The sequence below is a fragment of the Caretta caretta genome, chromosome 8 (genome assembly GCF_965140235.1).
Source record: "Caretta caretta isolate rCarCar2 chromosome 8, rCarCar1.hap1, whole genome shotgun sequence".
NCBI classification, from domain to species: Eukaryota; Metazoa; Chordata; order Testudines; family Cheloniidae; genus Caretta; species Caretta caretta.
Window position 1 is genome coordinate 23748763 of NC_134213.1, and position 54281 is coordinate 23803043.

Sequence of the window (54281 nt, forward strand, 5' to 3'; positions counted from 1 at the left end):
CTTGACCATTTGCACATGCACTTATCTGGTATGTGCACATAGATTTTGGCTTTTTGAAGGGGAGCAATTGGATATGCTTGCAACAAAGTTAATTTCTCCACGTGTGGCTCCTAGATGGTTTACAGGATTAGATTCCACCCACTTGACAAAAGTACAAGTATTACTGAACAGTTGAAGGGAGACATCTCAAATTACTTACCTTCAGAAATGGAAAAGGTGTCACAATCACCACTTTGTGCCTTAATTGTCTCTGCTGTCAGCCATCTTGGATTATCTGCTGGATTTAAAAAAAATCAGGTTTATTAATTAGCTCTATTAAGGTTCATCTCACCATGACATCAGCGACCCTCCTTATAAATTAAAAACCCTTTTTTATATATTTAACACCATTATAAATGCTGGAGGCAAAGCGGGGTTTAGGGTGAAGGCTGACAGCTCGCGACCCCCCCATATAATAACCTCATGACCTGCTGAGAGATCCTGACCCCCAGTTTGAGAACCCCTGGTCTAGCCTACCATAAACCTACTGACGTAACAAATATAATAAAACTGCAGTTTGCAACACCCATCATCTGATGCATCTCAAATAGCTTTACAAACATGAATGAAGTAAGCCTCACAACAGCCTTGTGATGTAAACAGGTTATATAGGTCAAACTTAATTAGCCAAGGTCCAGGGTGACACACAACCTTTGGCTGTTCATCAGCTTCGTTACGCAGAAAAACTTGTGTGCAGCTCTCCCTACTGTGTTGTCCTTTCTCTTCCAAGCACCAGTTTCAGTAAACTGTCCTTTGTCTTTTTCAGCCTGCCAGCCTTCCAACTGCTCAGTGATACAGCATCTCCTATCTCTTCTCTTGCCTTTTTTTTCCCCTCCCCTCCATGCAGCCAGTTTCAGGGAAGCTAGTCTGTGATGTAATGGTTACATAACTTGGAAGACATGTATCTGAGTTTGGGATAACCATGGTTGTTGGTTAACAGCTGTTCAGATAATCAGGTTTGACTCCATAACTTCATTCATGTTCTTTGTGTCAGAACTGACTCTTAAGGCAAAAATACTCTATCTTTAAGTGCCTTCAAATAGACGTGTAAACTGAACTAAGGATGAGATATTAGGGGTGGAAGATGTATTCAAAATGGAGAGATGGTTTCTTTGTTCTGCAGAAAAGGATGTTGGAACAGGTCACATTTCTGGCAATACTTACATCTAGGAGAAATCATGCTGAGCCTAAATTTAAGAAAACCTGCCACTTTTGAACTGACAGACACTCATCACCAACACACACACCGAGAGAAAACCAGACACAAACCAGACAAACACCAATGTCGTGTTTAATTTGTAGACTTCGTTATTAAAAATCGGCTCCTGTATCTGAAAGCCATCTAGGAGCAAGGTACTGAGAAAGAATATACACATTCTGGGGACAGGACTCTGGAAATTTGCAGTGTTGTGATTTTTGCTGCTATGAAAGAGGTCAAATTAAAATGACAAAACTTTACAATCCACTGACTATACTAAACAGCCCTAGGTTCAGGTCTGAGAGATGCTAATTGATACTGGAAGGGCCAAAATGGAGCTTGGAAGTATGGTACCGTGTTCTGGAGCTGTAAAATCCTCTCTGTTTTGGGAGGAAATAACTGGTGCTACAAGACATTATAAAGATAACTTTCTGAGGGTCTTTGTGTATTATCTGGTATCAGATTTGGGCCCATGCTCTGGCACTTTTGTGTTGTAAAGGCTTCCCTACCCATACCATTTGGGATTCCCATGGCTGTATGTCACCTTGGTATAGACAGAACAAGGCTATACCAGTGGGAGGGGCTGGTCTGGAGTGCTGCTCCATCCCTTGCCAGAATAATAGCTCCTTAGAGCCATTACAAATCAGCGCAAGTTAAAGCAGCCCTGAGGTACTGGGGTACAGAGGAGAACCGAAGAGGGCTTACAGCCAATTTTGTCCCCCTTTACCTTGGATCCTGTATCAAGAACAGCTGGGTCTGACCCAAGGATCAGAGCCCCTTTTTTCCCCCTCTGAAAATATAGGCCCCGATCCTGCAACATAGGGTATAGATGGATTGCTGCACCCATGCAGAGCCCCAGTGACTGTGCATGGAAGTCACAGTCTGGCCATGTGCTACGCATTGCAGGATAGGGGCCAAAATGAGGATTAAAATAGTTTTCACACCACTTGCTTCAAAATATTGTATTGAGGCTCTAGTAAAACAAGGCAAAACTATCTGGTTTTAGCATGACCATCAGTCCCATCTAGCAGAGAAGCATCCAAGAAACTATCTTATAAGCATAAGATGGGCTATTTTATTTAGTGAATCAGTTTTAAAAAAATATTGGCTTCTTACATAAGTTATTCATGCAGATGTTTGGTTATTTTGGAAAGGTATACCATTTCGTGGATTATTTATTTTTTGGCTTGTTCACTTTTTTTAAATTTGCATTTTGTTGTTGTTTTTTTCGTTATGTATATACGTGCATGGATCTATCACTCTATATGAAATCCAGAGCTTGCTAAAAATCCTTCTTTGTTCCCCTTCCAAAAATTTTTGAACAACCATTTCTTGTTCAAAACGTTTCATTCTTTTAGAAATAACATAATTAAAAAAATGTTCTTTGGATTCAAATTGGTTTTTCAAACACCAAAACTAAATGAAAAATGCAATTTGAAATGAAACACAAATATGCATTTTGTTCAACGTTTCCCATTGAAAAATCAAAATATTTTAATCACAAAAGACATTTTTTCAGCAAAAAATAAAATAAAATAAGTTTTCTATTAAACAGCTTTTTCTGGCAGGAAATTTTTTGATCAAAAGTTTGTAATTGGCTCTAATAAAACCTTATGCTTGCAGGGAATCAGCTAAGTGACTGCATAGATATAAACTACAGTCTTATGGAGGTTATTTTTTCTTTTCTCTGTGTCATGGAAGTACTGCATCATCCCGTTGCCTACATGTTCATTGGAGGTCATCCATCCAATGACTGGTGCATCTTGACCCTACTCAAATTTTTATGATCTGGTGGGCTGACAGCACAATGGGGTGTGGCTGCTAGAGTAAGCACTTAATAAGATTTTATATTTAAAAAAAATACATGGGTTGAGATTTTCAAAGCTGTCGGAGGGGTTTAGACCCATCATTCCCTTTATTTAAAGGGAGTTGTAGATCCCCTAGTCACCTTTGAAAAGTTTATCCATAATCTTCTCAGTTGACCTTTAAAGTTCTATTTCCACATTCTTGGTGGCCATCTAGGGTGCTATGATGATTTCCACTATCTGAAGACCAAACCCCACATTTCTACCCTTCTTCTCCCCCTTCCTCCCCGCCCCGCCATTTTATTTTTCCTTTCCTTAAGGGCCCTTCCCTTTTCCCCATGACAAAGAGCTAGCTGGATGCTTATGGAAAGAAAACATTCCCTGAACCTCTTCCAAAATAAGCTCAGTACACAGAAAAGCCTTTTAGAAGTACAGAAATCTTGTGATGAAACCTGTTTCTCTCATGATTTTGAAACCAGTTACTTTTGGCTGGGTGGGTATCCATTCTAAAGGCTTAGCGCAATTTAGACAATGCAATCCTACTGTTAAATCATTTTCTGTTTTGTTTTTTCCTCCCCTCAGAATAAAGTGACAAGCAGCAATGCTACTTTCCACGAGAGGGCAGAAATGTAACAGCAAAGAACCGGTGTGAAATGTCACTGGTGAGTGCCTGCAAGAATGTCATTCAGTGAGGGAGAGGTAATTATGGATCGACAGAACACCATGACAGCAGCCTGTTCAGAACAGATCACAGAGACCTGGACTCCGACAGCACAGGCTGTACATTATGAATTCAAATTGGTGTTGGTGCATTTTTATTTTTAAAATAAGGGTCTTACAGAGTTTTAGATGGAGAAAGAAAGGAAGGGGAGCATATATCAAAACAGGGGCAGCCGGGAAAATATGATGCTAAGCAGCCAGACAGGCATTCCAAGGGGAAAGAAGGGACTGAAGGCTTTGGCAGCTTATTCTGTTGATAGGATTTGTGCAGGGATAAGCTGTTCCTCTTAAAAATATTAGTTTTAACAGTAAGTTTACAGGATCTGTTGAATCCACTGACGATGGGGGGATGGGGGAGGGTGCTTCCAAAATCACTGATTGTATTGACCAACCCTGGGAATTTGTTTCACTTCCTGCCTGGACTCAGCAGCAGAAGAAATTCATAGTGTGATCCTGGGTTTGTTTAATCAAAACAGCTCTGCAGTCACCTTTGCTTCAAGGATTGGCTGTTTGCACAGAAGATTGCTCAGATGAATCTCTCTTAATGTTTCTTCCTTCAGAAGACGCTTGGTTTTCTGCAGTGTGTAGTGTGCTTTCATACAGCTGACTGCAAAGCTACTTGGGAAGCCAAACACAGCACTCCAGGTTCATTAAAATGCATCACTTGCTTTTACTTCAGCAGTGCTGATGTTGTGAGGAACAACAGGGCAAACACCTTAGCAGTCAAGCCAAGAACCTATGTAGTGTTTACTTCACACACACAGTTTTGATCTAGCTGAGAGATTGTTTCTCAGGTGGTGGTGTTACTTTTTAACTCGGAGGGAATCAACTGAAAATGGGCCAGACTAGTTGGAAAAACGTAGGGGTCTGGATGGCTTCAGAACTCGATGATAAGATGCAGAGTCATTTGCCTCGAGGTTGCTAGCCTGAACTTGGACCTCATCAGTAGGTTTAGCAGGAAGTTGTTACCAGGTGGTGACCTGTGCAAAGCATCTTTGTGGTTCCAATCCAGCCCTAGGGTTAGGTATTGACCTTGCACAAAACAGCTTTTCTAATTGGCACCAGGTGGTAGAAACCTAAGTGGCCAGGACATGGAGACTGAAGGACCCTAGAAGTATTCTCTCCAAGAAGGGGCATATTGAAACGGTAGTGTAGCAGGAGTTTCCACTGTTCTGTCATGTACATTTTTTGTAGCTAATTAGAGCATGCCAGGTTCTGGGGCTCTCAGTCCAGCACCTTTAACACTAATTTAAGAAAAAAAAAAAAGGGGAAAATTTTTGGATACTGAAGTGTATGTAGTTGTGAGTCTATTAAATATGTCAAGGGAACAATTCACACCATCCACTGAAGAACTGTCAGAGCTGGGCTAGAATAGAACTGCTGTTTCACAACGCACAGGTGAGTTCTAGCCCATGAAAGCTTATGCCCAAATAAATCTGTTCGTCTTTAAGGTGCCAACAGACTCCTTTTTGTTTTTGTGGATAAAGACTAACACGGCTACCCCCTGATAATGAGACAGTGTGTGCATAAGGGAAAGAGTAATGTTCTCTAAGAGCTATGTAAGGGGCCTACTATTGCTATTCCTTAAAGGAGGTCTCCTTTACTGATGTGGCAGATGCCAGGGGTTTCTGGATTTGAAGGGCAAGGGCTTAAGTTCCAGTTCCCTGTGGGTGTGAGTATTTGGGGGCATCTGCAGCAAATTGCTTCCCTGCAAATACATAGACAGTGAGTGAAAAACACCATATGAACATCTCCACTCAGACTTTAATTATCAATTCACCAGCACTATTACTCCTGTTGATGTGAAACTTCCATGGTGGGTTGGTTTTTTTTAATAATCATATGTGATCAAAACAAGTTTCATATCCCATCTCAAAGACAACACCCCTTGCTTAAGCATGTCTTCGGTAATGACACAGAGAGATGACTGCAACCCATCACTGTTACTTTCCACTGTACATAGAAATTTCCTTGCAGTCTTCCAGGCAGGGAATAAAAAGGACCAACCCCACTGAGCCTGGGAGGCTAAGCAAGATCACAACCCAAAATGGAATAATTATTTTAATGATATACTTTCTGGGGTCCAGTGTTAGCCCTACTACTCATGGTAGCTCCCACTGTATGACTGTTCCCCTACTTCTCTTTAGATTACATTGGTATCACCCTGTGTCAAAGTATAGAGCGACTCAGTGCTTCAGGTCAGTGCTCTGGTATGTAAAATGTATTAAGCCGTTTTAAGCAGCAACAGCCTGTATAAGCTGATATCCTGGCCCCCTCCTTCGGTCTGAAGCTATTTCAGCTTTTCTGAGATGTTTAAAGGGAAAACATGGTTCATTGCAGAGAATGTGTAGTCACTACATCTGGTAATAGACAAGTGGAAATCACAAACTGATGTATAGTTTGAAATTGCTTACATGGCTTGTGACAAAACAAATGCTCCAGCCCCAGCAGATGAAAAGATGAACCGGGGCCGGGGTGGGGTGATGACTTTCAGAGCATTGGTAGAAGCTGAACCCAAGGAGGATTCACACAGGGAGAAGGCAGCTTTAAACTTCAGCCAGGGTTCTAGAGAAGCTGTAGCAGCAGAGGATGCCTAGGAGATGTGCTAATCCCTAAAATCTCCCTGGCCAGTCATGCCCACTGTGTGGGCTGTAGAAGGCCCATTCCAACCCGTCTGGCTGAACAGAAATTACAAGCATCTTACACCATTTCTACCAGCAGAGTAAATTGGGGCCATTATTTGGGTTTATGCATCAGTGCTGCCATGGAAGTTTGTAAAGAGATAGAGAAACAGCACTTCTTCCCTCTCTATAGTATTTCAACCTCTCACCATTACAAACTCAATGTTGCTTTGTCACAAACCACACAAGCACAATAGATTCCAGTCAGGAAATTCTGCAAAATGGAAGTACACACTGGGAGATGACAACTGAGGTTGAAGTGAAGCTGTGTTGCATCCACATTTTCTATAGCTCCCTTGCAGACTTCATTGACTTGACACTGGAAATCTTGATGCTTGATTTAACACTGAGGGAGCCGTGTTGCTATGGTGTGGTTAGGCAGACAGACAAAGAAAGACCACTGAATTAGGGACCCAACCTCTATTGCCTGTTGCAGGGGGCAACCCCTGCCCTCTTCATCCACAAAGGAATAATGAACAGATAACTCTGTGAGTTAGACTGCTGATGGTCATGCTCCTTCTCGTAGGGAAAATCCCAACAGGCAAGACTATGGCTGTACGTTAGGGCTAAATATTGTGACCCAGATTCTGCTGTCCTCACAGATGTTGATTTCACTGGGACTATTTGTGGAGTAAAATGCACCAGTGACTTAACATGAGTAAAAGGAACAGAATCTGGCCCTGAGTTAGTATTAGGATTAACCACTGAACTTTTCTTTTTATATATTGGGAAATCCTAGATTCATAGATTTTAAGACCACATGAAACCATTACGATCATTTATTCTGATCTCCTGCATAACACAGGCCATACAAGTCCACCTAGTGATTTCTGCATTAATTTCAATAGGTTGTGGTTGAACTAGAGCATATCTAGAATCTCAGAGGAGCCAAACATACTGCACCTGAAGTTTACTTTCCAAATTATTTCTCCTTTTCTAATATCAGCGTTTTGCAGAAGTCACTTGTGATTACGCAAGACTCCTCTCTTGCTAATGTATTCATGGTGGATACTGAGAATTAGGAGAAAAGTTCTGCTCTCTTAATGGCTGTGTTTATTCAGATAGTGTAATCTCTGTTCCATGATATAAGAGTGTGAGTTTTAATATCCTCCCTAACATGTTAGCATTTATGTTTGGTTTTCTGTAGATTCACAGTGTTTCATTTGCAACCAAATTGCAACAAAATCCACATACCAATTAGGAGGCTTTGCACGTAGAGATAGAAAATGCAGTCACAAGATTGCTAAATAGAAACTGCTCTATCTGTAAATGATCACAAGCTGTCAGCTGTTCCTTTGTTCAGCTTATTATAGACACATATACAACATTTGAGTGAATGTTCAAGTTTTCACCCTCTAGAATCAAGACGGATGCCTGATAAAAAAACAAACAACCCCCGCCCCCGAACCTTCCAGCACAAGTTGAATTTCTTCCATTATTGAAGCAAGTACCTCAAGTACTGCATGGGCTAAACTGGACAGAGCAAACAACCATCTCCCCAAACTGATTTCCAAATCAAACCATTGTTAAGCACATCAATATTCCCAGCCAGTTCAGTGGTGGCTGAAGCAAGCTTTCTGTACCAAACAAGCTACTCTCCATGAAAGTCATGGAGTGTTGTGTGTACTGCTGGGTTTTGTTATTAATTATTGTTTGTAATATTATTAATACCTGATTTTTCTCACCTCTTTTTCCTCTCCCCAATCCCTTTCACTATAGAACAATTCTTTTGTCTAGGAACAGATTTCTTTTCTCTTTCAGACATGGTAAGGGGCAGTTGCCCAATGTTAAAGTATTGATCCACTTGATCACTGACATGTCTGGAAGCACCTGAAATACCTCAGCCTCAGAAAAGCCTAATGGGCAACTCTGTAATAATGGCAAGCAATAAATTACAGGGATTAATCTTGGCTCTTCAATAGTACAACATCAAGAAGCGTCCCTGGAGAGAGCCAGATGATGGATCAGGGGAGTGTTAATTGGCCTCTCTATTTAGGTCACTAGAATTCCAAACCAAAGCTTCCCTCTCACAAACATGCAAGCACATGCTTAGCTTTAAGCACACGTGAGGTTGTTGGACTTCAGTGGGCTTCCTCGCATGCTTAAAGTTCAGCTTCTGTCTCAGTATTTGGAGGATGGGGGGGAGGGAGGGTAAGCACTCTTTCTCTTGTTTGGCAGCTAATGTGAAAAGTCTTGGTGGCCTCCATCCAGTGTGTAGTGGAGAGGTGTTCACAGGACCTCTAAGAAAGAAAATCATAACAGACCCCAGAATTAACAGGCAGGCTCAAGGGAGAAGCCAAGGATGAAATGTTCCTGGTGTCTGAACTACTCTTTTTTGGAGGCAACCCTTCCACTGGAACGTGGGTATCGGCCATTATCACAGATGAGTGAGGAAGCTTGCTTCACTCATTTCCTATGTAATAAAGCTTCTGTGGAGAAATAAAAAAATGTCAGTCTTCAAGGCTGGAACTGCAGCACCTTTCAGGAGCAGAAAATTAATTTAAAAATATAAATTAAAATGAAACCTTTTTTTAAAAAAAAATCTGGATTCTTAGACCTGATCCTGCAGTGAGATCTTCAAGCAAACATCTGTGCCTGAATGGAGCCCCAGTGAGGTCAATGGCCAATGTGGTTCTCAGTTCAGGATTGGGACCTTAATGAAGAACAAATTTTATTAATCCCCTGGAGCAATGTTTGCTGTTCAGGACAGCCATTGCTTACAATGCAGAGAGGAGAAGTTAATGGCCTGAGCATCAGGTTTGAAATATCTACCCACTGTGGAGTCACCATAGGTCCAAATCTTAGTATGGTTGACTCATCCCTTTATATAGGTAAGTACAGTGAATACCATGCAGTTTACAATGCAGAGGTCTTTCGAAAGACCATAAAGGCCTAGGTTTAGTTTGCTTTTTGTGGCCACTAAAGATCTGGCTGCCATAACAGTGAGGGATTCCTCAAATGTCCTTAACCAAAATTGGGCAAGGATTGGATGTAGTGAGCTGTTAGGACATTCCCTGAATAAAAGAGCAGGAGAGCAGACCAGCCAGTCACTTTTAAGGAGCAGAAGTTGATTAGGCCTTGGTCTACACTAGGAGTTGAAGTTCAATTTAGCAGCATTAAAATCGATTTAACTCTGCACCAGTCCACATGACGAAGCCCTTTTTTTCGACTTAAAGGGCTCTTAAAATCAATTTCCTTACTCCACCCCCGACAAGGGGATTAGCACAGAAATCAGCCTTGCTGGGTCGAATTTGGGGTACTGTGGACACAATTAGACGGTATTGGCCTCTGGGAGCTATCCCACAGTGCTCCATTGTGACCGCTCTGGACAGCACTCTCAACTCAGATGCACTGGCCAGGTAGACAGGAAAAGGCCTGCGAACTTTTGAATTTCAATTTCCTGTTTGGCCAGCGTGGCAAGCTGCAGGTGACCATGCAGAGCTCATCAGCAGAGGTGACCATGATGGAGTCCCAGAATCGCAAAAAAGCTCCAGCATGGACCAAACGGGAGGTACGGGATCTGATCGCTGTATGGGGAGAGGAATCTGTGCTATCAGAACTCGGTTCCAGTTTTTGAAATGCCAAAACATTTGTCAAAGTCTCCCAGGGCATGAAGGACAGACGCCATAACAGGGACCCGAAGCAGTACTGTGTGAAACTTAAGGAGCTGAGGCAAGCCTACCAGAAAACCAGAGAGGCAAACGGCCGCTCCGGGTCAGAGCGCAAAACATGCCGCTTCTATGATGAGCTGCATGCCATTTTAGGGGGTTCAGCCACCACTACCCCAGCTGTGTTGTTTGACTCCTTCAATGGAGATGGAGGCAACACGGAAGCAGGTTTTGGGGACGAGAAACATGATGATGATGAAGTTGTAGATAGCTCACAGCAAGCAAGCGGAGAAACTGGTTTTCCCGACAGCCAGGAACTGTTTCTCACCCTGGACTTGGAGCCAGTACCCTCCAAATCCACCCAAGGCTGCCTCCCGGACCCGCCAGGCAGAGAAGGGACCTCTGGTGAGTGTACCTTTTAAAATACTATACGTGGTTTAAAAGCAAGCATGTTTTATGATTAATTTGCCCTGGCATTCACAGCTCTCCTGGATGTACTCCCAAAGCATTTGCAAAAGGTTTCTGGGGAGGGCAGCCTTATTCCGTCCACCATGGTAAGACACTTTACCACTCCAGGCCAGTAGCACGTATTCGGGAACATTGCAGTGTATGTTTGCAGTGTATGTTTGCTGGCGTTCAAACAACATCTGTTCTTTATCTCTCTGTGTTATCCTCAGGAGAGTGATATCATTCATGGTCACCTGGTTGAAATAGGGTGCTTTTCTTAAGGGGACATTCAGAGTTGCCTGTTCCTGCTGGGCTGTTTGCCTGTAGCTGAACAGAAATGTTCCCCACTGTTAGCCACGGGGAGTGGGGAGGGTTGTGGGGGTAGCCACACGGTGGGGGGAGGAAAAATGCGACCTTGTAACGAAAGCACATGTGCTATGTATGTAATGTTAACAGCAAGGTTTACCCTGAAAGAGTGTACCCATTGTTCTATAAAATGTGTCTTTTTAAATACCACTGTCCCTTTTTTTTTCTTCACCAGCTGCATGTGTTTCAATGATCACAGGATCTTCTCCTTCCCAGAGGCTAGCGAAGATTAGAATGCGAAAAAAAACGCACTCGCGATGAAATTTTCTGAGCTCATGCTGTCCTCCCACACTGACAGAGCACAGACGAATGCATGGAGGCAGACAATGTCAGAGTGCAGGAAAGCACAAAATGACCAGGAGGAGAGGTGGCAGGCTGAAGAGAGGGCTGAAGCGGTGGCAATGTGATGAGAGGAGGCAGGATTCAATGCTGAGACTGCTGGAGGATCAAACTAATATGCTCCAGTGAATGGTTGAGGGGCAGGAAAGGCAGCTGGAGCACAGACTGCTGCTACAGCCCCTGTGTAACCAACCGCCCTCCTCCCCAAGATGCATAGCCTCCTCACCCAGAGGCCCAAGAATGTGGTGGGGGGGGCCTCCAGCCACCCAGCCACTCCACCCCAGAGGATTGCCCAAGCAACAGAACGCTGGCCATTCAATAAGTTTTAAACTTTTAAAGTGCTGTGTAGCCTTGTCCTTCCCTCCTTCACACCCCTCCTGGGCTACTTTGGTAGTTATCCCCCTATTTGTGTGATGAATTAATAAAGAATGCATGAATGTGAAGCAACAATGACTTTATTGCCTCTGCAAGCGGTGATCGAAGGGAGGAGGGGAGGGTGGTTAGCTTACAGGGAAGTAGAGTGAACCAAGGGGCAGGGGGGTTTCATCAAGGAGAAACAAACAGAACTTTCACACCATAGCCTGGCCAGTCATGAAACTGGTTTTCAAAGCTTCTCTGATGCGCACCGTGCCCTCCTGTGCTCTTCTAACCACCCTGGCGTCTGGCTGTGCGTAACCAGCAGCCAGGCGATTTGCCTCAACCTCCCACCCTGCCATAAACATCTCCCCCTTACTCTCACAGATATTGTGGAGCGCACAGCAAGCAGTAATAACAGTGGGAATATTGGTTTTGATGAAGTCTAAGCAAGTCAGTAAACTGCACCAGCGTGCTTTTAAACGTCCAAATGCACATTCTACCACCATTCTGCACTTGCTCAGCCTGTAGTTGAACAGCTCCTGACTACTGTCCAGGCTGCCTGTGTATGGCTTCATGAGCCATGCCATTAAGGGGTAGGCTGGGTCCCCAAGGATAACTATAGGCATTTCAACATCCCCAATGGTTATTTTCTGGTCTGGGAAGAAAGTCCCTTCCTGCAGCTTTTGAAACAGACCAGAGTTCCTGAAGATGCGAACATCATGTACCTTTCCCGGCCATCCCACGTTGATGTTGGTGAAACGTCCCTTGTGATCCACCAGAGCTTGCAGCACTATTGAAAAGTACCCCTTGCGTTTTATGTACTTGCCAGCTTGGTGCTCCAGTGCTAAGATAGGGATATGGTTCCGTCTATGGCCCCACCACAGTTAGGGAATCCCATTGCAGCAAAGTCATCCACTATGACCTGCACATTTCCCAGGGTCACTACCCTTGATATCAGCAGATCTTTGATTGCGTTGGCTATTTGCATCACAGCAGCCCCTACAGTAGATTTGCCCACTCCAAATTGATTCCCAACTGACTGGTAGCTGTCTGGCGTTGCAAGCTTCCACAGGGCTATTGCCACTCGCTTCTCAATTGTGAGGGGCTCCTCTCATCTTGGTATTCTTGCACCTCAGGGCAGGTGAAAGCAAGTCACAAAGTTCCATGAAAGTTCCCTTACACATGCAAAAGTTTCGCAGCCACTGGGAATTGTCCCAGATCTGCAACACTATGCAGTCCCACCAGCCTGTGCTTGTTTCCGAAGCCCAGAATTGGCGTTCCACCGCATGAACCTGCCTCATTAGCACCATGATGCCCACATTTTTTTGCGAGAAACACAATGGGCCCCTCAAGGATAGAACTCAAAATCAACGGCCTGCTAAACCCGATTTCATGGAGGGAGGGAGGAGAAAATGAATACAAAACAAATCTGGTCTATTTCTTGTTTTGAGCCACTTCATCTATCTTTATACATCTTGCTGGCAGCAGACTGTGCAGTACAACTGCTAGCCATTGTCATCTCCTGGGTGCTCGGTGGAAGACGGTGCAGTATGACTACTGGCCATCATCTTCTGCTAGCTGTTGATTAAAAGACAGTGCACTGTTGGTAGGACTGAATCACCATGAGACAAAACTTAAAAGGGAAATGACCTGGCTGAGTCACTCCCATGTTTGCCCAGGTGCCCCTGACCTCATCGAGGTCTGTTAAAAGAGCACCCAGGACTACGTCGATGACGGCTACCAGTCATACCGCACTGTCTGCTGCCAAAAGCAATAAACTGCTGCTGTGTAGCAATGCAGTACCGCGCCTGAGAGCACCCAGGAGACATATGATGATGGTTAGCTGAGCGTGCTCCATACTTGCCATGGTATGGCGTCTGCACAGGTAACTCAAGAAAAAAAGGCGTAAAACAACTGTCTGCCCTTGCTTTCACAGAAGGAGGGAGGGAAGGGGGGCCTGACAATATGTACCCAGAACCACCCGCGACAATGTTTTCACCCCATCAGGCATTGCGATTTCTACCCAGAATTCAAATGGGCAGCGGAGACTGTGGGAACTGTGGGATAGCTACCCACAGTGCAACACTCCGGAAGTCGATGGTTGCCTCGGTACTGTGGACACACTCCGCTGACTACGTGCACTTAGAGCATTTGTGTGGGGACACACACACAATCGACTGTATAAAAACACTTTCTACAAAACTGACTTCTATAAATTCGACCTAATTTTGTAGCGTAGACATACCCTTAGAGAGGTAGTTTCAAGGGCTCCCTTCCTAAGGAGATGATTTACTGGGTAATGGAGAAACTGAGCCCATGAGATTGGGAAATCTACAGGAAGGGTCATAAATTTGGTTGGTGGGATTGTTGTGCTGGGATTAGGGAGGGTTAGTCCCAAGGTTTAAGGGAGGGCATTAAAGTTGCAGATGAATGGTATCCAAACATGTCAATGCTTATCCAAACTGCACAATTTGAGTTTCACCCTCTATTACTGTGGTCCTTACCTAGGCAGTAGGGCAGCCTTATCCAAACTGTGCCAAGAAACTGATTAACTCACAGCAATTAATTTCACATCTGTCATGACCTGAGATCTACTCTGCCACATTCTATTGTTTCCTCTGCAAGTGACAGGGACCACAGTTTTACACAGTGTGCCCCTCAGGATATTTTGTAATGCCTATGAAATTAACCCACATTACCAATGTACCATACAGGTGGCTTCACCCAGTAAGAACCATTCTTTGTTCGCTCCCTGTCACATTTTCCTGTCTGTTTACTTGTAAATCAAATTGCCATGTTCTTAGTTGATAATGTTTCCCCCTTCCAGTTATTGTTTGCACAGTGCTTTGCACACTGTAACTATGCAAAGCTATTTTTCTTTTGAATAAGAGTTTTAGTATTCACTGAACAAGTTAACCCAAACAACGCAGTGCAAGGTGGAACAATCTCTGTAGCGTATGTTTCCACACACTCAGATTAAGTTTTTCGATTAATATAGATTGCCTTTGGATGTTCCTGTGGGGATAGCATGGGTATAGTTTTTTTTTAAGTTTCTGACTAGTGATCAAAAAACTTTCTAGGCACTATACCCAATGGAATTATAGATATGATGTATTTGCTATGTTTTGTTTTGTATCAGTGGTAGTCTAATATAGTAATGTCCCATGTGAAAAATAATTACATTATCCTACAACAGTAGCTGAGCATAATGAAGTATCCCTGTTGTATCATGCAGTGTTTGGATCATTACACGAGAATATGTTAGTACTTTATTTATAGTAAGTTTGATGGCTTGTTTAAAATAGGTGCCGAGTATTTTGATGATAACAATAAGATGTTTATTGTAATTCCCTTTGAAATGGAAGCAGAAAGTACAGCCGTCTTGCAATAAAACGACTTTTTGTGACATTACAAGCACAACGTCGTAGGTGTAGGTAGTTTAGCTGGTTCCAACAAGCATCCACACTTCTAAATACTTAGCTGAACACATTAGCATCTCCATATCCTTTTTTAAGGCTGGTTCTGAACTAAAGATGGATCTGTATTAGGTGGAGCAATGTTGTTATTTTCAGCTCTGGTATGTGTTTTCAGCTCCTGGGGAAATGGGATTGGTCTCCTTTTTTTTTTTTCCCAGGATTTGGTCAGCGCTATGATCAGCTTTGTGGCCCTGTCTAGTATGACAAAGTCCTGAGCCTGTATTGGTGGGTCCCATGCTTCTGGGCAGTTTCAGTGGCTTCAGAATCTCAATAAGGCCCCAGCGTGACCTTCCTTTCTCAGTGTAGCAGCAAGAGTCACAGCCTATTGAGTTACTTTCATCACCGGCCAGTATAGAGATGGAAAGGGGGAATACCCCACAGTCTCTGTTGCTCCGTAGAGCTCAGTAGGTGCAGTTCAGCCTCCTGCCTGGACCAAGTCCAGCTTCCCTTCTCCAGGGAATCTCTGTAGAGTATGGGGGCAGGGGGGAAGAGGGGACCCAAGCCCACCCTCTACTCTAGATTCTAGCCCAAGGACCATAATAGTAGCAGCTGTTAGTGGCTGTCCCTTCACTACTGACACTGCTTTGATTCCCTGGGCCACTTCCCCCATGGTCCCTTTTTCCTAGCTTCACCCTTACCTCATGATTAAGCAATGCTTCCTCTCCTCCAGGTCCTTCCATCTCAGCCTCCTGGAAGGACAGCTTTTAAACAGTATAAGTGGGACCTTGATTGATTCCAGCTGTCTCCATTAGCCTAATGGTCTTAACTGGTTAATTGGCATCAGGTGTCTTAATTGGCCTGGAGTAGCCTTTGTTTGGCTATCCAGGGTGTGTTGGGGTGACTGCCCAACCCCTATGAGAGATAGGGCTAGAATAGGCCAGAGCAGCTGCACAGAAGGGCAGCCAATCAGGAAAAGGCCTCTAGGAGCCAATCAGGGCCAGTATTACAGCCAGTCAATCAGGGCTAGGCTAGGTCCTATATAAAGGCTGCCCCGGAAGGGAGCAGGCAGTCTGTCCTAGACCTTCATGGGGGAAGGTCTGTCTCCTGAGCAGCAGACCGGTACCTCAGACAGAGCAGTGCTGGGCAGGCTTGGGGGAGCATAGAAGAGCTCTGGCCCAGTACCTGCCAGACTGTGGGCCCTGATAGAAAGGGCCTAGAGGGTGGAAAGGGCCAGAGGGGAAGTGGCCCAGGGAAAGTTAGACAAGGGGAGAGAGGGAGGGCAGGGAGGCTGCCACTAGAGGGTCCCTGGGTCAGGACCCAGAGTAGTGGGTGGGTCTGGGTCCCCCTCCTTGTACAGCACCTGGCTGTGAAAGGGTGACCGTGACAGACTGCAACCACCCCTTGAACAGAGGGGCTAGACTGAAGGGGTTGTGGTTGGCCACTGCAGCAGGAGCGAACTGGAAGGACTGCTGTTAACCCCTCCCTCCCCTGGAAAGGAGCAAGTGTGGACTTGGGGGCACTGCCAGCAGGCAGTGTCCTGAAGAGGACACTGGGAGCAGCGCAGGTCTAAATGCCAACCGAGGGCAAGAGACAGATGGGACACCACTGCCAGAGGGCGCTCTGCATGAACTGAGCTAATTCCTGGACTGAACAGCAGGAGGTGCTGCGGTGGTGAGTCCCAACCCTGTCAGACGGGGAACAAGGGACTGCTCCTTCTGAAGGCTAATATACCTGCCTTCCAGCACTCTCTTATATTCTTCTGGTCTGAATCTGTCACATTAGGTAATAATAAAACTGAAATACCACCAGGTGTCCAGTAATTATCCTGGTGAGGACCAAAGTGTGAATTATGTAGTCCTCTGGAAAGGAAGAGGAGTTGTGAGTCTTTGCCACTGTCAAGACTTTAATTGGGCTGCAGTGGCGTAAGTGAGCCATTGGTTGGCTCATTACTGTAAAGCTTGGAGCAATATTCTGTAGAAAATCACCTCATGAAAGGAAGAAATTTGAGACAGATCCCAGTTTCCCATGAGAGTCTATCACCCATCTCACAATGGGGCCAACCTGAAGTGACACCATCAACACATTACTACATTAGGCCACATGTTCTTCCATGTCTATTGTTTCATCTCATTGCTGTTTTTAATGGAACCCTCAGTGCCAATCATCAAAGGGTGCACTATTGTCTAACAGCAACTCCTAACAATCCTGACACACGCACTTCACCCGGAACACTGCATTCATGGTATTTATCAATAAATGATGTCATGTGAGGTCTCTAATAAAAGCTCATGTCATTCTGACCCTCACAATTCTTGCCAGGTGTATGGATGGATAATATTTAAGAGTTGTGTATATGTACTAAAAATATTTGTCTGTCCCCAACTAAAGAGAAAAACAGTTCCTTTCTGAAGGGAGGTAAGATGTGAATCTCTGGCAAATTAAACTCTGTTAATCATCACAATCAACAACCCATTTACATGGTCCCCACATCTGTACCCTAGAGTTCAGAGTGTAGAAGGAACATTGACACACCCCTTTATCCTGTACCTGAGGAAGCAATCAAGAAGTGCAATTACATTCATGAAAATTATGAAATCATGCAATTACAATCATGAAAACCAGGGCAGATTGGAAGCAGTGTAAAGGACTGGGTGAGATAAACTTTTGCCTTAGACAAAAGGTTAGCCTGTTAAATTTAATCTCTAGGAAGCATATTATGATTTTATATTTAACATTTGTTTCCATTATCCTTTCTCACTATCTCTTAGAACTTAATCATTGTTAATAAACTTATATGTATAGTGAAAACAATCATAATTTAGTGCTGTGGGTTTATACAAGAACTGATCCTGAGTTGAATCACTGGATCTGGCTTATGCACTGTCCCCTGGGGGACAGCAAACCTGGTATAACTCTGAGAGTTCAGTGGATAAGGGGCTGTACCTGGGAACGCTTCAAAAGAGGCTCAGGGACTGGGTGTACCTTTTGTTAACCTGAAAGGCAAAGTAAGGACTGACATTGCTCTGAGGAGATTGTTTGGATGGCTAACAGACTGGTGGGGTCAGGGAGCTGATGCCCAGTTAAGCACAAACAAGTCTTCATCTCACTGGAGGCAGAGGTGTAACAAGGTGACTCACAGTGCGGGGTACCCCAAGAACCAACACATAGGGATTAAGCTATCACTGACTTTTTGGGTTCACGACTCCTTGCAAATTAGAATGTGGCTGAGCCATATAAGACTAAGATCTTTGGCTTGTCTAGAGTTGGGCTAGAACCACAAAGTTCAGATCTATATCTGACCTTTCCCATCATCTGGACGTGCTCATATCCTGCATTTTGGTTAATCCTTTATAGAGATAGGAGCCAGCTGAAATTTGTATCCAGATTTGGATCTGAATTTACTTAAAGCTCGGGGATGTTTGGATCAGGGAGGGGTTTGGTCTGAACCTGTCTCTGCTCTTGCCTCACCAAACTGGCCACACAAGGGTGGTGTAATATGGTGTTATTGGGAGCCTTTATTAATATATCTCAACACAAAATCTTCATTAAGTTGGCATTGAGGTTATTGGATTGCATAGCCCAATAGTGTAAACCACTGAAATGAAATAAGCAAGTAAGCATCAAACCTACACTTCACTCATCAGCCTCAGCTTCCTCCTTCCACCATTCAACCCGCACATCTCTGCTCTCATTCCAAACAGCAGTACAAGGGAGCAGGCTATGGGTAGCCCTTGGTGCACCAATGCCTTGGTGCAGTCACTTGGTTCTGCTGGTGAGGTGGGCAGCCAAAGCAGCAGTGGTGGGATTCTCTTCAAGCACCAAGCCTTGCCAGACACTGGTTGGGGACAGACCTTAAATATATTTTTAGCATATATGTATGGCTGGATAATATTATCCTTAATATTATCCAGCCATACATCTTGCAATAATTATGAGGATCAATATGACATAAACTTTTATTAGGGACTTCTGACATATACCCCACACCTCAGGCTTTCTGCACATACATAGTCCTTTCTACTCTAGGTCTGCCCACCAACAAGCCCTATTCTGCCAAGATACCTGTATGTTCCTGATAACCTACCTCCAATTACAAATACCCTGCCCCAGTCCTCATGTTTCTGCTTAATCTTTCTTCTCCCACTGTCTGCTAGCTCATCCTCTAGCTTAATGTAATCCTGTCTCTCCTCTGAGAGGCCATTGCCCTATCTCTGGTACTAGTCTGCCTTCCTTCCTGGCTCACCACATATCCAGGATATCAGAAAGAGAGTGTGAGTGTGTGAGCAGTTTGTATGCACTGTTATTGTTGCCCTTTTGGTCCCAGTATATTAGAGAGACAAGGTGGGTGAGGTAATATCTTTTATTGGACCAACTTCTGTTGGTGAGAGTCAATCTTTCAAGCTTACACAAAATTCTTTTTCAGGTCTGGGAAACTCCTAGTTTTGTCTGTGTAAGCTCAATAGCTGGTCTCTCTCACTACCTTGTCTGTGGAGCAGTATGGAATTTGTGAGAACTGTGGTTGTTTAGCTAGGAGACCCTATATAAATATGTGGAAAAGAGGAACAATTTCAAAAAAGGCAGCATCTTAAATGATCCCTTCTGCATAAGAGGTTGTACAGATTTACTACAGTCACGCAGAAAATCCAGTTGTCCCCTGAAACTGAAAATTGTCCCACAACAAGTATGATGCCAAATTTGGAGGCAAAATTCAGCTAATTAAAGTGTGAAACAGTGATTTTATTGCTGATCTTGCCTCCATAATACAGTGCTAAAGCATCCCCTAAAGCATCCCACTTCTCAAGTGGCATAGTCTCTTTCCTCCCAAAAGCTACAACAGTGTAACAGCCTATTGAACTGAACATGAAATCCCTTTTCTGGAAAGGACATGGCTTTAGCGCCTTCAGCATCAAAGCTGGCTTGCAGAGCTAGCATCACTAGAAACAGAGATTTCAGTCTTGGTTGCCTTAATTCAACCCTTTGACACGAAGAAGAACTCCGTGTAGCTTGAAAGCTTGTATCTTCCACCAACAGAAGTTGGCCCAATAAAAATATTACCTCACCTACCTTTTCTCTTGTTTTCTCTCCTAACCCTTCTATAAGATGAGGGGCATGTATCTAACTGTATGTGGCTTTTTTTAAAATGCAACCTTAAAACAGAAAGTCTTCTTCAAGTGATTGTCCATTCTATGCCTATTCCACTGGTGGTGCGCATGCACCTCATGTCTCAGAGATCAGAGTATTTTTGGCCAGCAGTACCTGCAGGGTGCATATGTGCTTTTTAGTCCTTGTGCAAGGGTATATAAGGGTGAAGCACACCTACTGCTATTCAGCTCCTCACAGCTTAGAGATGGAGCCCTACAGTCCGAGAGATGGCCAGCCTTCTAGATAGTCTGAGAATCATAGAATCATAAGACTGAAAGGGACCTCGACAGATCATCTAGTCCAGTCCCCTGCACTCCCCTGACAGGTATTTGTCTAACCTGCTCTTAAAAATCTCCAATGATGGTGATTCCACAACCTCCTTGGCAATTTATTTCAGTGCTTAATCACCCTGACAGGAAGTTTTTCCTAATGTTCAACCAAAACCTTTCTTGCTGCAATTTAAGCCCATTGCTTCTTGTCCTATCCTCAGAGGTTAAGAAAAACAATTTTTGTCCCTACTCCTTGTAACAACCTTTTAAACTGTTATCATGTCCCCGCTCAGTCTTCTCTTTTCCAGACTAAACAAATCCTTGTTTGTTTTCAATCTTCCCTCATATGTCATGTTTTCTAGACCTTTAATAATTTTTGTGGCTCTTCTCTGGATTCTCTCCAATTTGTCCACAACCTTTCTGAAATGTGGCCCCCAGAATTGGACACAATACTCCAGCTGAGGCCTAATCAGCGCGGGGTAGAGTGGAAGAATGAATTACTTGTGTTTTGCTTACAACACTCCTGTTAATACATCCCAGAATGATGTTTGCTTTTTTTTGCAACAGCGTTACACTGTTGATTCATATTTAGCTTGTGGTCGACTATGACTCCCAGATCCCTTTCCACAATACTCCTTTCTAGGCAGTCATTTCCCATTTTGCATATGTGCAACTGATTGTTCCTGCCTAAGTGGAGTACTTTGCATTTGTCCTTATTGAATTTCATCCTATTTACTTCAGACCATTTTTCCAGTTTGTCCAGATCATTTTGAATTTTAATCCTATCCTCCAAAGCACTTGCATCCCCTCCTAGCTTGGTATCGTCCGCAAACTTTATAAGTGTACTCTCTATGCCATTATCTAAATCATTGATGAAGTCATTGAACAGAACTGGACCCAGAAATGATCCCTGCGGGACCCCCTCATTATGTCCTTCCAGCATGACTGTGAACCACTGATAACTACTCTCTGGGAATGGTTGTCCAAACAGTTTTGCACCCATCTTATAGTAGCTCCATCTATGTTGCCTTTCTCTAGTTTTTTTATGAGAAGGTCATGTGAGACAGTATCAAAAGCTTTTCTAAAGTCAAGATATACCACGTCTACCACTTCCCCCACATCCACAAGGCGTGTTACTCTGCTAAAGAAAGCTACCAGGTTGGACATGATTTGTTTTTGACAAATCCATGCTGACTGTCACTTATCACCTTATTATCTTCTAGGTGTTTGCAAATTGATTGCTTAATTATTTGCTCCATTATCTTTCCGGGTACAGAAGTTAAGCTGACTGGTCTGTAATTCTCCGGGTTGTCCTTATTTCCCTTTTTATAGATTGGCACTATATTTGCCCTTTTCCAGGCTTCTGGAATCTTTCCAGTTTTCTATTACTTTTCAAAGATAATCGCTAATGGCTCAAATATCTCCGCAGTCAGCTCCGTGAGTAGTCTAGGATGCATTTAATCAGGCCCTGGTGACTTGAAGACATCTAATTTGTCTAAGTAATTTTTAACTTGTTCTTTCCCTATTTTAGCCTCTTCTGATCCTACCTCATTTTCACTGGTATTCACTATGTTAGACCTCCAATCACCACCAACCTTCTTAGTGAAAACCAAAACAAAGAGGTCACTAAGCAACTCTGCCATTTCCACATTTTCTGTTACTATTTCTCCCCCCCCCCCTCAATTGAGTAACAGGCCTACCCTGTCCTTGGTCTTCCTCTTGCTTCTAATGTATTTGTAGAATGTTTTCTTGTTATCCTTTAGTTACACAGCTAGAATTTTAGTGTTTGAATAGTTAGTAGTTAGTTAGTAGTTCAGCTGTGTTGCAATCTTTACTAGTTATGACATCATATGGTTCACCTGGGGTTTAAATGCTGCATTTTATGCAAGGGAGTGCCAGACTTCACCACTGTTGGCTGCAGTCAGTCTTCATACTCTCCAAGCATCACACAGACACCCCCCTCACCGCCTGTTGTTGATCCTCTCAACACTGAAATGGTGGAAGAACCATCAAATACATGCAAAGGGGTCCCATTCAGAGCACCTCTGCCTTCCAAAGCCATAGTCTCAGACATATCTCTACAGGGTTGGGGAGCCCAGTGGGAGAACTAACAGTTCAAGGTCTATGGTCTCAGAGGGAGAGGTGAATGCATATCAACCTCCTAGAATGCCGAGCTGTATGGAAGACCTGCAAGTCCTTTCTCCATTTAACATGTGGACAGTCCATCCAAATCATACACTATCAGACATTTGTAATGCAGCTACTTCGGCATCAATTCATACATTTACTTGGCATTATGCCTTGACAGAAGCCTCTCGATGAGATTCTGCATTTGGCAAGCTGTCCTTCAGTCATTATTTTGTTAATTATTCTGAGCTCTCACCTTCTTTGTATGATAACTGCTTGGTAGGCACCATCAGTAGAATGAGCATATGGACAGTCAATTGAAGGAGAAAGGAAAGTTACTTACTGTGTACAGTAACTGGAGTTCTTTGAGATGTGATGTCCATATGCATATTCCACATCTCATCTTTCCATTCCCTCTAACACTGAATCTTCTCCTAGGGGTTCTAGTATATGGCAGCAGGCATGCCTTGGCCTTTTATACCCTTGTGGCAGAGCATGAGGACTGAAAAGCACATGCACACCCTACAGTACCTACAGATTCTGCTAGCCCCCAAACCTCCGATCCCTACCCATGAAGTCCATGTGTACCATCAGTGGAAAGTGCATGTGGACAACACAACCTGAAGAATGCTAATTACTGCACATGGTAAGTAACTTTCCTTTCCTGTCTGCTCTGTGTGGATTCCCATGGCACTTCTCATAAGGAGACCCTTTGGTCACAATTTTTCTGTTCCCACTGTTGTGCTTAGAGTTAGGCATTAGATAATTACCACCCTGCGCCCCAGGTGGGGCTGCGTTTCGGTAGTGTGGTGCATGTAGTTTAGGAGGAAAGGCCTAGTGTCTAGTGATCGGATGGGCTAAACATTTCTTGGGGCTTCTGACAATCTGTTCTGACCTACCCTTAGCAGTGAGTAGGGGAGTAAAAGGATGCAAGATACACCTTTACGCCACCCTCTGCACAGGCTACCCATATTGCAAACCACAGGGTCAACTGGAGTGAAGACTCCCTGGAGCTGTGACTCCTTCTTTCACTTATATGGATGGGCAGAAGTGGGAAATAGCCGGCACCTTGGCCACAGACACTCAGGAGCAAGCCGGGGAGGGACCAAGGAGAATATAGTGGATCAAATCCCTCCTCGGTCTGTTCTTTGAGGGATGAAGCTATGTATTGCTTCCGAGTACGGATTGTAATGTTACAATTGGCATTCACAGAGCCATAGATTTATGATCTAGTCTGACCTCTTTTAGTTATTGTTCACCTCACATCTGGAAATGAGTCAGTAGCCTCATTCTGCATTTCTGTTGCCTCTTGTCTTTTTCCTGGCTAATTCTTTCTGCCTTTTACATTGTTAGGTGGTATAGCAACAGGAGAAGTTGCATACCAGTTGTGAGCATTTAATCTTATTTTGTAGTATGTCGTCTGTGTGAGGGATTAAAACCCCCAACTGTGATAGAGATGGTAACAGAGACTGAAAAAAGCACAGCACGAGTCCATTCCAGTAGCAAATTAAAAGGACCAGCACTGTGATAATTGAGAATTTCAGTGGTGATACATTCACACTAACATGTAATGGGTTTCATCATAATTTCCCAGGTGGCATTAATGACAACCTATTTAAGGTTTTGAAACTTCCCTCAAATATAAATGGTTGCACAGTGTCACTACTTGTCACAGCCAATGCCAGCTCTGGTGAGCAGCCTCCACCTACCCTTTAGTGTAATGAACACATTAAATGCAAAGAGGGGAAAAAATCCTTTCCATTTGCTCACTGCTCTGAAATGCTTGTTTCCATAATCAGCCAGAATGGATGAAAAGAAAGAATGCTGATTATACATGATGGGGCACCTAAATCAAGTTCTCCCCTTTCCAGAGCTGTACTAGGCTGTACATTAGCCAGCAAGAGATGCCTATTAAACAATATTATATTCCCTGTGTAATAGCCACCACCACCAAAACCTCCCACTGCATTGTGGGAATCTCTCAGAGCCTGTCTTCAAGGGATTATTATTGCATACGCCACAGACATTTAGGGTAAGCAAACATTTCAAGCTGATGAACTGCACGGAAGCCCAGTAAATTACAAGAAAATCTCTCAACCATAAAACTGCTTATGGGTAAAATGCTTCAGTTTTAACATGTCACTATCTCATAAAGCCAAACAGTCTCATTATTTTAGGAGATGGTATGTGTTGGTATGGTTGCTAAGGGGAAAAAGAGAGAGTAAGAGATGGTTTCCCCTCCCGCTCCAGAGAATATAAAATAAAAATGGCCATACTAGGTCAGATGAATGGTCCATCTCTCCCAGTATCCTGTCATCTGACAGCAGCCAGTGACAGATGCTGCAGAGGGAATAAACAGAACAGGGCAGTTTCAAGTGATCTGTCACCTGTCATCTAGTCCCAGTTTCTGGCAGTTGAAGGTTTGGGGACACCCAGCGCTTGGGGTTGCATCCCTGACCATATCGGCTAATAGCCATTGATGGAACTATCCTCCATGAACCTTTCTAACTGAGGAATGGCCTTTTACCAAACTTAGTCTTGTTGCTAACTTTGCAAAACTTAAGTCACTTGAACTTCCTGCCATTACTAGAGCAATAAAAATCGTAATTACTTATTCATTTTTATTTCAGTTGCAGTATAATTACAGCCATTTAATACAAAGTGTAACTCACAAGTGAAGATATTTTGCATGTTAAATGCTGTAAAGGTTGAGGTGTTGATATTCAGCAGAACTTGACTCATACCATAAGTGCTACACTAAGGGTATGTCTACAGTACGAAATCAGGTCCAATTTATAGAAGTCGTTTTTTTAGAAATCGGTTTTATATATTCGAGTATGTGTGTCCCCACAGAAAATGTTCTAAGTGCATTAAGTGCAGTAACTCGGTGGAGTGCCGAGGCTAGCGTCGACTTCCGGAGTGTTGCACTGTGGGTGACTATCCCACAGTTCCCACAGTCTCCACTGCCCATTGGAATTCTGGGTTGAGATCCCAGTGCCTGATGGGGCTAAAACATTGTCCCGGGTGGTTCTGGGTACATATCGTCAGGCCCCCGTTCTCTCCCTCCCTCCGTGAAAGCAAGGGCAGACAATTGTTTCGCGCCTTTTTTCCAGACGCCATACCACGGCAAGCATGGAGCCCGCTCAGGTAAGCGTCACCGTATGTCTCCTGGGTGCTGGCAGACATGGTATTGCATTGCTACACAGTAGCAGCAACCCATTGCCTTCTGGCAGCAGACGGTGCAATATGACTGGTAGCCGTCATCGTCATGTCCGAGGTGCTTCTGGCCGCGTCGGCCAGGAGCACCTGGACAGACGTGCGCAGGGACTAAGTTTGGAGTGACTTGACCAGGTCATTCTCTTTAGTCCTGCAGTCAGTCCTATTGAACCGTCTTATGGTGAGCAGGCAGGCAATACGGATTGCTAGCAGTCGTACTGTACCATCTTCTGCTGGGCAGGCAAGAGATAGGGATGGCTAACAGTCATATTGCACCATCTTCTGCTGGGCAGGCAAGAGATGAGGATGGCTAGCAGTCGTATTGCACCGTCTTCTGCCGAGCAGCCATGAGATGTGGATGGCTTGCAGTCCTTCTGCACCGTCTGCTGCCAGCCAAAGATGTAAAAGATAGATGGAGTGGATCAAAACAAGAAATAGACCAGATTTGTTTTGTACTCATTTGCTTCCCCCCCTCCCCTGTCTAGGGGACTCATTCCTCTAGGTCACACTGCAGTCACTCACAGAGAAGGTGCAGCAAGGTAAATCTAGCCATGTATCAATCAGAGGCCAGACTAACCTCCTTGTTCCAATAAGAACAATAACTTAGGTGCACCATTTCTTATAGGAACCCTCCGTGAAGTCCTGCCTGAAATACTCCTTGATGTAAAGCCACCCCCTTTGTTGATTTTAACTCCCTGAAGCCAACCCTGTAAGCCATGTCGTCAGTCGCCCCTCCCTCCGTCAGAGCAACAGCAGACGATCGTTCCGCGCCTTTTTTCTGTGCAGACGCCATACCAAGGCAAGCATGGAGGCCGCTCAGCTCACTTTGGCAATTAGGAGCACATTAAACACCACACGCATTATCCAGCAGTATATGCAGCACCAGAACCTGGCAAAGCGATACCGGGCGAGGAGGCGACGTCAGCGCGGTCACGTGAGTGATCAGGACATGGACACAGATTTCTCTGAAAGCATGGGCCCTGCCAGTGCATGCATCATGGTGCTAATGGGGCAGGTTCATGCTGTGGAACACCGATTCTGGGCTTGGGAAACAAGCACAGACTGGTGGGACCGCATAGTGTTGCAGGTCTGGGACAATTCCCAGTGGCTGCAAAACTTTCACATGCGTAGGGGCACTTTCATGGAACTTTGTGACTTGCTTTCCCCTGCCCTGAAGCGCATGAATACCAAGATGAGAGCAGCCCTCACAGTTGAGAAGTGAGTGGCGATAGCCCTGTGGAAGCTTGCAACGCCAGACAGCTACCGGTCAGTTGGGAATCAATTTGGAGTGGGCAAATCTACTGTTGGAGCTGCTGGGATGCAAGTAGCCAACACAATCAAAGATCTGTTGATATCAAGGGTAGTGACCCTGGGAAACGTGCAGGTCATAGTGGATGGCTTTGCTGCAATGGGATTCCCTAACTGTGGTGGGGCCATAGACGGAACACATATCCCTATCTTGGCACCGGAGCACCAAGCTGGCGAGTACATAAAACGCAAGGGGTACTTTTCAATAGTGCTGCAAGCTCTGGTGGATCACAAGGGACGTTTCACCAACATCAACGTGGGATGGCCGGGAAAGGTACATGACGCTCGCATCTTCAGGAACTCTGGTCTGTTTCAAAAGCTGCAGGAAGGGACTTTCTTCCCAGACCAGAAAATAACCGTTGGGGATGTTGAAATGCCTATAGTTATCCTTGGGGACCCAGCCTACCCCTTAATGGCATGGCTCATGAAGCCGTACACAGGCAGCCTGGACAGTAGTCAGGAGCTGTTCAACTACAGGCTGAGCAAGTGCAGAATGGTGGTAGAATGTGCATTTGGACGTTTAAAAGCACGCTGGCGCAGTTTACTGACTCTGTTAGACCTCAGCAAAACCAATATTCCCACTGTTATTACTGCTTGCTGTGTGCTCCACAATATCTGTGAGAGTAAGGGGGAGATGTTTATGGCAGGGTGGGAGGTTGAGGCAAATTGCCTGGCTGCTGGTTACACGCAGCCAGACACCAGGGCGGTTAGAAGAGCACAGGAGGGCACGGTATGCATCAGAGAAGCTTTGAAAACCAGTTTCATGACTGGCCAGGCTACGGTGTGAAAGTTCTGTTTGTTTCTCCTTGATGAAACCCCCCGCCCCTTGTTTCACTCTACTTCCCTGCAAGCTAACCACCCTCCCCTCCTCCCTTTAATCATTGCTTGCAGAGGCAATAAAGTCATTGTTGCTTCACATTCATGCATTCTTTATTCATTCATCACACAAATAGGGGGATGACTACCAAAGTAGCCCAGGAGGGGTGGTGGATAAGGGAAGGAAAATGCCACACAGCACTTTAAAAGTTTACAACTTTAATATTTATTGAATGCCAGCCTTCTTTTTTCGGGGCAATCCTCTGTGGCGGAGTGGCTGGTTGGCCGGTGGCGCCCCAACCACGTTCTTGGGCGTCTGAGTGTGGAGGCTATGGAACTTGGGGAGGAGGGCGGTTGGTTACACAGGGGCTGTAGTGGCAGTCTGTGCTCCAGCTGCCTTTGCTGCAGCTCAACCATACACTGGAGCATACTGGTTTGGTCCTCCAGCAGCCTCAGCATTGAATCCTGCCTCCTCTCATCACGCTGCCGCCACATTTGAGCTTCAGCCCTGTCTTCAGCCCACCACTTACTCTCTTCATCCCGCCACCTCTCCTCCCGGTCATTTTGTGCTTTCCTGCACTCTGACATTATTTGCCTCCACGCATTCGTCTGTGCTCTGTCAGTGTGGGAGGACAGCATGAGCTCAGAGAACATTTCATCGCGAGTGCGTTTTTTTTCTTTCTAATCTTCACTAGCCTCTGGGAAGGAGAAGATCCTGTGATCATTGAAACACATGCAGCTGGTGGAGAAAAAAAAAAGGGACAGCGGTATTTGAAAAGACACATTTTATAAAACAGTGGCTACACTCTTTCAGGGTAAACCTTGCTGTTAACATTACATACATAGCACATGTGCTTTCGTTACAAGGTCACATTTTGCCTCCCCTTACCACGTGGCTACCCCCTCAACCCTCCGCCCTCCCCGTGGCTAACAGCGGGGAACATTTCTGTTCAGCCACAGGTAAGCAGCCCAGCAGGAACGGGCTCCTCTGAGTGTCCTCTGAAGAAAAGCACCCTATTTCAACCAGGTGACCATGAATGATATCTCACTCTCCTGAGGATAACACAGGGAGATAAAGAACGGATGTTGTTTGAACGCCAGCAAACATACACTGCAATGCTTTGTTGTACAATGATTCCCGAATACGTGTTACTGGCCTGGAGTGGTAAAGTGTCCTACTATGGAGGACGCAATAAGGCTGCCCTCCCCAGAAACCTTTTGCAAAGGCTTTGGGAGTACATCCAGGAGAGCTGCGAATGCCAGGGCAAAGTAATCCTTTCACATGCTTGCTTTTAAACCATGTATAGTATTTTAAAAGGTACACTCACCGGAGATCCCTTCTCTGCCTGCCGGGTCCAGGAAGCAGCCTTGGGTGGGTTCGGTGGGTACTGGCTCCAAGTCCAGGGTGAGAAACAGTTCCTGGCTGTCGGGAAAACCGGTTTCTCCTCTTGCTTGCTGTGAGCTATCTACAACCTCATCATCATCATCATCATCTTCTTTGTCCCCAAAACCTGCTTCCATGTTGCCGCCATCTCCATTGAAGGAGTCAAACAACACGGCTGGGGTAGTCGTGGCTGAACCCCCTAAAATGGCATACAGCTCATCATAGAAGTGGCATGTTTGGGGCTCTGACCCGGAGCGGCCGTTCGCTTCTCTTGTTTTCTGGTAGGCTTGTCTCAGCTCCTTAAGTTTCACGCGGCACTGCTTTGGGTCCCTGTTATGGCCTCTGTCCTTCATGCCCTGGGAGATTTTGACAAATGTTTTGCCATTTCGAAAACTGGAACCGAGTTCTGATAGCACAGATTCCTCTCCCCATACAGCGATCAGATCCCATACCTCCCGTTCAGTCCATGCTGGAGCTCTTTTGCGATTCTGGGACTCCATCATGGTCACCTCTGCTGATGAGCTCTGCATGGTCACCTGCAGCTTGCCACGCTGGCCAAACAGGCAATGAGATTAAAAAGTTCGCGGTTCTTTTCCTGTCTACCTGGCCAGTGCATCTGAGTTGAGAGTGCTGTCCAGAGCGGTCACAATGGAGCACTGTGGGATAGCTCCCAGAGGCCAATACCATCTAATTGTGTCCACAGTACCCCAACTTCGACCCGGCAAGGCCGATTTAAGTGCTAATCCACTTGTCAGGGGTGGAGTAAGGAAATTGATTTTAAGAGCCCTTTAAGTCGAAATAAAGGGCTTCATCGTGTGGACGGGTGCAGGTTTACATTGATTTAACGCTGCTAAATTCGACCTAAAGTCCTAGTGTAGACCAGGGCTAAGCTACCATTTCCATGCACCTCCACTAGATCATGGAAACAAGTCAAGGGCTGGATTTTGATTCTTCAGCTTGATTAAATGGTTCTTTCAATTTGGTATTCTCTCCTTTCATAGTTGTCATCATTTTAAGATTTTCATCTTATAATATTCACTTATTAAAAAAGAAGGATTCCAGCTCCCCAGAGGCATACACCGCCTAATTCTAGCCCTGATGGGACTTAGGGTCTTGCATCTTGGCCACATATTGCCTGCCGTGCAACTCAGACCACGTCAGTTCCATTGTAGAGGTAGAAATGCCACAATTATTGGAAGGGAGGAAACTTTTTTCAACTTTGTATTTGTTCATTATTAACATTCCATACAAGTATCAACAAACTCTTATTCATAACCAGTATTTAAGACACCCATTTGTGTTTTGTCAATCTTTTTTTCGGATAAATGGTGTTTAAAAAACTGCAGTGGTTTGAGTTGGTGGAGTGTTAGAAGTAGTCCTGGAGGATATGGCATAGGGAGGTGGATCAAAGTTGCACAGCAAATGCTACATGCTACACCTCTTTTCAAATGGATATCACCATCATCTGTCTTTTTTTGTTGCTTGAGTCGTTGCTTGTGAAAGTGAAAGGGCAGCAGGGTAGTGGAGACATGTTGTCCAATCATTTGGCAAGGCTTGTGAAATGGTTTGGGAACATTAGAGATAACAGAAATTATCATTATAAAAGCAAGTTAATAAAACTGTCCTTGGTGGCACACTCTCTTCTGGAAACCTAATGCTACAACTCTCAGCCAAGCCAAACTCAATGCTTGTCATTAGAAATTGGTCCCACATGCCACAAGTGACAAACTACACAAATGCCATCTGACTAGATCAGAAATTATTTTGCAGATTACTGTCCAAACTAGCTGGAACCAGGCCCATCTGGATAGTCCCTCTTCTCCCAGGAATTGTTCCACTCTACAAACTGTATTTTTATCTTGGTTTAATTACCACATTTTAGAGACCTTGAACTGCTAAGGAACCATGGAATTGAGCCATGAAATTGGTTCCATGAAACATTTTCTCATCCTTGTTTGCTATCTCGTTATAAGTGACTTCGGCATGCACACATTGGACGGGGCAGAAGGAGCAGGGGAAGGAAGGCTGGCCAAATAGCACGCTTGGAGAAAATTTAATTACACACCTGTGTATCTGTAAAATTTGTCAGAGGAAAAGAAATCTAAGAGACAGCTCCATTGTGTCCTTTTAACAAACAATGGGAGGGGCTTAAGTCTCTTCTCGCTGGCAGCCGTTTACTCTGCTGTAGCTCCATGGGTATTGGTGGAGTTACTCCCATTATGTGTGAGTGTGGGAGAAAAATGGGGTGCTGCGTACATACCTGGCACATTGAAGCATTCTCTCTTGTTGCTTGTTAACACCTCAGAGTTAAAAAAAACCCTGAAAAAAGGGAAGGAAACGTCACCTGTTGGACTTTTTAATTGGTTTAAAACTGGCTCAGATCAGGAGAGTGGATTGTTCAGGAGATTGATAATCGAATTCCACTGAGTCATTTACTGGTACAAATCTGATGTAGGTAATGGGAGTGGATGGGTGAGAAGATTGTCTTGTCTAGTTGTTTCCTCCATATGAAATGTTCATTGGAATTTTGTGTGTGTGTGTGTGTGTGTACACACTCTCCCATTCATGGCTCTCATGCCGCAAACAGCTCTAAACTGCAGAACTGTAGCTTCTGAGCTTCTTCTGTTCCAACTTTCTACTACCCCCAAACAGTGGTGAAAAGAAAGACCAAATGTGAAACAGATATTACAAAAGAAAGCTAAACTCTACACTGAAATCTACAGGTCACTTAACAATAAAACAAAATGCTGGAACATCAGGTTGCCTTAAAACATCCTGTTTATCACTTGCTAAAAGGAATGGGGGCATTTATGGCCTTGATGGTCTCTGAGACCTGGAAAATCTTCCACATCCTTCTGTGTGGATTTCCTTTAGCCTTCTAAAGCTTAATGATATGAATCAATCGTTACCAAAAGCCTCTGCAAAAATCTCATGTCGTTTCTACTACGAATTCCACCCAACACTCAATTTTTAATCAATAAAACAACTTGAACCTTCACCCCTAATTGGAATTGAAATATTTTTGAAGTTTGAAAGGAGAGAGTCTGTTAAATTATCTTTTTTTTTGCCCTTCTTTTTATCTTTGTGCATCTCTTGGTGCTGGCCAGACTCCAGAAACATGAAGCAAGAATGACCAAATAAGACATCTTGAGAGAGTCTGTTCTTGTGCTATTTCTGGAATAACCAGGAAGAGGAAGTACCTGAAATCTAACAAGATAGTCAGAAGTTCCATCCCAGTTTTCCAGACTTGAAGATTTGGATGAACAATCAAACATCAATTCATTCCTCTGAACTCAACCTCTAGATCTTCTGATGTTCAACCATCTCTCAGTCTAAATGGAATTTCCCTCTCACCTTAAGACTTTTTATTGTCCTGCTCACTTCAGATTCTACTTGATTCCACTCTGAGTGGAATAGAATTTGGTTACACCAGACCCCAAGTAATATATAATCTAACTCAAATAAGCTATAACAGAAAACAACTCAAGCTTGTAAAGGCTCATAGATATCCCTAGAAATGGAATCAAAGTGTCAAGGTTTTGTGATAGAAGTGGGTTTTAAGGAAGGATTTGAAGGTGGACGTGGAGTGTGTAGGACACACAGCCAGGAGCACAACAAATGCCATGAAATGGTAATTTACATTTCTACAGTGCCTTCCATCCAGACATCTCAAAGCTTCTTTCAAACATTAACCCTCCAACCACTTCAGTACAGTAAACATATCTTTTTAACCATTTTTGAGGAGGAGAAGAATGGTTCTGTGTGTGAAGTGCAGGGACAGGGAGTAAAGCGATCTGGATTCTGTTCCAGGCTTTGCCACAGAGTTACTGTGTGATCTTGGGCAAGTCCCACAGCAAGTCTGTGGAACAGCCAGGAACAGAAGACAGGCTTCCAGGTTCCCAGTCCTGTGCTCTGACCTGTAGACCATGCTTCCTCAGAAGGGGCGAAGCTAAGAGTGGCAGAAGGAGATGGTGTGAGCAGAGCGGCTGGGCGCAGTGTTGGGGACTTGGGAAGCTATAGGAGGAGGGGAAAGCAGAGAGGTGGTAAAGGTTGGAGTTGTGCAGTCCTGAAGATGCGACATAGAAACTTCAGTGTTATTTACATATTAAACTTAAACCCACTCAGCCCTTAATATGCGTTCTAAAAAAATTCACTGCCAAAGATAACAGTATGCAAAATAGGTATGCAAATTATCATAATCAAATACAACATTAATGAATACAGTACATTATTCACGGCCTCTGTTGTCCTCTGCCCTGTCCCACAATGAAGGCATCATGCTAAATTATATTATCACTGTCCCTTCCATGGCAAGATGCTGTGCGACGTCACAGACCCAGCATTAGAATTTCACCAATCACTCAGGAAGAGTGGCTTAGCTAAGTGGCAATGGAAGTGAGCATCTGAGATGCACACAGATGTCTAACACAGTTGCAAAGGGTACATCTACATTGCAGCAGGGAGCATGCTTCCTACTGCGGGTAAACAGACGTCCTAGCTTTGCTCAAGATAGCACTCCACAAATCACAGTGTAGCTGGAGGTAGCACTGGCAGCAGCTTGGGGCAATTGCCTGAGTACAAACTGGCCCAGATCCCTGGAGGTATCCTGAGCCACGGCCCATGCTATCCCTGGCTATACTGCTATTTTTAGAGCACAGGCTCAAGCAGAGGTAGTGTGTGTCTGTCTACACATGCTGGGAAGCATGCACCCAGCTGCAGTGCAGATGTATCCAAAAGGAGCATGGAAAATTACCAGCCAAGTCATTTACTTTTTGCAGAAATATTCTCCTCCCAGTTTGCCTCAATATGGAAATTCCTGTTAGATACGTATTTCTGTAGCTTGTAGCCAATTCCACTTGTTTTCCTTTTTGCAATCTCACCTGTCCTTGAATTTGACTGAACAGACCTGTAACTGGTATGGTTCTTAGGGCTTGGAAAGTACATTTGTATGAGAAATACTCTGCAAAATTCAGGACCTCAACCCCCTGCAGAGTAGTAAGGCCTGTCTTTGGGTTTGATAGTTTTTATATTTTATGCTATTTTTCTCAGATTGATTTCTGTGAAGTACCTCTGGGTATTTGCCAACAAACGCTGCTCTAGCTGCACCAATTCTTTGCTTATATTGATGGAAGAAAGAGAGCCCTTCTGACTAGAAATTTGACCTCCCCCCAAGTTTTTCCTCCCCAGGAGCAAAAATACAAGCAATACTGATACTTGGTTTGTAATTCAGGGCCCATTTCTGTACAGATTGATGTGATGATGCATAAACAATTTGCCACTGCTGCATGGATTGTTTACTCCTGTATTCATTGATATGCATAGCACACTAGAAAACGGAGAGCTTCTCTAGGAGGGTATTGTCAGATAAGTTGTCACATTAGTCCCTACAGAGACTGATCAGATACACGGAGCCAGGAGAGGATTTACCAGTAAACACACCGTGCAGTGGCACAGGGTCTCAAGGGGGCCTGCAGAGACGTGCGAGAAGCAGTGCAGCAGGGCTAAGACAGCTCCCTGCCCGCTCTACCTCCCTCCCTCCGTGCTGTGCCGCTCCCGGAAGCAGCTGGCATGTCCCTGCGGCCCCTAAGGGGAAGGGATGTCTCCACCCGTTGCCCCTGCCCCGAGCGCTGACTCTGCAGCTCCCATTGGCCAGGAACTGTGGCCAATGGGATCTGTGGGAGCGGTGCTCGTGGGCAGCTTATTTAGAAAAGGAATTATTGTGCCAGGTGCACAGTGACGTTTTCCCCCCAGACACTGACTTCTCTTGAATTTATACAGCATTAGGTGAAAGGAACTTCCCAGAGGTTATGTAGGCTACAAAGATTCAGCACCCAAATTCCATCCAGATAATGTTTGAAGCAGATTACTATGACACTGATGAAGAGGAGATAGTAGTTACTCTAAAGTTACTCTAAAGTCTTTATTTGAGCAGCCTGAAAGAAGAGTTGCCCAGGTATCTTCTTTTCGGCACAGGTCATCCTGAGGCATAAAAACACCCCATTTTGAAGGGGGTATGAAAAGCCTGATCCTCCTCCCATTAATTGCAAAATTCTCATGAATTTCAACAGGAGTAGGTCCTAAAGGTAATCTTTAGAACCTAGCTCACTCAACATGAAGTAGGACATCCCCACTTCTAATACTGTAAGGGTAACCCACTCAAACATGGCTTGTGGTGAGCTCACTTTAGAGCTCATGCTCAATATTCAGTTCGTTTTCTTGCTATGGGAAAGTAACCTGTACATTTCCCCCCACAGAAATACACCATTAAAACTGCACTGAAATTTGTACGGAATTTATGATGCATGTGATTGGATTTCTGCCATAAATAAATGCCTCACCACTGAAGCTTTCTGGGACTTTAGCTTGGTACTAGCCGCCATCACTAAATCCAGTCGAAATTTTCTGTAAATAAATGGGGTTTCATTTTTTGATAAAATTCATAAATTAAAATTTTTAAAAGAGGGACAGAACCATTTTCTCCTTTACCCATCCTTTACTTCACCTTCCAATCCTTTTTTCAGTGGGGAAGGGCTGAAAAGTATGATGTATGCTCAAATATGGAAATCAAAGCTAGCAAATTATATCTGGTCTTGGACACACAGTGGCCTTATGATCTGAAGGCTCACAAGCAAGCAGAAAAGGACATTCCAGTCCCATTGCCAGAAGGAGCTGTGGGAGGGGGTCTGGCAGTGAGTTGTTGGCAACCACTTTTGGCCCTACTGAATGGGACTGAAACACCACCCTCCAGGCAGACTTTTACTTTGCTCTGGAAGAAGTCAGCCATGTGTGAACAGTTTCAGGATTTGGATGGTGAATCTTTATGAACAATTAAAACCTGGCCTTCTGAAGGAAACAGTCTATTGATGTTAGCAATAGGGATAAGCAAATTTTTAAAAAAATACTTAAGTCCTTCTAAACCAATAGATTTGAGGCAGTGAACATCTGGCTTTCCACCTGCTAGCTTGACAGACTCAGATTCAGACTTTAGATTGCCAGGCTCAGCCTGCTAAATATCTCAGTAGATTCGCCAGGAACATATGAAGTCCTCTACATACCCAGTCTAAACTAGTCAGCAGAACTTGAGTTTCAACCATCAGATACTTGCAACTACTTCAGAATGACGTGCCAGCCAGTGATTATCCACAGAAGTTATTTAGTGAAGAGTATCAAACGACGAAATACGAGAAAGCTTACAGAAATTTAGCCAACAGCAAAAGAGGCTTCACTGAGCAAACAGCATGGCATTTGCCCTGCTCTGTCTAGCTTTGTGACAAGAACTCAGAAGACCCTTAAGCTCTGACAGCAGTTGTCCAAACTCCTTTTGTGCCATCTGTGCCACATGCCTGGAGGATGAACTCTGCAGGACTTTTGTGGTGATGTGATAACATTTTCATTTCAATGGCTCATACATAGATAGCACTGAGCAGAAATTGCTTCATGGCATGACAGTGTTTATATATACAACACTCTCCCCTTACTGGCCCATCCTAAAGGGACATGAGAATTCTGTGTTGTGTGCATGGTTAATGCCAAAAAAATGACACCCTGGATGATATAACAAAACACTATAAGCTAACCATAAACAAAAATAGTAATTTAAGTGTTAGTTTTTGTTCAATTCCAGTGACATTTCCAGATAAGAACCAGTCCCCTAGAAATGCATCCAGGTGCCCTTATCACGGTTATGCTTATGCTGATTGTACTATGTAAATGAAATTTTTCTGCAAGTTGCAGCATTTGTCTGCTCACTTTTTGGAGCAAACTGCTCATGTACCCAGACGAAGTCAGGAAGCTAAGTTCAACAGGCTGATGGTGGAACTCAACATAATCTCAGATATCATAGGTGAACTGCATCAATTAAAGGATGTCAACAGCACATCAGCATGGGACAGCACCAAAACTGCTGCTCAGCAGTTGACATGGCAGACCAGATGGTACGCTAATGATGTGCTGTCACCTTTCAGCTGGTAGAAACATCCACCTGTATCTCCAGGGGTGATGTCTTCATTTGGAACACTACACAATCCACTGTTTTGCTAATGTTAACCAGTGGCTTGTGAGGACAAAGGGATGCAAATATCAGGCTAGTGACACGCTTATCCAATTAGCAATTCAAATGGGAAAAAACAATGTCAAAAGAAATATTAAAGGGTCAACGGCCCCATAAAAGACAGTAAATTCATGCTGGCATTTTGGGCTGATGCAGTCCGCTTAGCACAACCTCATCTCTTCCCTGCCCCCTTTGAATTAGTTCCGCTGGTGTTAAGGCCACTGAAATACAATGGAACTATTGTAAAACTACTGGAATGATGTTATTACTATGAAGGGATCAGAACATTTATTTTTATAGTAATCCCTCCACTAGGCAAGACTAGCTAGTATGTTTGTGCAGCTTGGTTTCTTAGGTAATAGTGACCTGGCTTGTGGTATTCATTAGTGGACCTGTGCAAATAATTGATTTTTTTGGTTCACTGGCATATCTGAAAAAGAATTTTAAAGAATAGTTTCGGCTCACCCTGAAACCAAAGTTTTTCAAAATTTTTGGCAAATCAAAAAGTTGGGAAAAATGTTTTGGGTTGAACAAAAGGTTTTGTTCAACCTGAAATGAAGTGTTTGTTTATATTTCAGGGGGTGTTAGCCAATTTTTAAAAAATAAATCAAATCAAATTTGGAAACTGGGCTAGATTCACAAAACCCGTGGGGTGGTGCTTTCCCCTCAGTGACCAAGGCATTTACTGGGGATGTGAGAACCTCATGCTCAAATCCCTACTCTCGAGCATCAATATATCCTTCTCTGCCTTCCCCCCAAGTTCATGGATTTAGCCCAGCATTTCTGACATTTTTTGATCAAAACAATTGGCTGAAATTCACATGAATTTGTAAAATTTTTGGTAGGCCAAATTCTGCATATTTCCCAGGGAAAGGGAAGAAGTGGGTAGCTCTATTAATTAGCAATTGAATTTGATGCCATCATTTGGTGGTGTTACTCCACAGTGCCTCTAGCAGTGGTGATGCTGTATGCACAATATTTACAACAATGTAAGTATTATTGGTGAGACTGCTAAAAAAGACAAAGGGAAGGACAAGCTGAGAGGGTCAGGAGGAGCACAGGAGGAAAATGACATCAGACAAGTGGAAGGGGCTGAAATTACATAGGGCCTTGAAGGTGAGGAGAAGTAACATGCAGTCAGTGTGGTAATAGAGAGGAAACCTTTAAGAAAATCACTCACTCTCAATAGCTGCTGTTCTAAATTAAGGCCCAATTCTTCATTTGGTGTTAGAACTCCACTGACTTCACTGAAGTGACAGACATAATGGATGGAGCAAAGGAAGATGTGGGTTGTGGGGTGGGGACAGGACAGGGAAATGAGTAGTAATGAACATAAAGAGGGCAACCAGGGGAGAAGAGAGACAGACACAGATGAAGCAACAGGGAAGAGGGTAAGGACAGAGACACTGGGGTTAGCCATGGAAGAGGGATAAGTCTGGAAAGCTGGGACTTGGGAAATGGAGTTTTGTTTTAGCATGGCAAAAGAGACTCACCCAGGAGGAAAAATACAGCCAAAGCTAAGTGAATGTAAATATATGCTCCAGTGACAAATGTGGGGGTGCTCTTTAGTGATTGTTAATACAGTCTCTGGATCTGTCACTAATGTGGTGTGTCTGTCCCATAATTGGGAGTGGATATTTCCCCCTAGGAATTTGACTGGGTAGCAGATGGAGGACCTAATAGTCATTTAAAGCTCTTAAAAGTTATTAAGACACCATGCCAGAATGAGTATCATTGGTGGGCGGATTCTCTGAAATATGAGCCTGGTGACCAGGGCTTCCACACTGCAAAATGAGTGGGATTGGCCCCATGCCACAGTGGGACTTGGGCTTGAGCCCATGCCCTTGGGCGATTCTGCAGGCCTGAGTTGTTTCCAGGGCATGTCAGAAGCCTTTGTGTGTGGCTGCTAGGAGATTTGGGGCTTAAACCTCAGTCTGAACTTGGGTTTACTATGCAATGTAGACATCCCCTTAATAACTCTTTCTTGCTCTTTTGTGCAGAGCACCAAAACCAGTGTGAATAGAGTGAGACAGGTAGAGAGAACCATACTGAGAGACCCTCAGACTTACAGGGGACCTTTGTTCTGGTGTATTTGAAAACTGTGTTGGAATTGGTTATTGGTATAGAAGGGGAGATGTATTTGGTTCTGGTCTGAGAGTGGAAGAATCACAAGATTCCACCTGAGACAGGTAATGGCAGAGGCATAACACTTTAGTGGGTGTCCTCAGAGAGGGGACCCAGGTGCAGCTAGTCCTGTAACCATGACAACTCCTACTGAAAATCAGCCTCTTCCTGGGATAATCTTTCACACACAAGGAATTTTAAAAGATTGTATATTCCCCTCCAGCGTCCTTTATCATTTTAATTTGTAAATGATTTTGAAATACCTGTTGTTACCCTCCCCCAAAGGTATAAATGTTAAGTAGTAAAATATAAGCTGCTTTGATCTCTCCATTAGTGTAAACAACACAAAGATGTTGTGTTCTATTTACAGAAAAACTAATAAACACAAAAAAGATGAACTATATGGTCATTATCAGTTGTTGTAAGTTATTTTTCATTGACCGAGCTTTGTAGCTTTCTTAGTTAAATTCTGGGACAAAGAAAATACTTGTAATAGTTGATAGTAAGTGAAAGGAAGAGAAATAACATGTATTTTATTTAATGAAGAATAATGAGTACAATTCTAATCTTTCCATTACAGTTTTCAACAAGAGGGTTCTAATTAAAAGATTACATTCATGACTATGAAATTTTCATATTTAAACCCCAAGAATGCTGGCAATATACAGATGCTTGCAATATGTGTAGAACTAATCAGAAAATGTCCAATTCCAACAAAAAAGTGACAATTTTTTCAGGAACAATTTCACAAAAAAGTCCTGTTATTGACCAGCGTGCATTTCTACAGTAATTTTCATCTAGTTTACAAACTTTATAGACTTCAATCATTTTACCCACACTGAAATGCACATTGCAGACACACCTGTGGTGGAGCACGGTAGCTATTTGATAGTATAAAGGATGGTTATTGTCATTCCAACCAGTTGTTCCATACTTAGGAGTTAAACTCAACTATAGCCTGACATGCTGATCTCATCTGGGACACCTGAAAATGAAGATCTTTTCCCATAGGGCCTTGTTATAAAAATATTCAGGAACCTGACCTTTTTGGCATTCATACATCTGTACTAGCCTTGGCTCCAGCTGAAATACTGCTCTGGGGGTCGCAGCTGCAGCACTCAGCTTGTTGACATAGAGCTGAATTTGGCCACTTGTATTATTAGTACTTGCCTGAATTATACACCAACCTTCAGTTTGTATGTGCTGGCGTGCATAGCTCTGCCAGACCTTCGACAAGATGCCATTAGTGTTAAGTCTGCCTGGAGAGCTGTGACAGATGAAACTAACCTATTAAATTGTCAGTAGACTGATGCCACATTCACAGACAGGAAACAACATGCAGCACTAACAAGAAGGTGTACTTTTATTCAGGGAAGGATTCCTACTCCTGTGGTCCTTAGCTGATCTCTCAACACCCCTTTCCTATGGCAGCTCACACATTCCTGGACAAGAGTCCTTTACCATACATAGACGACCAGCACTGCCAGAAAGCTGCAAACTATAATCTTATAGCATGCCAGCATTGGTGGGAAAAAGACTTTAACATGCTAAGTAAATTCAGGAGTCCATTGCTGCACCTGACTACTTGTCCACTTGATCGTAGATCCTGGACCAGGCTCAACAGGCTACTCTCTGGCTTGTCCAAGGTTACCACAACTATGCAACTGGCTTGGCCTAGTTTCCTCTCCATGCTGGGACTGTGGGGCAGCTTGCAGACAATAACTTATGCGGTAGAAGAGTGCACAGCTCAACCTCTGGAAGGTGGTTTGCAATCTCTCTGGTTATGGAATCTGGACATTGAGCTCTGATGTCTGCACGAGAGGAAGCATATAAACTACATACATGATTAAGAAGTGAAGTTGAGAAGTTTAAAATAGTGAACAAAATCTTCAGGGCGGGTTTAGGAACGTAGAAAGTGGCTTCCTAAATAGGCATTTTTTTGGACCTCAAGTTTAATACCCCTATTCTTGTGAAAAGTCACCTAGGATCTTTAGGCCTTTGGGTATAAATTTCAAAAGTGCCTAACAGACAGATTTTAAAAGGTATTATGGAGCCTAGAGGTGCAGATAGATACCTACTAGGATTTCCAAGAGAGCCTAGGTACCAAACTCCCAGAGCCAAATGATCAGGATGACCTTGGTTTTATATCTCATCCAAAAGACAGTATCACAATGCTTTTGGGGAGAAAAAGTGTGGTATTTGCCCAGCTGTATTGCATCTCACATTATTTGTTGTACACATCTTCTGCTGTGCTGGTCCTCCCATCTCAGTCTCCTGCCCAACACCATCTCATAGTATTAAAAAGGTTTGTTCCAGCTACAGCATTATTCATACATGCCAGTTCTTAAGTACAGCACAACTATTTTTCTACCTGATTTCACAGCTTTATAATCGTTTGGGGGGAAAACAGGCTTTTGTTGTTGTTTTAATTTAAGAATTAACAAGGCCTTTACTAGAATAATAGAAACTGCCTTTATAGAAAAGCGATCATTATCGTTAACAGAAAAAAAAAAAAAAGAAGCTAAAACGTGCCTAATAGCTGGAACTTGCCATTTCTGGCTGTTAGAAGAAAAAGAAACTCATTCTGCAATGAAAATAATGGGAAAAGTATTAGACTTTGAAAGCCAACTTTAGGTACTCTATATATAGATAGATATGGGGATTTAATTTTCCTTTAACTTACTTACTTTTCTTTTATTGTTTGTGTCACGCTGTCTGGAGTGATTCACAACTGTGAGTGTCTACCTCAGGGCAGACTGTCAGAAACAGGGCAGACACCCCAAGATGGTGGTATGTTCTGTAATTAGATTTCACCCAGCCAGTAACAAATGTGAAGTGCTGGATCACTATACCAGTCTTACCATGGAGTCACAGACAGTCCCCTTAGACTCTCCAGTCTATCTTGCCACCCAGACAAACTGAACTTTGAGATAATGGTCACTTAAAACAAAAATCACACCATATCAGGTTTCTCCCAGTCCCAAGAAACCAGTCACTTATCCCAGGTCAACTGGCACTCCACATCTTTCACCAAAGACAACGCTGGCAGCTAATTCTACAGTAAACTAAGTAAAGATTCTTAGACTGCAGTATTAATAAGGGTCCAGTCTCCTAAACAGCTACCACATCAGGAAGATTATTACTAATATTATTAGAGTGAGAGACCCCAGGACCACTTGAGAAACAATTGCAACTTATCATAAGTCCCTTTATTAACCAGTCCACTAGGCAAATACACACTCTCACAAACACTGAAATAACAGAGCAGAGAGAGCGATAGTACAAAGAGTTGACTGGCATCACTCATGTCTCCTGCTGTGGAACCCTGAGTGCCAGTCATTATTTTCCTCATTATCCTCCTCCTCCTCATCAGCAGTGGTTGTCATCCTGCTGTCTCCCCAGGCATGAACGCTGGGCTACAACTTTTATGATGTTACATTGACTCCAAATGGGTTTATGCATATTTATGAAGATTTCAGCCCCTTTTCCTTATTTGAACTTCCACACCCCACTACTTTTGAAGTGCCCTGTTTGTCATAGGATAACTTGTTAGTTCCCCTTATACTCACTAACATTTATGTTGCTCAGTCACCCTAACAACTGGTGGTTAGCACATTGCTGATACTCTACGTCTGCAAAAAAACTCCAAAATACTCTAACTGGCACTTTGCAGTATATATTTCCTAAAACCCAGCAGTTTAACACACTTAATGCAGCATTCTATCTTATGACAGCTTGTGATATAGGGTCATTGCTATCTTGTATCAACATATCATTTAGGGTCACTTTGTGAGTTTCTCATGTCAAGTCTTTCTTTGGACTTGAGGCCTCCTTTGGCTAAGCTAAATATCTTACAGGCCCGAGGCCTGTAGGCCCTGCGTTACAACATTAATACTTATATTAGCCCATGAAAGCTTATGCTCAAATAAATTTGTTAGTCTCTTAGGTGCCACAAGTCCTCCTGTTCTTTCTGTTTCCTAAATGTACCTGGTGGATTTTATCCTCAGCTACATTAGATGAGTTGCTTCTCATCCTTTTTTATCTTACTCTCTATCTGTTACCAAGAAAATAACTGCCTGTACTTGGTTCAGGGAAAACTTCAACCATAAAGAAGATGGTACTTTAAAAAGTATTTCTTAAACAATGTAGTTTTTTAAATGTATAAACCTGCACAGCATATTTTTTCAATAGGAAAACACTGGAGCTTTCCTTTATTACATAGTTACCCATTACTAAAGAAGAAAATGTTGGTGTCCGAGGCCTTGATCCATGGTGCATTGCCTTCAATGGGACTACTCCCATGTTTAAAGTTAGGCATGTGCTTAAATGCTTTGCTGGATGGGGCTTTACTACCAACTGGAGCGTTTACTGGTGTGCATTGTGTCACTGATGCAAATGCTCCTTCCAGCGGTGTTTGCAGAATCAGTGTCATACACAAATATCTATAATGTCTGCCTTCATTTCAGTGGCCGTGCAAACCACGCAATCATCTCCATGGTTTAAAGCTAGAACTGAAGCCCTGGAGGGAAGAGGTTAGTGAGAGATCTCCTGAGAATCCAAAATCTATGTAGTTTTAAAAAAATAATATTTATTTATTTAGTAAATAACTCTGAGTTAAAGCATAATTGCAAAAAGACTGGAAAGAAATGCTCCCTTCAGTGCCATGAATCCTAATGTCCTTGGGTTAAAAAAGAGTACATTCTGCATAATGTTTTTCCATGTTCTTGCTTTTTCATCAGTGTGATCCCAATGCTCTATCGGTCTAGCTGGTCTTGAAAACACAGAAGAAAATATAACATATAATTTTTGTCTTGTGGGTTGAGGTTTAGTGTATTAATCAATGTATATTAATAGGGCCTGATCCTCAGATGCCTCTTAGCAGATGCTCAGCACTTTGCAGGATCAGACTTTTATTTATTTATTTATTTTTGTACACCTAAAAATGTACATTGTCGTGTAATGAAATATAAATGCTTTGGGCTCAGTTATGATCCTCACTTAAGTGCATATAACCCATTAGTCAGGGTGTGTTATGTCTCCCCCTCTGTTCCTGATCCACAGAGGATGTAATTGTGTTCCAGACCCAAGATATAGAGTCTGACTCTGTACTCAGCCTCAAACTTTCAGCATTGGAGGTCACTGATTCAATCCTTCCTTGAAGTTGGCCAAGGTGGTCGCCATTACACACACAAAGAAGCAGTAATTTTGAAGCAGTGTGGTCCAGTGGCTAGCACACTGGACTGCTGCTCAGGGGACCTATCTTTTATTCCTGGCTGTGCCACTGGCCTGCTGGAGGACCCTGGACAAGTCAGTTTGTCTCACTTTCCCCATCAGTAACATAGAGATAATATTACCTCATTTAGAAGTGCTTGTGATCAGTATGTGACAGCTCTATAATAGCTATGTATTTAATTATTATTATGGTAGTGATGGCAATTATTAATACATCAGGGTTCAATTTCTGGCTCTGCCCCATACTGCCTGTGTGACCCTGGGCAAATCACCCGGGGGTCAGATTTTCAATTTACCCCACAATGTGGTGAGCATTTCTGAAAATCTGGCCCCAGTTGTGAGCACTGAGTGTTTGAAAATCTGCCTATGAGCTCTATCAAAAAGCTGCTCCTTAATCTGTTTGTTGTACTTGATTTCCCCCATCTCTAAAATGGGAATGAAAATAATCCCCTTTCAAACCAGCTGTGTATCCAAACCTGTGGTGATGGGGGCCATTTAACTATGTAGATAAGGAGGGGATGTACCATACGCTGTACCTGGCTCTCACAGCTCAACATAGTTCACATTGCACAGACGCTCCATGCTGAGCTGCATTCCATGGCAGTCTTTGTCACAAATAATGTGTAGAAAGGGCTGTACGACATTTATACCAAGGCTGAACAAAATATAGCCTCAAAGGGGCAATTTGGGAAGGCAAAAGCCAACAGAGCCTGAATTTAGCTCTGTGTGATTGTGTTTTCTCACTGAATTTCATAAACAGTTAATGTCCGTCCTCCTCCCCCACCCCCACATCAACCCCCACCCCCAAATTTTGGAGGGTTGGGAGTGATGTAATATTAATCAACATTTTACATTTATCAAAATGGAAAAAAATCTGCAGGGGGAGTGATAGAAAAATAGGCAAATATGCAGGAGAAGGAGTTAGCAAATGGAGAGCATCTGCCGCTGTAATCTCAAGTGCTGCTTACCTGCCAGTCCCGGAACGTACTCATCATCATGCAGGCCTAGGGCTGCCTTCAAGTCAGCAGACTTGCCAGCCTGGGTATGGCACAGAAGAGACGCAGGGAAAAAAGACCTAGGGGAATTATTTACATGACTTTGATTTCTGCACAAATCTAGCCCTAAAAGGGCACAGCTGTCACTCCATTTGCCAAAATCAGCAAGTAATTATGTAAAGATAACATCATTGTACATTTGACTTTGTCTCTTGCCATGTCATTAAGACACCAATAGATGGACCACTTGGACTGTGCAACCTCATAACAGTAATGTGAAATGCACAGAGCTGAAAGTTCTCCTCCTCCTGCTTCTGCTAAGCTTGTTATTTCCCCTAATAGAGACTAGAACGATCGAAAATTAGCAGTAGAAAAATTGGCTCCTCTTTTCTGAGTAGACGGTTTAATTATTCCTGAGCACAATGTACCTGAAGGATGATAAGAAAAAACGTTGATCTCATGCGTTAAAAAAAAAAAAGTTACATAACCTAATATTCTCTGGTTCCTGGAGCAATCTCTATTTACCCAGCTTTCTTTTAATCACATTGAATTTAACAACAGGAGAAAATAGGGGCTGTCTGGATTCTGACAAGATTTCTTAAAAAAGGAAAAACAAACAATGGTTGAAGCTAATTATTTTCTGTTTAATTTTCCTTTGCGCTTTTTGAGGGTGAGAGCCCCAGTAAATTGTTGTAGCACCACTCAAGACAATGGAGCAATGCTGATTCGCATCCACTGAGAACCTGGCTCTTGAAAATTCAAATCTCACTTGAGAGCGAGCAACACGGCACACTCATGGCTAGCTTTCCCACAGTGCTGAATGGATACTACTGACATCGAGAGGAGTGTGGGGGGGGGGGGAGAGTTGTGCGTGCACTGGGAAATCTCAGGGCAGACTGTTAGACTCACAGTCAGACTCCCCACTCTGTCAGACTCACAGATCCTGCATGCTGTGGGGAATCCTGCCCCCACCCTTCACCTTATGGGAGTGTTCAAAGCCCAAACCACAGTAGGATCACCACAGCTCTGCTAGGTGGGGGAAGCCTGCAGGGAGTGAGCACAGGTGCACACTTGCATGCGTTGGAACTGTGCACCGTGTTGGCTCTCTCCACAGCAGCATGGGTAGAAGGTTAGCAGAGCAGAATCATAGCTAGTAGGGCTCTGCTGCCATGACTGGAGTGGGTTTGCAGTGGTTCCGCTGGGTAAGATTCCAAGCTTTGTACAAATGAGGAGTATAGCACCCACGGTGTGATTCCCCACTCATTTATGCTTTATAAAATCAATACTAGCCTCTAGTTAACTTTAAAAAATCCCCAGTCTGCCATCATGCATTCCATGTCTTAACAGAACCTGCCATTTTCTCACTAATCAGAGCCCTCCTCTTGCCAAATTCCATTACTGGGGGTCACAAATCCTGACAATTTCCCTATGAATGAGATTATGGCCTCCCAGATATTGGATTGTGAATGGCACCGTACTGTGAATCAGTCAGAGAGAAATGGACCATTGCTGCTGCAAGACCACTTGAAGCTTTGGGAGTCGGTTAAATAGGAAAGAGATATTTCTTCTGTTCACACACTGTCAAGGTTCCTCCCCCACTCTGAACTCTAGGGTACAGATGTGGGGACCTGCATGAAAAACCTCCTAAGCTTATCTTTACCAGCTTAGGTCAAAACTTCCCCAAGGTACAAAATATTCCACCCTTTGTCCTTGGATTAGCTGCTACCACCACCAAACTAATACTGGTTACTGGGGAAGAACTGTTTGGAAACGTCTTTCCCCCCAAAATACTTCCCAAAACTTGCACCCCACTTCCTGGGCAAGGTTTGTTAAAAAGCCTCACCAATTTGCCTAGGTGACTACAGACCCAGACCCTTGGATCTTAAGAACAATGAACAATCCTCCCAACACTTGCACCCCCCCTTTCCTGGGAAATGCTGGATAAAAAGCCTCACCAATTTGCATAGGTGACTACAGACCCAAACCCTTGGATCTGAGAACAATGAAAAAGCATTCCGTTTTCTTACAAGAAGACTTTTAATAGAAATAGAAGTAAATAGAAGTAAAGAAATCACCTCTGTAAAATCAGGATGGTAGATACCTTACAGGGTAATTATATTCAAAACATAGAGAACCCCTCTAGGCAAAACCTTAAGTTACAAAAAAGATACACAGACAGAAATAGTTATTCTATGCAGCACAATTCTTTTCTCAGCCATTTAAAGAAATCATAATCTAACGCATACCTACCTAGATTACTTACTAAAAGTTCTAAGACTCCATTCCTGTTCTGTCCCCAGCAAAGACAGCATATAGACAGACAGAGACCCTTTGTTTCTCTCCCTCCTCCCAACTTTTGAAAGTATCTTGTCTCCTCATTGGTCATTTTGGTCAGGTGCCAGTGAGGTTACCTTAAGCTTCTTAACCCTTTACAAGTGAGAGGAGTTTTCCCCTGGCCAGGAGGGATTTCAAAGGGGTTTACCCTTCCCTTTATATTTATGACACACACAAATACTCTGGCAGTCTGCAATGGTGAGGGATAAATTCCTAGAAAAGGGCATAACAGCTGAATAGCACTTAGATAAAATACTATATTTGCTGAAGAATGCCAGAGTGCAGCTGTGAGTTTTTCTGTCAACTATACAGGAAGATTATGACTGACAATATTTAGCGAGGTTGCTTCTGTGTTTACATGCTGAACAGGTGCAGTAAAATGTGAAAATATCTAAGATTTCAAAGACAATTGATCAAAATGCACTAGACTGATTTCATTTACTTAGTATCACAATGAGACCTTTAGTTATTTTTTTTTTACAAGAAAGAAAGGACGCTGCTAAATTGTTCAGTTTGTGTCCAGACTTTAGTTCTGATTGTTTTAGAACAGAATGAAATAATCCAGCCATATGTGAAGACAATGCCACTCACAAGATTTAATTTCTCAGGCAGAAAGGCAGGAGCCAGGAGATCTCATAAACGGTGTTATCTCCCAGTAAAAGTGTTAATACAAATCTTTATCATTTCATGTCTGAATATATTTCAACAGAGGAGCCTGGAGGGAACAGCAAGGAATAGGGTTTAAATGCAAAAACCCTGCAAAAAGCAATATAGGTAATTTGTTCCTCCTGTTCTCCCTTAAGAAAGGGTTGCTTACATGGAGAAATGAAATGAAGATTCCTCTGCAGCTCCACTGCTCTGTGACTAGGGATACCAGTTAAAAAAAAGAAGAAGAGGGATTGCAGTTTTGCTTGGCAAGAATAAAGAAAGTCATTAAACACAGAAGGGGTTTGTGTTGCATTCTGAAGGGAAGGGAGGGCTAGGAGGTATATACATGCACAGAAACACTTGCTTGGGAAGCTGACCGGACTTTTACTGCAATGAGATCATAGAATCATAGAATATCAGGGTTGGAAGGGACCTCAAGAGGTCATCTAGTCCAACCCCCTGCTCAAAGCAGGACCGATCCCCAATTAAATCATCCCAGCCAGGGCTTTGTCAAGCCTGACCTTAAAAATTTCTAAGGAAGGAGATTCCACCACCTCCCTAGGTAACCCATTCCAATGTTTCACCACCCTCCTAGTGAAAAAGTTTTTCCTAATATCCAACCTAAATCTCCCCCACTGCAACTTGAGACCATTACTCCTTGTTCTGTCATCTGGTACCAGTGAGAACAGTCTAGATCCACCCCCTTTCAGGTAGTTGAAAGCAGCTATCAAATCCCCCCTCATTCTTCTCTTCCGTAGACTAAACATCCTCAGTTCCCTCAGCCTCTCCTCATAACTCATGTGTTCCAGTCCCCTAATAATTTTTGTTGCCCTCCGCTGGACTCTTTCCAATTTTTCCACATCCTTCTTGTAGTGTGGGGCCCAAAACTGGACACAGTACTCCAGATGAGGCCTCACCAATGTCAAATAGAGGGGAACGATCACGTCCCTCAATCTGCTGGCAACGCCCCTACTTATACATCCCAAAATGCCATTGGCCTTCTTGGCAACAAGGGCACACTGTTGACTCATATCCAGCTTCTCGTCCACTGTCACCCCTAGGTCCTTTTCCGCAGAACTGCTGCCTAGCCATTTGGTCCCTAGTCTGTAGCGGTGCATTGGATTCTTCCGTGTAAGATGGAAAGAGTCACTTCCAGTAACGTCTACTGGTGCATTCATAACTCCCGGGGGCAGAGCACTCCTCTCTACAGAGCTCATCCTACCCATTACTTGCCCTAATCAGCCTTCGGAATTGGCTTTTCAGAGGGTATGTATACACAGCAATTAAACACCTGAGGCTGGCTGGGGTCAGCTGACTTGGGCTTATGTGGCTTGGGGGGCAGGGCTGTAAAGTTGCTGTGTAGACATTCAGGGGACCCATGTGGGGGAAGGCCCCAGAGCCCAGGCTCCAGCCAGACCCTGAACATTTATACAACATTTTTAGCCCTGCAGATTAAGACTTGCAAGGCCGAATCAGCTAACCCGGCCAGCCACAGCCGTTCTGTGGGTCTTTATTCCCGTGTAGATGAACCATAATGTCCCATCAGTTTTCCCAGTAAAGGAGAAAAGTTCTTCCAGTCATATTGAAAGGCTCATTTGTCTCCCACCTATGCTTTCACTCATGCATCTGATTCCCTCTTTTAGGGCCTAATCTAAAGGCCTTTGTAGTCAATGGAAAGATTCTAGCTGCCTTAAATAGCATTGGATCTGGTTCACACTTCTCAGAGGGGTATTGCTGGTCTACCAGACAGGAGCCACAATGAGTAGCTCATTCAAGGCCCAGTCTTGAATTACACCCCCACATTTTAAATTTCTCCTTAACCAAAATGCCCACACAAACATTGTGGTAAATGTGCTTCTAGGAGATACTGGACTCTACATAAACACTAGTAGTGAAAACGTTGCTTCATTCTTCCAGAGCACTACATTTGTATCTGTATTTTTTTTTGTCTGGAGGGATAAGAAAAAAAGAATAATCCTGCAGAATAAAAGAGCTGGAAAGTTATTCAGTGTTAGGTTTTTTCACCAAATGGACTTTAAAAAATGAAGAAACTTGACAATTTTGAAGTGACAGGATATTTTTTTCACATTATGTGATGCCAGCCTTCAAGGACGCTAGCCTTCAGTGGGTGTTTTTGATTTGTTTCCTGTAGATCAGGAGTCAGCAACCTTTCAGAAGTGGTGGGCCGAGTCTTCATTTATTCACGCTAATTTAAGGTTTCGCGTGCCAGTAATACATTTTAACGTTTTTAGAAGGTCTCTTGCTATAAGTCTATAATATATAACGCAACTATTGTTGTAGGTAAAGTAAATGAGGTTTTAAAAATGTTTAAGAAGCTTCATTTCAAATTAAATTAAAATGCAGATCTTATCAGTTTAGTGTGATGCTTGCCTTTGCTTTTCTTTGCTGAGTTTTCCAATGTCTGGAACCTATTTGGATACTCGTGGCCAGTACCCCAGGCCAGCAGTGGAGCCCCCGGGACCCAGGGCTGGCAGCGGGTTGAGCAGGGCTGGCGGCTGGAACCCTGGCTGGCAGGGGGCCGGCAGCCGGTACCCCAGGCCAGCAGCGGAGTCCCCGGGACCAGTGGCTAGGACCCAGGCAGCGTGAGTGCCACTGAAAATCAGCTCGCTTGCCACCTTTGGCATGCATGCCATAGGTTGCCTACCTCTGCTGTAGATGCTGTCTGCTGACATATATTTCAACTGATAGTCCAGTTCTCATAGGGGTTTTAAGGTCTCACTATGTAAATCCCTGTTCTTGAAGTCTAGTTTCCTGTGTTTTCCCCAACCCCAAACTGTCTTGCAAAACACAAACACACACACACACACAAATTATCAGTCTTTGATTGTGCCCTCATCAATATCAGGATGAAGTCAAATAAATAATAAACATGGGTGAGGTAAATTAACCTAAGCACAAGATATTCTATATGGTAGAGTCATGCTGTCATGTCAACTTTTAAATCAAATATTGCACTAATTTTACCTTAACTCTACCAATGTGCTTTCTGAACCAATGTGTTTCCATAAACTGACCTGCTAGGCTGAAGATGTAATTTACAGTGGATTGCAGTACGGAACTACACTGCAGATGGCATTTACTTAAAAGACAAGTAAATTCCTATTTTTGTCTGCACTAGAACTAAAACTAATTAAACACTAGGCAGAGTGCTTTCCGGTGACCTAAAAAATACAATTAATCAGAACATCTGTGCTATATAATTTATTATTTAATGTATATGTTTATTTGTAGACTTTTAAAATGCACTTCTCTACCATCACCAAGTAGATGTACAAAAATGAAACACTTTAATTAAATAACATTCAAAAATGATCCCACTTCAATTAAGGGTCTCAACCACAAACCTAATTAACAAACTCAGTATAATTCTTCCACCAAAAGGGTTCTTCTCAGTCTACCCCAGCAAAAGCCTGTGCAAACAGGGAAACAGTATAGTGTGCTCTTAGAATCATAGAATCATAGAATATCAGGGTTGGAAGGGACCTCAGGAGGTCATCTAGTCCAACCCCCTGCTCAAAAGCAGGACCAATCCCCAATTAAATCATCCCAGCCAGGGCTTTGTCAAGCCTGATCTTAAAAACTTCTAAGGAAGGAGATTCCACCACCTCCCTAGGCAACGCATTCCAGTGTTTCACCACCCTCCTAGTGAAAAAGTTTTTCCTAATATCCAACCTAAACCTCCCCCACTGCAACTTGAGACCATTACTCCTTGTCCTGTCATCTTCTACCACTGAGAATAGTCTAGAACCATCCTCTCTGGAATCACCTCTCAGGTAGTTGAAAGCAGCTATCAAATCCCCCCTCATTCTTCTCTTCTCTTCTGCAGACTAAACAATCCCAGTTCCCTCAGCCTCTCCTCATAAGTCATGTGTTCCAGACCCCTAATCATTTTTGTTGCCCTTCGCTGGACTCTTTCCAATTTATCCACATCCTTCTTGTAGTGTGGGGCCCAAAACTGGACATAGTACTCCAGATGAGGCCTCACCAATGTCGAATAGAGGGGAACGATCACGTCCCTCGATCTGCTCGCTATGCCCCTACTTATACATCCCAAAATGCCATTGGCCTTCTTGGCAACAAGGGCACACTGCTGACTCATATCCAGCTTCTCGTCCACTGTCACCCCTAGGTCCTTTTCTGCAGAACTGCTGCCTAGCCATTCGGTCCCTAGTCTGTAGCTGTGCATTGGGTTCTTCCGTCCTAAGTGCAGGACCCTGTACTTATCCTTATTGAACCTCATCAGATTTCTTTTGGCCCAATCCTCCAATTTGTCTAGGTCCCTCTGTATCCTATCCCTGCCCTCCAGCATATCTACCACTCCTCCCAGTTTAGTATCATCCACAAATTTGCTGAGAGTGCAATCCACACCATCCTCCAGATCATTTATGAAGATATTGAACAAAACCGGCCCCAGGACCGACCCCTGGGGCACTCCACTTGACACCGGCTGCCAACTAGACATGGAGCCATTGATCACTACCCGTTGAGCCCGACAATCTAGCCAACTTTCTACCCACCTTGTAGTGCATTCATCCAGCCCATACTTCTTTAACTTGCTGACAAGAATACTGTGGGAGTCCGTGTCAAAAGCTTTGCTAAAGTCAAGAAACAATACATCCACTGCTTTCCCTTCATCCACAGAACCAGTAATCTCATCATAGAAGGCGATTAGATTAGTCAGGCATGACCTTCCCTTGGTGAATCCATGCTGACTGTTCCTGATCACTTTCCTCTCATGTAAGTGCTTCAGGATTGATTCTTTGAGGACCTGCTCCATGATTTTTCCAGGGACTGAAGTGAGGCTGACTGGCCTGTAGTTCCCAGGATCCTCCTTCTTCCCTTTTTTAAAGATTGGCACTACATAGCCTTTTTCCAGTCATCTGGGACTTCCCCCGTTCACAGCGAGTTTTCAAAGATAATGGCCAATGGCTCTGCAATCACAGCCGCCAGTTCCTTTAGCACTCTCGGATGCAACTCGTCTGGCCCCATGGACTTGTGCACGTCCAGCTTTTCTAAATAGTCCCTAACCACCTCTTTCTCCACAGAGGGCTGGCCATCTATTCCCCATGTTGTGATGCCCAGCGCAGCAGTCTGGGAGCTGACCTTGTTAGTGAAGACAGAGGCAAAAAAAGCATTGAGTACATTAGCTTTTTCCACATCCTCTGTCACTAGGTTGCCTCCCTCATTCATTAAGGGGCCCACACTTTCCTTGGCTTTCTTCTTGTTGCCAACATACCTGAAGAAACCCTTCTTGTTACTCTTAACCTCTCTCGCTAGCTGCAACTCTTCAGGTCAGTAGACTCAAGCCCTGTCAGACCAGTGGGTCTCGTCATCTATTATTTAAATCTGTGGGGTAGGGCCTCAGACTTCAGCTGATCTCACATGCTGGGACATAAGAAGGAGAGGCAGGTGTTACCTTAAGGACCTCTGTATTCACACCCTACACACTATTGTATTAAACATTGTACAAAATATGCATTGTGAGGTATCATTTTAAAACTAATAACTCATGGATCATTAATGTTCTTGGATGATGTATGTACACAGGATGTATTAAGAGTTATGCATATAAGGAGGAAGTATGACTCAAGTGTGTTTAGACTAGGCATGTCGGGGGGTGGGGGGTAGGGAGAGATTGA

General features: G+C 43.7%; 1 long non-coding RNA gene across 1 annotated transcript; it reads right to left on the reverse strand.

The window, feature by feature from the left end:
- Positions 1 to 228: 228 nt before the first annotated feature.
- LOC142072967 (uncharacterized) lies at positions 229 to 47946 on the reverse strand. Its single transcript, XR_012669599.1, has 3 exons — positions 47890 to 47946; positions 45613 to 45719; positions 229 to 277 (listed from the first exon to the last, which is right to left on the reverse strand). It is a non-coding gene; the product is annotated as an uncharacterized LOC142072967 (long non-coding RNA).
- Positions 47947 to 54281: the final 6335 nt, after the last annotated feature.